Raw genomic sequence first — 72089 nt, 5'->3', positions numbered from 1 at the left:
AGGCAGTTGTGGTGGTCCAAGTGGGATAGACAGGTTTCCACCAACATTTGCCTAGATCACCAAAACAATATTGGATGCCTTAGAGTTTCTTCATCATTACATTGAGGAAATTTCTTATCTCCACCCACTTTTCGAGGGATTCTTAGAGATTAAACCACCTCCACCCCAAGCCCTTGGGAATTTTCCTAAGATCACCTCATCCAGTACCAAACCCTTCCGATAATCCAAAGCTCAACCAAGAAACTAATCCCATCACACCATGGTTATCTAGGAAATGGAAAGGCAAGGCTGAAACCACTGTCAAAGCAGAAAAAACCCATGCCAATGACAACAAATGAACCAAATACACAAATGCATGTACCATGTATTCACACCTCAGCAAGGAAATCACACATTCAACCTATTATCTACAAAATATTCTTGTTGAAGCTTCTTGATCCAACCTTCCTTACTTGTCCTTTGCTTTCCTTGTCCTTCCTTTGCCTTCCTTTCTCCAATGCTAGAGTGCTCCAAGAATTCTCTAAGTGTGCAAGAGTATGAGAGGATAGAAGAGAGATCCAAAACTGAACTGACAAAAGATGTGAACTAATTCTCAAAATCCTTTTTATCCTTAAGGGCTCTATTTTCTTCATTTTCTTCTATTTTCCTTCAATTTTCCTCCTCATGCAAATATGTGACCATTCATATCCCTTTTCTCCTATTTTCATTTAATTTCATAAATAAATTCCAATTAATTCCTCGTTGCCTTTGCCAGTTTACTTAGCCATAATAAACCAGAAGTTAAATCCACTAGGATTTTATTCCCAACATTCAACTCAAAATATGTGTCCCATGACCTTGCACTTATTCTTTTGCCTTTATTAACCTTTATTACATGAACATTTAACCTAGGGTTGTTACAAACCCCTCCCCCTTAGGGGAACACCGTCCTCTAAGTTCTATGACACCTATGACCAGCAAAACCACTGAAAACCAAAACATACTGCCGATGGAGTTTTATAACTTAGCTTGATGTAGTATTTACAATAAACAACTACTGAAAGCCATGACCAACATGAAAAACATGACAATCATACCGCTTATTGGAGCTTTATAACATAACTCATTGTGGTATTTATATTAACAACCATACATAGATATGTACATAGCCCGCATCTGATCGACCATCTCCCATGTAGCTTCATTAGGCCCGAAGTTCTTCATCTACACTTTAACTTTCTTTATCACTTGGTTCCGAAGCATGAGTTGTTTGTTGGGTGCATGTTATATTATTTCCATGACTAGACCCACGCGTAGGGGGGAAAAAGTGCCCCCTGTTCATTGTGTCAGGCGCAGCAGGGGGGTCACACGGGGGCAGAAGCCCCCCTCTACATGGTCTGGGGTAGTACCCCAGAGATATTTTTTTTGAACCCTATATTAGGTGGCCGGACCTACCTATGGTTTTTTGTGTGGTTTTCACACATGGTTTTGGGCATGATGGCTTTCTACCCATGCTATTTTGTACATTCGGTCAAGGGAACTACGATTATGTTCTAATCCAGGGTTAATGGAATAGGGTTTATGGATGCTTCAACATGTATATATATGTATTGTAACATCGAAAGGAATATGAAAAATCAATCTGGTAGTCCTAGTTTTGGGATCCAAACGAAAATCTTTGTGTGTATCTGTTTTATGTTTTATGCTCTCACCATTGTTTATTTTCTATTTTTTAGAATCTGTATGCAGGTAATTTATGTATGGTGTTAAACCCTACATTTGGTATCAATTTTTTTTTGGCTTCAAGCCTTTGCTGCTGAGGGGTTTTGCTCGGGCCTATGGTAGACCCTGTTCAGTGGGAGATCTGCGGGATTGATTCTTGGGGTGAAAGAAGATGGGGAGCAGTGGAAAGATATAGATCAAGAAATTTAATGGTCAGAGTTTTGAGTTGTGGAAACTCAAGATGGAGGATCTGTTGGTGGATAAAGATCAATGGATCATGGTAGATCCAGATACTAAACCAACGACAATGTCAACTGAAGTCTGGGCGAAGTTGAATCAGAAGAAAAATAGAACAATACGGTTGTGTATCTCAGATTCAGTATTGTTGAAGGTATTAGGGGAAGCTTCAACGAAGGCTTTGTGGGACAAGTTAGGGAATTTGTACCAATCTAAGTCTCTAGTGAATAAATTGTTCCTACGGAAAAATTTGTATAACCTGAGGATGAAGGATGGAGACTTGATGACAGAGCATCTGAACTCCTTTAATACTGTGGTAAGCCAGTTTTTATATGCTGATATAAAAATTTCAGATGAAGATAAGTGAATCATTTTTTTGTGTTCTCTACCAGATTCGTGGGATAGTTTGGTTGTTGCAATAGGTAGCAATGTGACTGCCTTGCAGTTTGATGAAATAGTCCCATCCTTGCTGTCGGAGGGGATGAGACGAAAAATATAGAGTGCCAGAATGGGGATGCTTTGTTTGTATGAGGACGGTCCCATAATAGAAACAAAAATAAATCCTCGAGTGGGAGATCTAAATCTCTAGGAAAATCTATAAAGGTGTGTTGGAAATGCGGAAAGGAAGGGCACTTCAAAAGGATTGTAGATCTAAGGTTCCTGAGAAAGGAAAGTGATCTGATGATGCTCCTTCTACAAAGGCAAAATCCACCTCAGATGAAGGTGGGGATGTCTACTTGGCTTCTTCTTTAAGTATACACATGTAGATCATGAGGTATGGTTGATTGATGCGGGTGCATCCTTTCACTTCACTCCCCATAGGGAGTGGTTCTGCGAGTATGATAAATATGATGGTGTTGATGCCTTCTTAGGGGATGCCCGGAAGGCTAGAATCATCAGTCGTAGAAAAGTCAAGTTGAAGTTGCAAGGTGGAAAGATTAGAACACTTATGGTTGTTCTGCATATTCTTGCATTGGCCAGAAATTTGATTTCTATAAGAAAGCTGGATGATGTAGGTGTAAAAACAATGTTCTAGAAAGATACCTGCAGGATGATTCGGGGAGAAATGGTATTGATGTGAGGAGTTTGGATTTGAATTCTGTACAAAATCCAAGGTAGCACTATTATTGATGGGTGCAACAGTTCTGTGGTTCCTGAAAGTGGAGCAGAAAATCTAGTGGTCTCTGGAGAAAAGACCATGCTCTGGCATCAAAGGCTTGGACATATTGGAGAGAAGGGCCTTTGAATACCTCATGGTAATGGTATGATAGAAGGTATGTCTAATTTCTCTCTGGATTTTTATTTCTGCGAAAATTGTGTATATGGGAATCAAAATTGGGTGAGTTTCCCCTCTGGTACTAAGAGGATGAAACATGTATTATAGTTTATGCACAGTGATGTGTTTCGACCTGTGTCGGTTCCATCACTAGGTAAGTCTGTATACTATGTATCATTTATAGATGACTTCTAAAGAAATACATGGATATATTTCCTTAAGAATAAATCTGAAGTCTTTGACATGTTTAAAGAATTTAAGGCTCTCGTGGAAAACTAGACAGAGAAGAAGATAAAGGTGCTGAGGATAGATAATAGTGGAGAGTTTTGCAAGAAGGAATTTGAAGAGTTCTGTAAGAAGTGTGGTATAGCACGACAGAAGACTACTCCATACACACCTTAGTAAAATGGAGTTGCAGAAAGAATGAACAGGACGTTGATGGAAAATGAAAGAAGCATGCTTAGTGGTGTTGGGTTAGGACAAGAATTCTAGGCAGAGGGGTTGTAGACTGCATGTTAACTAGTCAACAAATCATCTTCATCAACGTTAGAGGATAAGAATCCACAAGAGGCATGGACTGGTAAGAAACCCTCTCTTTCACATTTGAGGGTATTTGGATGTATATACATGTTCCAAAGGAGAAAAGAACCAAGTTGGATAGTAAATCTGAATGGTGCATCTTTATTAGGTGTAAGGATGGTTTAAAAGGTTATAAACTTTGGAACCCAAAAACAAGGAAGGTTGTGTACAACCGTAATGTGGTGTTTAGAGAGGTGAAAGATGTTATTAAACATGAAGTTCTACCAAAGGAACTTGAGAAGATAGAGTTTGAGCTAAAGGAGGAGGAATCAGATTCTACAACATAAGAGGAATCAGAAGATGAAGAGCCACAAACTCCAGTTATGAGAAGTTCAGTTCGAGAAAGAAGGCAGCCAGAAAGGTATAGTCCAACTGCTTTCTGTTCAAATTTTTCTTTATCTATTACTAATGACGATCCAAGAACTGTTAGGTAAGTAGTAGATTCAGAGGATGGAAAACTCTGGAAAGAGGCCATGGTTGATGAAATGGCATCTTTGCACAAAAATGAGGATTGGGATTTGGTGGAGTTTTCGACTTGAAGGAAACCTATTGGAAGAAAATGGGTGTTTAAGAAGAAGATGAATACAAAAGGAAAGGTGGAGAAATAAAAAGCTTGTTTGGTAGCAAAAGGTTATTCCCAGGTGTCAGGAATTGATATTTGTGATATTTTTCTCCTATTGCCAAGGTAGCTTCTATTAGATTACTTTTACCTATTACTTTTACTTTTGATTTTGAGGTAGAATAGATGGATGTGAAGAAATCATTTCTTCACGAGGATTTGGAAGAAGAGATCTAAATGAAACAACCTGAAGGCTTTGCGGTGAAGGGTAAGAAAAAACTGGTATGCAAGTTAAAAAATTCTTTGTACCAGGGACAAACTGAGATTATGCTTAGTTTCAATTGTTTTTCAAGTATGATGATGAAGATGATAAACAACCAGGTCCAAAGTGGAGTCATGATCCAGGTGGATGTTGGTGGCCACCCACCTATCCCATTTGGACCCCCACAACTGTCTCTTTCAACTTTTTCAGTTTCCTAAATTGTAGCACAATTTACTATTTTTAACAGTTTTTTCGGGTCCTGAACTTCTGGAGCCGTTTTGAGGCCCTAAATGACATTTTTTGGGAAATCTGGGGGCAACATGGGTTTCTGGAATGATGTTAACCTTCCCAAAGCGGTAGTGCTCGAATAGATCTTTCTAACGAGCTATTGTACGCGTCAAACGGAGATCGTATGCCAAAGTTATGACCCCGGGAAATTGATGTACCAATTTACCCAAACGGGGCCCACAATTTGGCGTTTCATCTTCTAGGGTTAGGTTTTGGGATGTTAAGGGTTTTCCATTGTTTCTCAACAATAAATAGGCCTTCGAGCCTCATTGTAACACAGTTCAGAGGCATGTAGCCGCCACATCTCTTCTCAGGGATAAGCTACCATCACCCTAGCTGGCTTATTTCCATTACTGTTTGTAAGCATATTTCAGTATTTTACATTAATGAAATGAAGTATTATTTCCGATGCATCTCTGTGTTTATGGTTATCTGTATAATATGTTGCGTTCCTATTTAAATCCAGATCAGTGGTATCAGAGCGGTCTGCTTTTTCTCTGTTTTTCTTTGCATGTCCCCAACGAGGTCGGGATATAAGGAGTTAGGGCTTGAAATGGTCGAACCTTTGCAAGACCAACCTCGCAAATCCCGACGGCCTCCCATGGCGGATGAGAAGAAAGATGAGGGGGCAGGAGATCCTATCAAAATCTTGCTCGAAGAAGCCCTTGAGCGGCAAAGGAACGTGATGATGGATAACTTTGCGCATATCCTACAGCGGCTACCTAGAGGTGACGCATCGGCTTCCAAAAGCTACTCTAGAAATGCCACACCATTTAAGGTACAAGTTAATTTTGAAATCCCCATATTTGAGGGTCAAATAGACACAGATGCCGTAGATAAATGGTTAAATTTGCTAAAGGGTTATTTTTCTGTTCATGAATTTTCGAGTCGGGAAAAGATTGTTTTCGCTCTTCTCAAAGCAGCCCCCACGTCAAGGACTGGTGGGAAACCTACTGCGAGCAGAAGGATGAAAGCACAGGCTCACTATTTTTAGCCGCACCCACTTGGGATTCATTCCGAGATGCCATCAAGGAGCAGTACTACCCTGTCAAAAGCTATGAGGACAAATACATCAGATGGACCACACTGCGGCAGGGGCGGGACCAAGATGTGCCGGAGTTCACAAACATTTTTCATACCCTTCGCACACAGTTGGGTATCAAGGACTCTGAGCTGCATTTGGTACTCAAATACCGTGGTTGCCTACACAGATACATCCAAGAAGAGATGGAGTTCCTGAACATCTCCTCGCTCGGCACGGCGTACCGATACGCTGTCAAAATCGAGCAAAAGTTCAAACAGAAGAAGCAAGACTTTAGATCTGCAAATCTGAAGACCAAAGGACAAAGCCAAGGCGGGGTGACCCAAGACAACCCATTGAAGCCGCAAGAAAAGAACAAGACCACAAAGCCGAAGAAGGACACAGGAAAGTGGTGTGAGTTCCACAAGAGTCCCAATCATAACATAAGTGAGTGTCGGACCAAGCAGTCGTTGGTGGCCGAGTTGAAGGCTTCAGAATCAAATGCATGTTCCAACCCTAAGGCAGAACTTGATAAGGGGAATGGCAAAGGGAAGTTGATCATTGATACGGATCCCAGTGCCACTGTTGCCACCGCTAAGATCCAGAAAAATGAGCTCGAAAATCCAGAGGAAGGGGAACGTCTTTTCCACTCACAGATGTGGGTGAAGGGTTCGCCGCTGCAATTCATTATCAACAGTGGTAGCCAAAAAACCGCATTTCAGCAGAGGTCGTGAAGTGGTTAGGCCTACCGACTACACCACATCCGCAGCCGTACAGTATTGGGTGGCTTCATGAAGGACAAGATCTCAAAGTTCGTCAGCAGTGCCACCTTCCCTACAACATCAAGCCCTTCACAGATGAGGTATTGTGTGATGTTACACCTCTGGATGTTTGCAATGTACTATTGGGCCAGCCATACTTGTGGAGGCGACATGCTGTGTATGAGTCAAGGCCTCGTGCTGTCATTATTTCTTTGAATAATTCATTATACAGGATACCGAAGGTAGCCCCACCTACTGTCACCTCTTTGATCTCTACTAAGAAAGGCAGCAAGCTCATCTCATAGACTAGGAAATTTATTTTCTGTCTGGTTCGCTCCCAAAGTAAGGGGAAGATCGTTGCTACATCCATGACCCCCGCGAAGGGTTCCTCCACGCAGTAGCAGCAGCAAAGGAATATGGTCATGACAGAACACAGGAAAAACTTCTCCTCACCCACAGGGGTACTGCACAAGTTTCAGGTGGGTGACAAAGTTTGCTTACATCTATAGAGAGAACACCTTACCATAACCCATCAGAAACTCATACCACTCCGACATGGTCCTTACACCAGTACCAAGGTTACGGGAAACAATGCTTTCAAGCATAGCATTCCTCCATTCCTTTGCTTGCACCGAGTGTTCAATGTGGACCGTCGTAGACCATGCTTCCCACCATTTCTGGACACATCCGAGATTGCAGAGCAGCTCACCAGAGACCCAGATTAGCAAAAGCTTCCTCATCTCAGGGAGGAACTCAACACAATGGGGACCATTGCTTCCTAAGGGGGGAGGAATGATCCAGGTGGATGTTGGTGGCCACCCACCTATCCCATTTGGATCCCCACAACTATCTCTTTCAACTTTTTCAGTTTCCTAAATTGTAGCACAATTTACTATTTTTAGCAGTTTTTCGGGTCCTGAACTTTCGGAGCCGTTTTGAGGCCCTAAACAACGTTTTTTGGGAAATCTATGGGCAACATGGGTCCATGGACCGATTTTTCCCTTCCCAAAGTGATAGTGCTCGGATAGATCTTTCTAACGAGCTATTGTACGCATCAAACAGAGATCGTATGCCAAAGTTATGACCCCCGGAAATTGATGTACCAATTTACCCAAACAGGGCCCACAGTTTGGCGTTTCATCTTTTAGGGTTAGGTTTTGGGATGTTAAGGGCTTTCCATTGTTTCTCAACAACAAATAGGCCTTCGAGCCTCATTGTAACACAGTTCAGAGGCATGTAGCCGCCACATCTCTTCTCAGAGATAAGCTACCATCGCCCTAGCTGGGTTATTTCCATTACTGTTTGTAAGCATATTTCAGTATTTTACATTAATGAAATGAAGTATTATTTCCGCTGCATCTCTGTGTTTATGGTTATCTCTATAATTTGTTGCGTTCCTATTTAAATCCAAATCAAGTCATTGTCCAGAAAATGAGGCAGCAATGGAGTTTCTATAATCAGCCTCCAAGTGGGATATTATTTGTTGTAAAGCCTGATTATCTTCTTTATTTAGAGGTATCGCTGCATTGGACCCCATTTGGTAATGTGGTGGGAACATCACCTGTTTATGCATGCCACCAGGGGGGTCCAGGGGGGGCGATGACTATTATTTAGAGCCCCCCTGGCTGGGGTCGGGGGCAGTGCCCCAAAGCTAAAAATAGATGTAAAATTTCCTTGTAAAAGGCTGTAATTTCGTAGTCAATTTGGGCCGTTCATTAGGCGGAAATTTGACGGTAGAAGTTATGTTTAATTTAGGGTTTTTTCCCTAGAAAGAAACCCCTCACTATATATGATGGAATTGTATTGTGGATATGTAGATGTTTATTCTGAGCGAGGAAGAGAGAGGAGATTGAGAGCAGAGAGGGAATTACAACGGATCTACTATAGGTTGTATCTCTTCATTTTGTTGGATACTATAAAAGGAAGGACTGGCTATTTCTCCGTGGACGTAGCCCAAATTGGGTGAACCACTTATATGTGTGTCTCTATTGTTTGATGTGTTTTCTCTGTTTATATTTCTGCAATATTTTATATGTTCCATTGATCTGTAATATACAATTTTCTAACAATCGATACCACATGCCCAAAAACAATAACTTATTTCACAATCAAAATATTTTATAACAATATGACAAGGTTCTTAATCATGTATATTCACCCCCACTTTGCTATAGATATTGTGAACTTGTGAATAGACTTTGTTATAATAGTATGGGGCTAATACCAAGGCTTATCAATACCACATGCCAAAAAATCATAAATTATTTCATAATCAAAATATTTTTTAATGATATGACTAGATTCTTAACCATGAATATTCAGCCCCACTTTACCATGGATATCGTTAACTTGTAATTAGACTTTGTTTCAATAACATGGGCCAATACCATGGCTTATCAATACCACATGCCCAAAAACAATAAATTTATTTTAATTTAGTTTTATAACAAATTTTTTTTTTGAAACACTCAAAATTCACACAAAATTGATGTTAATTAAACCTTAACGAGACAAATATGTTCACCTATTTTGATACCCGGAAATATCAAAATCCTTATACTTCTTCCAAAGGAAAACAATTGGGATGCAAAATTCTCACATAGTTGAATTTTTTCTTGTTATGGGAATTATGTTGGAATTTTCATGTCGGTTGCTGACTGAACAAGTAAGATTCGCTTACACAAAAACGCTTACGATAATTCTCACATATTAAAGGGAAGGGGATCTATTGCAACCAGGCAAGGTTCAGCCATTTGGCTCAGCCTCAGAAAAGTCCAGCAATTCTTTCTGGAGAACTTAAGATGGAACCTCTTCTCTGGCTCCCGAATCTTAATCGGTATAGATCCTATATTGAATGGCCGAGAAAGATCGTTTTTTCCTCAAAATTTATTAAGTTTCTTTCACAGAATCGGTTGCTTTACTTGGGACAAACTGATCGCTTCATGGTGTGGCCCCATTCCATTATGGAAAGATGGCTGCGAACTTCACATGCCAGTTTCGCTGCTCTCGATATGGAATTCAGTAAAAGAAGATTTGTGCAGCCTAGGAATCTTCCGTTCCGGAACCAGTGATCATCTGATATGGACCGTTCCTAATGCTAAGATGCCTGTTCGTGTAAAAGACATCTATGCTGTCATGATCTCTCCAAATACTCCTGGCTCTAGCTCTCTTTTTCCCTCATGCTTATGGAAGTCGGGGTGTCCTCTCAAAATGATCCTTTTTTCATGGCTGGTCTTTAACAACAGAAACCTATCATGGGAAAACCTTCGGAGGAGAAGCTGGCATGGGCCGAGCAGATGCACTATGTGCCAAGCTGCGGAGGAATCTAACATCCATATGTTCTTCCAATGCGACTCGACTCTTCAGATCTGGTATGAACTTTCTCTATTTTATGGTTTCCCTCACGCTGTTTTTGCTTCAGTTCAGGTAGCTTTCCAATGGTGGAGCGAGCAAAAGCACTCCTGGAGATCCTTGTTTATTATTACTTGTTGGTGCTTATGGAAGTGGAGAAATGCTAAAATCTTCCAAGATTCAAAGGAGCCCCTTAAGTCAACTCTGCAGCGCATTTCGGCCTTTCATGACATGATTCCTTTGGAAAAAGTCAAGATGAAAAAAGTCTGTAAAAATAAGCCAGATGACTTTTCCTTCGAGGCTCCCTGTGCTTTCTTTGATGGAGCTGAGCAAAATAACATTTGTGGATGTGGGGTCCACATCGTCATGAATGACAAACTGCAATACTTCCTATCCTGGAACGGTGGGCATGGCTCAAACAACATGGCTGAGGCTAGGGCCCTTACAGGCCTGCTTGCTTTTTGTGTTTATTTGGACATCCAATGCATTTCAATTTATGGTGATTCAAAATCATCGATAGATCATGTCAACAGTGCATGCCTCATTAGCTGGCCTCATCTGTTCGGATGGTTAAACAGAATCATGCACTTCTGGAGCATTATGAAATAGCGCTCAATTAAACATATTCCACGTTCCAGAAATGATCAAGCTAACCTTCTCTCCAAGAAAGGTCTTGCATTGGATCCGGGTTCTTGGTCTTTGAAGGTTTCAGATGATGAATTTTCCTATCTTATTCAGGACTTCGTCATCCCGGGAATGTGATCGTTCTCTTTCAATATCTGGTTCACATGCTTTGCACTCTGGTCCCTTTCTTTATATTTGTCTATGATAGCAGCTGTCCTAGCTTTTGATCTGTACAACTTTTGAGTTTTTGTTCTGATCTCTTTGGGGATCCTATGATCTGTACAGCTTTTGATTTTGTTCTGATCTCTTTGGGGATCCTATGACTGTCAATTTTGATCTATATGCACTAATATGCTAGCAAGGTGTCTATCCCTTGCCATATCTTATGATCTTTATATTGTCTTAATATAAATCTATGAAGATTTTTCTTTCTGAAAAAAGGAATTTTGCTTTATCCTAATTATTATAGGAATTCTTATATCCCTTCTGAAGTAAATTATATTCGTTTTTGTACTGTGCTTAAGAGAAACAGAGGACAATCATTTATTTCTAAATATTGGAGTAAGTTGAGGCGAAATAAAAATGAGTCGGTGTGGTCAACCATGTGTATGTTCCCGTCTTTAAAGCTAAAGGTTAGAGGGACTCAAGATGGAGGGGAAGAATTATTACACACCAAAACTTAAAATGGAAGGTAGAATTATTGTATACCAAAATTCTGTGAGCATTAATCAATGGAAAAATACAAGATAAATAGATATGATATGTTTTATTTTAAAATAGTAAATAATTTTGAATATAAATTTTTCAATTAAGTAAATATCTCAACTTCATATTAAATTAGAAAATTAAGCAATTATTTTATAATAAATTAAAAAATTAAATAGTTGAAGAAAATCTCGCATATGTAACTAAACCTCAACCATTCCCCAAAACAAGAAACTAAACCTCAACAAAGTTAAAGGTTAAAGAGTCTAATTCTTATTTGGCCTATGGGAAAAGAGGCAGCAGAGGCATGTAATTATAGGCAACTAAAATTTGCAAATGTGATAAAAATTTAAGAGCAACTTTGTGTCTTTTCGTTTTCTTGTTAGTAACACATTGTCAATATATGAGGTGTACTGATATTTTGCACCAAATTGACGGACCGAAACAAAAAATGATTTGTTTTCGCTGTTAAAGAAGAATTAACAAAATTAATCAGAAGTTAATTAATGACGAGTATTTTTAAAGAGGTTTAATTGCTGCTTATGGACTATCCAACTGCTCTCCATAATCAACAATGATGAACATATATTTCCGCTCCACCTTATCAACCGGATTTTATTTGGTTACGTCAGTTAATTATTTTCCATTACTATTTTAAATACAGGGGCAACGACCTGGCAGGTGTAATTAAAACTTTTTAAATTTTTTTATAAGTTTAGTTTTTAGAAATCCTTACAATAATAAATTTGAGTTTTTAATGAGTTTGTTTAAAATTTAATTAATTGGTTAAAATCACAGTTTTGAATACTAAACATTTTAAAAATATAAAAAATATATATTATCTAATTTCATTTAATAAATATCAGTGTAGTAATATAAATTAAATAGCTGCATCCACATCAACTAATAAACCATTTATATTTATATATAAGAATACACATTTAACATACGGACTTTATATAAAGTTTGTGCCCAGGTCCGGCGGATTCTTTTCCGGTTTCCTATATATGTTTAATCTGAGTAGAGTTGTTAAACAAAAACTAAAGATAAAGATAATGGACCAAAAAAAATTGATTTATCAAACGGCGATTTAAAAAGTAATTCTTTAAAAAGAAATTAGTGATTTATGGCCGCCGGAAAAGGAAGGTGTGGAAAATGATAAAGATGAGGGTGATTCTATTATGTATGTTTCTTAATTTTAAGGTCACTGTCAAAAGGATATCAAATTGGTGTATGAGATTTTTTTGTTTGTGAGATAGAGACCCACCTCTTATTTGATGTTAATTTTACTAAAATATACATACTTTACCTCTCTAATTTTGTGTAAGTGGCTGTACTTTTGGAGTGTGATTGAGTAAGATTAAAAATTGATTACAATTAAAAGCATCCTTAGTGTTTAATTTAACAAATTCTTTCCAAATTTAAAATATACATATCTAAAACTATAACATTGTTAAACGTGACCCAGTGCAACATCGTTTTTCGAAAAGGACAGAGTCGAGGATAAAGGGAAAATGATTGCCCAAATAGACAACCATGAAGAGAAAGCAAGAGAAGAAAGGAAAGGAGATTCCACCAAAGTTTCCAAAACTTGGGCTCAACTTATTAGCAATTTTGCTAATAAGGAAGGAGAAACAAACATTCAGGTTGACAACATGCAAGATAGAGAAAGAAAGAAAAGACAAAATAGGGCAGAAAACATAATTATTAAAGCTCTGAAAGACTATGTGAAAAATGAATGTACTCTTGACCTTGCAAGAGACTTCAGGAAAGACAAGTTGCTATGACAAGGGCAAATATGCCAACCATGGAGGGTGGGTAAGTTTAACGGGGAGAAAGCCAGGCCCATAAAAGTCATCATGCCTAGCTTGCGTGATAAATATATCATTCTAAGAAAGAAACATATCTTGAGGTATTCTTGTTTTTTCCTAGAAGAAGATCTAACTGTAAAACAACAAGAGGAAAGAAGGGAGGAAATGTTAAAGGTTAGGGCAATAAGAGGTGAAGGCAATAGAGCATGGATTTATAAAGGCAAAGTCGTGATAGCGCGATTTGGACCTCCTTCCAAAATAGAGCAGCGAGATGGTAATAAAGAAGAGGCAACAAACTCTTCAACAGGTAATCAGGAAGCAAGGTCAGTATGGGAAAGCGGGGACAAAGACTCAAATGTGAGTCTTGCATGTCAAAATAAATAGCAACCAAGTCCTACCTAGGTTTCCTTAAGATTAGTTTATTGGAACTGCAGAGGTTACGTTGAAATTTGGCAACAAGAATATTCTAATTTTAATTTTTCCTTGAATTAAAATTCGAATTTAGTCTCACCAGTTGCTTGAAAAATAATTAATTCATTCATCTTGAGTTAATTAGTTGGAGAAATTCAAGCTAGAAGTCTTTCTGAAGTCATGCAACAGTTATCCCTTAAATTAAGGAGATTATCCCTTAATTAAGGAGATAAAGATGAGTTATATTTGAGTTGTAATTAGTTAGCTCAATTCACTAAGTTAAGTCCAGTTAAATTAGTTCCAAACTATTTGAGGAACTAATTGTGAGTTCAGTTAGTTAATGCATGCATGCATCCAACTAGTGTACTCCACATAACTGAAGATTCTCTCATCAATAACTCATGCATGTCTATTCAAAGAAATACCCAGTTGAGGTCTATTCAAAGAAATACCCAGTTGAGGTCTATTCAAAGAAATACCCAGTTGAGATTAAAGACAGGGACAGTGTACTATCAGTGGCATGATTTTTCCTATAAACAAAACTCATGCATACAGAAGGAATTCATTCTTTGAGTATTGCGCAGTTTTATAGGGTGTGAGATCAGTGTGAGCGATCACTGTTACACTTGGTAATAGTTGGATCACCCAGGAGAAACAACGAAAGGAAATAGGAGCTTGGAGGGCAGAGGAGAAGGCATATGAGAAATCTATTTTGTTTGTGAGCATCTGTGAGGGATTGTACTGAGAGACGGCTAGCTATGAGAGCTAAGGCTTTGTATAATTCTGATGTATTTCCACCTTGTATGATAATACAAATAGTGGGGTTTTTAGCTGAGGCTTTCCCCTAGTATTCTTCTGTGTTTCATATGCATTGATTCTTCTTCTAGTTATATGTGTTCCATTTGATCTTGCTCAAATCTATTAAGCTTCCGCAAGTTTGATTGTAGAAGTAGATTAAAGTATTTTGCTTTAGTTATATTGCATTATCAAGTTAATCTACAGTCAGAATTTCTACATGGTATCAGAGCTAAGGTTATCAGAGCTGTGAATAGTATAATGAGAAGAGAATTTGAAGTTTGAAGTTCAAGGTTGCAGGTACAAATCGAATTCATCTCATACTTCAGGTTGGTCAATGACGTTCTATGGCTTGAGACTCGAGTATGCCTTGGAAGGCAGCTCGAATTACATAGCATGGAAAGATAGAATGGAATTTGTATTAGAAGACAATGGCTTCAAGGATTTCATTGATCAATAAATCTCAAATCCAGCTGCAACTAATGCACAAGAATTGGCTGAGTGGAAGAAGTGTGTGGCGAAGGTGAGACGGCTAATCCTGGAGGGAGTTCGAGACCATATTGTTTTGAGTCTCCACAGGAAGGATACTCCGTTCTCAATGTGGAAGACGTTGAAGGACCTCTACTAGAACAGTAGCGACCAGAGGAAATTGGCACTCAAGGATAAGCTTCAGAAAATCAAAATGGAGAAGGGTGATACTATTTCCACATATCTGAACAAGCTCACCACCTATAGAAATGAGTTTGGTAGTGTGGGAATAACTACTGCCAATGATGATATGGTGAGCCTCGCTCTCCTCGACCTTCCAAAGAGTTGGAATAGCTACCAAGGCTCTGTGAATGGAAGGGAGAAACTGCCGGATTGGGAACGACTATGGTCAGATCTGATGCAGGAGGAGATCAGGAGGAGTATACGAGATGGTTCTTCATCCAAGAATGATGAGGAAGAAAATCTGGCCTTAGCAAGTAAGGCAAGGAAAGAGAAAGGGAAGGCTTCCCATTCCAAATCGAATTCTTCTCATGGAGGGAAAAAGGTTGACAAGTCTAAATTGAGATGCTTTAATTGTCACGAGAGAGGACATTATGCAATTAATTTCCCATCGAAGAAGTCCAAGAAGGGATCCTTGAAAGGATCGGAAGGTGAGGCATTAGCCTCTCAGTTCGAAATGGACTTTACCCTCATCACATGCATGGTGTCATTGATGGTGGGTTGTGTTTGGTATCTTGATAGTGGAGCGTCATTCCACATGACTGGCGATAAAAGTTTATTCAGTACCTTGGAGGAGAAAGACCTCAAGATGCGCATAGAGATGAGTGGCAATGGAAAGTACAATGTTTTAGGAGCGAGCACAATTTCTTTTTAGAGGGAGCATGGAGCTCCTCTCACCTTGACATATGTGAAGTATGTGCTTGAACTAAAGAAGAATTTGGTATCGGTCGCGATGTTGGAGGACAAAGGTTATGATGTTGTCTTTAGTAAAGGAAAGGCGTTCCTGAGACACATAGCCACGAGTCAGACCAAGAGGATCGGGATTCGAGTGAAGAATCTCTATAAACTAGAGGTAGATGATTGTGCAGCATTGAGTTTGAAAGCAGAATTGGTGCAAAGCCAAGACATTGGCGAGTTATGGCACAGGCGGTTGGGCCATTTGCATCATGGGGCCTTGAAGATAATGTAGCAGATATCTACAGGATTTCCCAAAGGTAAACTTGAGCAAGTTGACACATGCAAAGGTTGTACCTTTGGAAAGTATGCCAAGTCTTCCTTTCATGATCGAGACAGTCAAGAAGAAGCAATCTTAGAGCGAGTTCATACTGATTTGTGTGGACCATTCTCGACAACATCCACAGCAAAGCAAAGGTATTATGTGATTTTCATTGATGATTATTCTCGTAAATGTTGGATTTATTTCATGCAGAAGAAGGACCAAACCTTCTCAAAGTTTTGTGAGTTCAAAGCTTTGGTTGAGAAAGAATCAAGGAAGAAGATCAAGGCCTTGAGAAGTGACAACGGTGGAGAATATGTCTCTCAAGAGTTTAAGGAGTTCTGTGCAGCGAAAGGAATTAAATGAGAGTTGATGGAACCTCATAACCCACAATAGAATGGGGTGGTTGAAAAAAGAACATAACGATTGTAGGGGCAACAGGGACGATGCTGCATGACCAAGGCCTACCACTTCATTTGTGGGCTAAGGCATGCAACACGGTGGTCTATTTGCATAATAGAAGCCCACATCACATACTTGGGATGAAGACAACAGAGGAAGCTTTCTCTAGTAAGAGACCAGATGTGGGTCACTTCAGGATCTTTGGCTCATTAGTATATTGCCATGTGACAAAGTATGCATGGAAGAAGCTTGAGCCGACAGCCGATTTTGGGATACTTGTGGGGTACACTGATTCACCCCAAAACTATCGAGTGTATTTGCCTACCAGTTGGAGGACAGTGGTTCGCAGAGATCTCAAGTTTGATGAGCAAAAGGCCATGTGAGTTTACCTTGAGAGGGAGCTCCAACTATAGGTTGTGGAGGAACTGTTAGTTCCTATGGAGGAGGAGCCTCAGACTGATGCGGAGCAGCCACATGCAGAGGACCCAAGAGGGGAGACATTCACTAAAAAAGAGTCTTTAAGAGATGGACAAAAGTGAACAAGAGAAGCTGACAGATTGTTGTCGGATGCGAGAGAGAATGTGGGAGAACCATCTTCTCAGCGCAGACAGAGGAGGTCACCTGAGAGGTACACTGGATACATGGCCCTTGTTGGGGAATGTGTTGAGACCGAGCCATCTTCCTTTGAGGAAGCAATGCAGCAGCCAATTTGGGTTGATGCTATGGTGGAGGAGTATGACTCCATAGTTTGTAACAATGTTTGGGATGTGGTTCCAAGACCGAAGAACAAGTTAGTTGTGAGTTCCGTTGGCTTTACAAGGTAAAGCAAGTTGTTGATGGTAGTGTGGAGAATCATAAGGCAAGATTTGTTGCCCGTGGTTTCTCACAGGTGGAGGGGATTGACTATGATGAGACTTTTGTCCTATTGCAAGGTACTCATCTATCAGATTGATGTTATCACTATCAGCACAGATGGGTTGGAAGATCCATCAGATGAATGTGAAGACTGCATTCCTTAATGGTAAGATTGAGGAAGAGGTGTACATAGAGCAGTCGGAAGGTTTTGAGACCTTCGATCATGAGTCGCATGTGTGCTGACTCAAGAGAGCTTTGTACGGGCTGAAGCAAGCACCTCGTGCTTGGTACACTAGGATAGACAACTACTTCACCGAGTTGGGCTTCACAAAGAGTGAAGCGGATGCGAACTTGTACCACATCATGGTGAAAGGTAAGAAGTTGATCATTGTACTTTATGTTGATGATCTCATTTTGATAGGTGATGATCAGTTGATCATGTCTTACAAGGAGGACCTTGCAAGAGAATTCGAGATGAAAGACATGGGTCTCATGCATTACTTCCTTGGCATGGAAGTGTGGCAGAAGGATGGGGAGTTGTTTGTGTCTCAGGGCAAGTATGCCAACGAGATACTCAGGAGATTCCACATGGAGAAGTGCAAGCCCATGTAGACTCCTCTAGCAGGTAACTGGAGGAAGGAGGATGCTACTTTAGGAGAAGTAGTAGAGGCTACTATGTACATGCAGCTTGTGGGTTCACTGATGTACTTAGTGAACACACGACCAGATTTGTGCTATGCTGTGAACCAGCTGATTCAAGCTATGGTTCAGCCTACCAAGATGTTTTGGAAGGCGGCAAAGCATGTATTGAGATACCTCAGAGGCACATCTCAGTATGGATTATGGTACAGACATACAGAGGGAGTGAAGCTACAGGGCTTCACTGATGCAGATTGGGCAGGGAGTCCATCAGATCGGAAGATCACATCAGGAGGAATTTTCAACCTTGGGTTAGCTACAGTTTCTTGGTACAACAGGAAACAGAGGTCGGTTGCACTCAGCTTGGCAGAGGCTGAATACATGGCTACAAGCCAGGCAGCATGTGACGTTATCTTGATGCGGAAATTTCTAGTTGGTTTGTTTAATCAAAGGATGGATCTAACAGTGATCTATTGTGATAATCAAAGTTGTATAAAACTCTCTAAGAATATAGTATTTAATGATAGGTCCAAGCACATCGACATTCGATATCATCATCTCAGAGACTGTGTAGCAAAGAGGATCATGTTTTTGCAGTATATTTCGACCGAGGAGCAAGATGTTGACATTTTGACAAAGGCATTGTCAAAGTGTAAATTCGAGTTCCATAGAGACAGGATCGGGGTGGCAGATAATCCCTTTCTTATTGAGAGGGAGTGTTGAAATGTGGCAACAAGAATATTCCAATTTTAATTTTTCCTTGAATTAAAATTCAAATTTAGTCTCACCAGCTGCTTGAAAAATAATTAATTAATTCATCTTGAGTTAATTAGTTGGAGAAATTCAAGCTAGAAGTCTTTCTGAAGTCATGCAACAGTTATCCCTTAAATTAAGGAGATTATCCCTTAATTAAGGAGATAAGGATGAGTTATATTTGAGTTGTAATTAGTTAGCTCAGTTTACTGAGTTAAGTCCAGTTAAATTAGTTCCAAATTGTTTGAGGAACTAATTGTGAGTTCAGTCAACTAATGCATGCATGCATCCAACTAGTGTACTTCATATAACTGAAGATTCTCTCATCAGTAACTCATACATTTCTATTCAAAGAAATACCCAGTTGAGATTAAAGATAGGGAGAATGTACTATCAGTTGCATGAGTTTTCCTATAAACAAAACTCATGCATGTAGAAGGAATTCATTCCTTGAGTATTGCATTTTTTACAGGGTGTGAGATCAGTGTGAGTGATCAATGTTACACTTGGTAATAGCTAGATCACCTAGGAGAAATAGCACAAGGAAATAGGAGCTTTGAGGGCAGAGGAGAAGGCATATGAGCAGACTATTTTGTCTGTGAGCGTCTGTGAGGGATTGTACTGAGAGCTGGCTAGCTGTGAGAGCTAAGGCTTTGCATAATTATGATGTATTTCCACCTTGTATGATAATATAGATAGTGGGGTTTCTAGCTGAGGCTTTCCCCTTAGTATTCTTTTGTGTTCCATGTGCATTGATTCTTCTTTTGGTTATATGTGTTATGCTTGATCTTGCTCAAATCTATTAAGCTTTCGCAAGTTTTATTGTAGAAGTAGATTAAAGTATTTTGCTTTAGTTATATTGCATTATTAGGTTAATCTACAGTAAGAATTTCTACAGGTTACCCATGGTGACGAGGACTTGGGTTAGGGCCTATTGCGAAAGATAGAGACATAATTTGCCTCATAGAAACACATGACCATGAAGGGTGCAAGACACCTCTGTTTGAAGGATACTGGAAGATGGCGGTGTGGAACAAGGCAACAAGGAATGACAAAGGGCACGGGGGTATCATGGTTTTAGTAAGGGAGAAAGAAGGTCATCTAATTTAGTTAGAAAAAGAAGACTCAAATAAGAAATTCATTTGGTTTAAAATATCAGAAAATGGAAACCACATCAGAATTGCAGCACACTATTTTGCACTGCAAGTTTCAAAAATCTACAAAGGTAGAGGGTTTGACCATAAAGATCCATTTGCAGCTTGAAAACTAGATATTGCAACTTATTCACAGCTAGGTGAAGTCCTTATAGTGGGTGATTTCAATGCTAGGACTGCTATGAGCAAGCTAGCATTCTTTGTTGTAAAGATGATTGCGACCCTATTTGGCTTACAGAAGAGAGTAATCATTAGTGGGAAAGAATTTCATAGGAGAAGGGCTGCAATCTCTTTGGTGAACAATTGCTTACTCTATGTGGGGCCTTTGATTTAGTCATTTGTAATGGCTTGACTAGATGGACAAAGTCCGATAATTTCACTTGCAATACTTACAATGGATCAAGTGTAGTAGTTTATGTAATTTGCTCAAATGGTTTGTGTGAGAAAATGGAGGAAGCTTTGATTGGAGATCAACCGTGGGACTTAAAATCAGATCACAAACCAACTTATTTATGCTTCTCTTGGACTGGAAAGAAATAATTAGAGTAAGAAATTTAGCATATCCAACAAAACCTCCCACAGGGTAGAATTTTTTTGACCCCAGAAAATTGTAATACCTTCAAAATGACGCTAGAGAGGTTCTTCGAGAAGGAGAAAATCACAATTCACAGTGTTCATAGTCGTGAATTAACACATTTAATTCAATGCGCACTTGCAAAGTGCAAAAGAGAAAAAATTTAAGAAGTTTGAAACAAATTGCTTTCTAGTTAATGCTTGGTTTGACGAGGAATGCAAAAAGGCAAGGAGAATGAGGAAAGAGTCAAACAAGGATAACATAAAGCTCAAATCTCACAAGTAGTTATTAATAAAGAAAAAGGCCAATTTCATGGTTTCAAGGAGGGAAGAACTAATCTTCCTTGGGAAAAATAATCCCAAATTATTTTGGAAGGAGCTCCAACCGAAAAAGATAGAAATTGGAAATAGTATTACAGCTTCTAAATGGTTTGACTATGAAATACAACTCTATGAGCAGGATCCCAAGGGTGGCCCTCCCCCCTTGGTCAACATTGATATTGTACTCTTCATTGTGAAAGAGGTAGAGATGAGTATCAATAATTTGGTTGTTGGAAAAGAAAAAGACTTAGCTGAACTCCAAGCAGAATATCTAAAGTGCGGCTCAAAGATTCTTGCACCTCCCATTACAAAATTTTTCAACAACATCATACAATAGGGGCTCCCCAAAGATTGGACAACTAGTCTGGCAATACCTATTTTCAAGAGCGGTGATGTCAATAATCCCTCCAATTATACCATCATGATAAACCCTTTGTTTGCAAAGCTATTTGGAAGCATGCTAGAAAACAAAATTAGCAAGTGGGCAGAAGAAAGAGATAAGCGTGCTAAAGGGCAAGCAGGTTTTAGACCTAAACATTCCATAGTTGATCATTGTATAACTTTAAGGCACATCATTGAAAAAGTTTGGGAGAAAAAGGAAGAAGTCTTTTGTTGCTTTGTTGATTTCAGAAAAGTGTTTGACTCAGTTCCTAGGGATAAGCTTTGGCACAAAATGGAGGAACTTGGGGTTCCTAAACATTTGAGAGCAGTTGTGCATAGGCTGTATGAAGAGGTGAAAGTCAAAATTAGAACTTCAGCAGGCATTTTTGAAAGTTTCAGAAGTGATATCGGGGTCAAGCAAGGTTTCCCATTGTCTCCTACCCTTTTTGGTTTATATATCGACAAGCTTGAGGAGTGGTTAAATTCGCAAGGGGGTGATGGTATCTATTTGGGCAAGTTTGTTATAAGAATTATTTTGTATGCATATGACCTTATTATGATTGCTAAATCAACTCTTGGTTTGCAAGAGCACTTACTATCCCTTGAGAATTTTTGTAGAAGTGTGGGGATGCAAGTCAATATCAGCAAAATGAAAGTAGTGGTTTTCTCTAAGAAAAGAAAACATAACCGACATAAGTTCTACTTTGAAGGCAACATTCTGGAATAAGTTACGATTACAAATATCTCAGAATTGACTTCAACAAAAATCTAAGCTGGAATGGTTGTAGAAAGAAAAGAACTTTGGGGGGTTGGAAAGCATTTTATGCTTTTCAAAATAGGTGTAGAGAGGCAGAGTTATGGGACTGGAAAACCAGTCAAACTCTTTTTGGGATTCTAGTGATTCTTGTGATTCTTTGTGGTTGTGAACCATGGGCCAGAAATACATCCCACATGTAGTGAAGACAAATTGAGAAAATTCAGAGTCGTTTGATTACAAACAAATTGAAGAATAAAAGTGCAGTTCCTTATGCTATCTTGTTAAGTGAAACAGGGACTGCTCCTATTGAAGAAATTGCTATGGTATGAGTCATAAGGCATTAAAAAAAAATTAAGCAAATGGAAGAGGGTAGATGGCCTAAGGTTGTCTTTAATGACAGATTGTGCAAGAGAAAAAATACTTGGATGCAACAAAATATCAAATGGTTTAGTAAATGGGGTATTTGCTTGAACATGTGTCCCATAAACAACAAAGAGATAAAATATTTTGTTATGGAAAAGTTTACCATGCGTACTTGGGATTAGGAGCTAGGAAGAAAGAAAAATTACTATATTGAAGTGTTTAATCCCACTCATGATCATCAACCAAAAGCATACATAGAGGCCAATATCTCTTGGAGAGCCAAATTATTATTGCTAAGTTAAGGACTAATTCTCATCAACTCCATTGTGAAATAGGGTGCTGGAAAAGGCCAAAAGAAGTATGGGAGGAAAGAGTATGCATTTTTTGTTCTTCCAGAAAAGTGAAAACAGAAAAACATTTCATTTTATAATGTGAGGCCTTCAAAGAGAACAGGGAAAATTATGCAGATATGCTGGTAGCTAGCTCTCGGGATAATTGATGAGACTTATCATTGGGTAACTATATGGACCTTAATACACTTCCAATCTTATTTAAATAAACTCTTCTCTTAATTCCTTACATATTTTAATCATATTTTGCTTAATGAGATGAGTATAAGTAAGATGTTATGTCTAGTGGACTAATGTGTATTGATTGCAGGTTTTTGAGAGAAAATCATTGAAATTTCGGCTAATTAAGGGTATAAACTCGAATGAGACAAGGAGGAGAGATTGTAGGAGATAAATCCTCCTCATTTGATCCTCACTCATTCGAATATTCCTCCATCAAATCACACTAGCTCAGAGTTGCAAGCAGTCGAGTCATGAAGATCAAAAGGCAGTCGAGCCAGTGATAGTTAAAGAGCTAATTCATCTTGAGTTTGGGAGCCAAGCCTCCCTAGAATTAAGGAAGTCATTGGAGACTTCAGTTGTATAAATAAGGAGGCCTAGAGCCTCATTAGGATTCGATTTTTTATGTAAGAGCACTAAGCATATTTGAAGTCAAGAGTTGTGGAAGACATTATTATGTAATTTTTCTGATATGATAATGAGAATGAGCATTTCCTTGATCCAACAGTTAGTTGACTCAGAGGGATGAAGCTCTTGGGTTAGGGGCCAACCTTAACAACAAAGGCTCCTCTTCTTGTATTTGTATTCTTAGTTGATTTCATAGATTAATGGTTGAATTGGTTTTAACATTATTTCATTGCAAGTAGTTGTGGATTTGATTAGTTTGCTTCCATTTGTGCATTGCTTTAGCAGTAGCTTAGAAAGATAAAGGAATAAAAAAAAGCTGATAGTAGGTAGCTTTGGCCTCACTCCTCCTTCAGGGACCATGGTTTGAGGAAAGAACTCCTATGCAACCCCAAAAAGATAGAATTTTGATTTCTTATGGAATTTAGGGTTTTATGCTACTTAGGCCAGCATCTTTTCAGTTTTCAAGAATAGGATTTAATTTTCATTTCTGATGTCTTCAACCTTGTATTAGATCTCATAGTGTTTCACATTATTCTGCAAGTATTTCCATGCATGAACTAGGCAACTAGATAATGAAATTTTGTTTTCTTAGTTGATTGAAAATCTTTCTTGTTTGACATGATTCATGGATAAATGCCAGTGATTGATGCAGTGCAAGAGTTTCAACAGTGGAGGGAGATCTCATGACCAACAACCACAACCTAACCTCATCCATCCATGATCATCAAAAGCCACTAAGTCCCTCAATTAATTCATCATTCCATAAGAATAACTTTCTAGGGTTGTTGAGCAAATCCAACCATCTTACAAACATTTTTTTGAGCTCTGAAGGAGTCCTAGCCACTCCCTTGCCTTATTTCTCCCACCATTCACCTTCCCTAAGCCCTACACTATCTTCAAAATCACTCTTATTACTCTTGTTCAGATCCTGTAGGAATACTGGGGATCCTATAGGAGTAGTACAACATCCTGTAAGTAGCACTAGGACATCTTGTAGGACGACCTGTAGGAAAAAGCATCTAGGAAGATAGGAGAAGACCCCTACTTTCCTCCCAAGTCACTTGACCTTTCACCACCATCTCTAACCCACCCACGACATCACCAAGAGGATTTAGAATTCATATTTTTCACACACAAAAAAAGGACAAAAAGGAAAATATTTATTGTGTTCATTTACATGCATAGTAGTAGAGTGTTTGGTTATTTCAAATTGCATGCCTAGGACAGTAGGATTACACACATGTTAACTTAGCATTCTTTTGAAGCAAAGTGTCATAGAAATTAGTTAGATGAGTGGTGTGTTTAAGCATTTGATTTCAGTCTTTCCTTATTATAGTAGACAAGATTTCAGTTAGTGCAAATTTCCCCTTTCCTCATTGGTAATAAAGCTTCTTCTGAATCAATAGAAGGCTGGTTTGAGAAACCATAGTGGTCTATCGCCAACTTAGCAGTGACAAAGAGTGGACCCATCACATCTGCTTGTGTATACAACACTGTCACCTCCAAGTTTGTATGAACCCCGGGTTGATAAAGTAAAGTTGGTAGCCCCAGGAGTTGCAGCATTCTTGCTGCAATACTGGTGCTCATCACTTTTTGGCACTGTTTTCGGGGAGGTGTCTGAGTAAGATGTGATTTCTTCTTTCTTTCTTCCATTTCTTATCTCTAACATTCTTCTATTAGCTTCATTTCTACAAAAGTAATTGTAAGTTAGTTTGCTTTCTTTTCCATTCTGCAAGTGAGATTTCATTCAACAGTTAGTTTCCATTCAGTTTGTTATTTCAATTATGCAATTAGTCTCAAAGCTTGAAAAAACCACAAAACAAAGCAAAAGCACTTCTTTCATGCCTTGTAGGAATAGGGATAGCTTAGGAAATTTTCTACCAAATACCCCCACCACTTCAAACAACCAACCTTCCCGCTACTTTGGTAGTTGTGAATTGGAGGACCCCTTAGGCGAACAACCATAGATTTTTGAAGAGCCTACAGGGGGTTGATACACAGCATTTTGTCACTGTCCCTGCACTCCCCATTCCTTGATCCTAGAGGACCTCTACATTGAACCCTACATGCTTACCTTTCATGAAGAAACTCCCATTGTGTCCCTCTTCATGAGCAAAGAAATTCACTTTTGCACCATTTCCCCAAAACCTTCTATTTTTCCCAGTTTACAAGGCTGGCGCTAATGGCCTTTGTCATCCTTGCGCCGATACACAGGGATTAACACTATCCCTAGCATCGACTAGAGCGACTAATCTTTGTTCCATTCGCACCGGTCCTCTTATGGAAAGTTTTTTAAATAAAGAGCCGAAGCTTCTAGCTCTATAAGCTTCGTAACGGAAGTATGATAAATGGTTTGGCTAGATGGGGTTGAGGATGTCAGTTTGGACTCCTTTCCCCTATAATGATGGAACTACCTCAAGAGATAAGACCTTCTCCCATGAGAAGAGGATCCATCTCCCATCCATTCATCCTATATAAACCTGCGTTTTTCCCAAGCACAAGCTACTGTTAATGTTGGTGTGCTAGTGCTAATTAAGTTTGGAGTAAACAACAAGCTATTAATAGTTGTAGCTCTCTAGTTGTGTGAGGGAGAAGTGTGAATTTGGTTTAGTGTGAAGCCTAAAGGGAAGAGCCTTAAAACTACTATTGTTGAGGCCATCATGGAATGCTAGCAGAAGTGTGTGGGAACCTGGTTTTGTTGGAGGAAAATGGCAACGTCAAGACAATGGTTGTAATCTATTCTTGATTCAATATATATGCAACTATCGATTAATTTCCTACATGATTTTTCATCTTACATGTTCATGGCTTAATGTTTCTCGACTTGTTCAGTAGGTTGAATTACGATTTGTTTATTATCACGGTTGTTGTTTTCTTGTTTCAGGTGTTTGAAGAGGAAGCGAGAGATAGCTGGAACGAGCAAGCGAGGACATCATCAAATGGGATAAGCGTACTAAGAGGTGGGCCCTCTTAATTGGTTCTAACCTAAGGAAATATTCCATAGAATGTATCAATTATGGCTAGACCAATTATCAGGCTAGAGGAATTTGTTTGTGTCCACACTTATAATTTTATTTCACCACAAATTGGTGACCATACTGGGGAACTAGTCCTTCTGTTTGTCTTAGATTTCATGATTTCGTGTGAACTTTTCTAGTTCCACTTTTTCCCTTTGGTTCTGTTTCTTTTCTCCTGCTTACTGGTCTGAGTTTGAAATTCATAGTAGTAGATCAGGTCCCTATTTCATTTTTTTTTAATTTTTTCCTTGACTCCCTTGATTAGCGCGCTTAATACGTTGACAGTTGTGCTGATCAGTGCGCTTAATCCACTGACAGTCACGTTGATCAGCACACTTAATCCGCTGACAGTGGTGTCGATCAGCATGATATGCTGACGAACCGTCGTGCTGACTAGCCTCTGGCGCTTGTTGTCAGTTAGGTAGTCGCGTCAATGCTTGTAAGTGAAGATTAGAGTTTGTCCCCTGTTGAGGGAAAAAGTCCCCTAGGGTCTTGGGTCAATACCCTAGCAGAGCGGGGGTTATCTATAATGAAAAACAAGCATTCCACACAACCATGATACTAATATAAGAAAACTACGCGAAGAGAGGTGCACTTGGGGGTCCTTCGTTTGGGTAGATCCAGCCAGGGTCCAAACCCTCTTGGAGTTCCTTTCGATCCTTTAACTTGAAAAACAACCAATTTAAAGAAACATAGCAGTATATGGACCAAGCATAATAAATAAATCAACTTCATAGTATATTGAAAGGTAGTTAGTTATACAATTGAAACAACTATTCATATGCAAATAATAGCATTAACATCATAAGCATGAAGAAGAATAATTTCAGGAACAAGACTAATGTTTATTTATTGCAGATAACTAAAAACAAGTAAGGAATGATATCGCCTGAACCTTCCTCTTGCAGGCTCCAAGCGGAATCGTCCTCCAGATACGTCTAATCCCAAGTCTTCAACAAGCTCCTTCCATGACTCACACAAGGATATCTCAACTAGTGGAAAGACATCATAACTCAAGGAAACAAGGGTTTCCTGTAATGGGGGAAGTGCTGGAAGCACAAGGATCTTCAGACCTGATCAAGGATAATCTCAGTAGAGTGATTTTCTCTCTATTCTCTCCTCCTTTATGCCTTCCCATTGAAGCCTTTTATACTTCCCCCAAAGTAGTTTTTTAGTTGGGAATTTGTTGGGAACAGTTGGGCCACAGGCACTAATAGGTAATCAACAGGTAAAACCTGTGATCTCTGCCTGAAATTAAGGAGATTTAATTTTTTTAAGTGTTTTAAGACATATATGTGGGTTGGGTATACACAGACCTATGTACACACGCGTTTAGCTCAGGGCAATGTTGTGTTCTTATTGGTTTTCATATTGGTGACGTGGCACAATTTGATTGGTTAGTTTTGGACAAATGAGAGAATGCCACGTGGCAATCACGGAGGCCACCGTGTGGCACCTCCCAATGGCCTAGGCAGAGGATAGCTCAACAAAATTTATGTGGAGGCGTCGGGGTTTGACCCTGCGACCTCCCCTTCGCAGTGTAAAGCCTTCTACCATCTCCGCTATCATGGTTCTTAACCTCTATAGCACACCATGCTTATTTAAACTTTATCGTGTTAAGGGTTAGCGGTTAGGGGAGGGCCAGCCCGTAGGCCAACCATCCCCATTTGAAAACACCTGTGGTGACCAAAAACATCTATGAAAATGGTCCACAAACCACACCGCAAATGGTTAATGTAGTCCCCATGTGAACATATGCCTAGCGGTTAATGTTAAGGTCAGTTGACCTGGCAGCTCCAGGAGGACCATTACCCCGATAGTTAAGCGCAAAACATGTGAACAGGCAACAATTAACCAGAATGTTAGCAACCTCCAGCAGCTCCCATGCAAACCTTAACAGCAACGGTTAATGTCACCATGTGAAACCACTGCGGAGACTACCAGCGGTTTCGGAAAACAGTCAACCTAATTCGCGCAATTAGCGCTAATCCTCCAGTTAAATACGGGTTAAACTTTAGTTAAACTTAAGTTTAAAGCAACGGAATTTTGGCGGACTCCACCATTTTTGGTGCCAACCACAAATTTAGCGGCCCTAACTAGATTTGTTCTAGTTTTGGAGGAGCTTTTCTAGGAAAACACTATTTGAGCCATAACTGGAGCAGTTTTGGACCAAATTGAGCTCAGGAAAAGGTGTTCCTAGCTAATTTTGACATTCTAAACACATTGGTGCAAGTATCAGGAGAAGTAGATTGTTGTAAACAACATTTTTACCATATTGAGCTAATACAGAGGCCCAAGCCATGGAATCTGGACCAAGGAGATGTAGCCCGGGAGGGGTGATCTCCTTCATCAAAACATTGTGTTAAATGCTCTTGTTGATGGCTTGTTGTACTTTGAATGTCTTTTGTTCAATATTTGTTTTTGAAGCTATTTCATGTTTGTCTCATTAAACTTGATGAAATTTACCTGTTTCAATCACCAAACAACCTAAGGAAATCTATTCACAGGAAGTAATGAACAAGCATGTGTTTATAAATCTGTAATTAAAATTAGCACAACAAAACTAACATTCAATAACAGATCGCTGAAGTATTGTCCTTTTATGTACCAGAACCTTAGTAGATTCTACAACAATTGTAATTGGGCCCTCATACTAGGAATCATAAATATTTTTAGAATCACACATTTTCTTAAAGCATGTACTATTGCTAGATCATTAGCAGTAACCATGTCTTGAGCTTCATGATCCCTTTCTCTCCATATTAAATCCATTTTACTTCGGTGAAACACCTGCAAATAACATTAAGGACACATAAAATTAGAAATATGCAAGTTGTTTGGTGAAAAACCAATTCAAAATCATGTTTTTAGAACCCTTGTTGCACCCATCACACTCTTCTTTCTCGAACAGAACGACCCATCACACTTACCTGCTCTGGTAAGTGCATTAGTTCACACTGAGCAGTGTAAATTTTATCGACCCATTGCACAACCTGATTTAAGGAGAGTGTGATGGGCTTAAGGTGAATTATGAGTCCTAAAAACACAAAAAGTTTCCAAGAAAGTGCATCAAATAAGAAATGAAAATCATGAAAATGACAAGAAAGTATAGACCTCTTACTTGGAACTGACAATATTGGAAATGATCCACTGGATTGGTCGCAATCAAATATTGAAGAATGAAGTAAAAACCACTCAAATCTCACTCAAATGAGTAAAATGAAAATGTTGAGAAATGAAAGTACTTTTTTCAATTTTATGGTCAAAATAAGTCATTATTTTAATATTTTTTTAATGTTTTTGACCTAATTTTACCATGTAGCATGTATTTTTAATGTTTTTATGGTGTCGTGAGCAAGTTAAATGATAACTAAAGGACACAATACATGTTACATGTTAAGTAAAGGTCATTTTGTTGAATGAGTATACTTCTATCACTTTTTGAGGCTCGTTAAACCTAATAAAAAGCAACCCCCTAGAGTCCTCTTTAAGCTACTTTCAAACTCCCAAAACATGAAAAGATTGTCGAGCACTTGTATTTTTGAATTTTTTAAAGTAAATAAAAAAATGTTTGCCCAGTATAGGTTTAGCCCTTTTCTGGACTAGATAGACTATTTACGAGAAATGAATACTTTAGTCAAGCATGGCTAAAAGGTTCTCCTCAGTATTGTTATATGCCTTTTCAGGACCAAGAGATAAATTTACAAAAAGGAACATTTTGGAGTTTTCTTTTTTCCTCTTTTTCAAACTCTGTAAACATGAAAAGGAATTCAATTCATGCCTTCACTGGACTTGTAAAATTGTTAAACAACGTTGGACTCGTTAAGCATGACGAGACTGAACCACTCCTTCTCACGGTTCATTAAAAATACTCAGAGGGATTCATTCGAAGGATGAACTTATAGATCAAGAATATGTTATCCTCCTCATTATTGTCAAAAATAAAGAGGTATTGGCCATAAATGGTTGGGAAAATGGGAAAACATGGTATAATACCTATTAATGCTAACAAGTTGCTCTTGAAAATGACACTCTTTCACTTCATCTTTGTGACTTCTTTGGGTTGGGCAATTTGTTTGCCTCTCTGTTGATTACAACTTAATGAAAGCCTTCATGACAGATCTTTGAGTCAATGTGGCCAACTCCATATTAGTATCACTGATATGTTGAAGAGAAATTCCACTCTAAGTTGACATATTCTACAACACCCTTGAGCCTTACTTCATGTCTGTCACTCTTGAACCAGCTTTGCATCATCACATTTTGTCTCAATTTTTTATACTCGTTTTGTGTAACTAATGGGAGATACATTAAGGCCCTCCTACAATGGGTCACTTCATGTCGATGTCAACACATTATCCAGGAAGTTGACTTAGAAACTCCCTTCAACACCTTAGATCTTGCATACCTCAATGACAAGTTTGCTCGCTTTTAGTGACGGGTTCTTATCATTGGCCTTCAACTGAAATATTTTGTGTGGTGTTCGACTTTAGCTCATTCATTCACATCACATAGATTGTATTTCATTACCTTGAGGGCCATTATCATTATCAATGGTTCCTCTCGCGTTCGTTAACGACTTACATCGTTGGCTGGTAATCAAATGGTGTCTACCATGTTTGACTCCAGCACATTTATTCACATGGTTAGACTCGTACTATCGAGTGATGGGCCCCATGTCTAGTTTCATCCATCCAGACTATGATTTCAGGATTCATACAAGATCACTAAGTATGATGGACATGATCATTCAAAAAGTCATCCAAGCATGGGTCCACCATCTATCATCGATGGACGTGACTTTGATGATTGTACATGTAAATTGGCTTATATCTTGAGTATGGGTATTCCTACCCCAGCAATGATATCATGATCATTATGTATTTTAATGGATCATGATCTCATCTAATATATTCTTTATCTGGACTTGTCACATGGTAAAACACTGAACAATCCTTAGCTATCTCTTCGGACTTTGTACTTTATGGGGGAATCTTTTACAGGTCATTTTGTCATAATTAATCAAATTACCTAAAAACCAGATCAATCATCATCCTTTAACACTTTACATTGATCCCTTGCAAAGCCTAGAACATTATCTCTCCAAAAAGTCCAAGAATTTTGGGTTAAATAGCTTGAAACCCTAATTTTTAGGCCCATCACACTTTTTATTGGAGAAACCTACACTATTGCAGGTTGTACACTGAGCAACTGCACTTACCAACACATGTTGCCTTTTCCTGCTAGTATGATAGTCTCTAGAATTCGTTAAAAATAAAAAAATATTTTCGAATCTTCTCTTTCCAGAAGCTTCCTAAGTGATTTTAACTATTTAGATTTAAATCAATATCTCAAACTCATATACTTGATATCTTATCTCTTATCCCTAGAGCTTATCCTCCCTCATATGTAGATGTAAGTCCTAGGTTGGTGTTATGAAACCAGCTCACAAAAAAAGAAAAGATAGATCAACACCTTATAATTTAGCCTCTTCGAGGGGGCAACCTCCTTTACATTACACAAATGAACAATTCTTGGATGATACAAATGACAAAACCTCCTTTCTATATATAGGAGTCTAAGGGGTCACAATATAACCCAAGCCGACCTAACCATAATAATATAAGGCCACATAAATAACAATAGTGGGCTTCTGGGGTGCACAATAATAACAATATGGGGACAATAGGGTCACAACAATGACAATAAGGGATACAATGACAAAAGTAATGGGGTAATCACTAGTATTATAGGGACCTAACATGCCCCTCTCCTTCAAAAAAGTGTTGTCCTCAACGCTTGAGTAGTTCTGGATGCTTCTGTAAAAAATTCTCATCCTCCCATGTGGAATCTTCAATGGGTAAGTTCTTCCACTTGATGAGATACTCTGAAATTGATCGATTTCGTAGCTGTCGAGTTCTTGTTTCTTTAACTGCTTCAGGTTCCAATATGATATTTCCTTCCTCGTCAAGTTCTAGCAATATTGTTTGAATTGGGAGCTTGTCACTTATAACCTTCTTTAAGCATGAAACATGGAAAACTGGGTGCACTTGGGAAGTTGCAGGAAGCTCCAATTTGTATGCCATTGTACCTATCTTTTGCAACACCTTGTATGGACCATAATACTTTGGTGATAATTTATTATCCTTCTTAGCTTGCTTGAGGGACATTTGTTTATATGGTTGTAGCCGTAGGAATACCCAATCACCTACATCAAAACTTCTTTCGCTACGATGTTGATCTGCTTGCTGTTTCATTCTATTCTGCGCCAAGGTGAGGTTATCCTTTAAGAGTTGGAGAAATTGTTGTTGATTCTCGATGTGATCTTCCACTGCTTGAACCTTAGAATTTTCTCTTAAATATGATGTGATGGATGGTGGGTGATATCCATAAAGTGCCATAAATGGGTCATTTTTGTTGAAGTATGGAAGGAAGTGTTATACCACCATTCAGCGAGAGGCAACCATTTGACCCAATGTGTCTGTTTATCAGATACAAAGCAACGAAGATATCCTTCCAAACATTTGTTTACTATCTCAGTTTGCCCATCAGATTGAGGATGATAAGATGAACTATGAGCTAACTGAGTACCAAGACAAGAAAATAATTCTGTCCAAAAATTTCCAGTGAAGATGGGATCTCTGTCGCTTACAATAATCTTTGGGTTTCCATGTAGCTTTTGAATTGTTTCCATAAATGCAATAGAAATTGTACTGGCTTTAAATGGATGAGATAATGCACAAAAGTGTGCATACTTGGTAAGTCTGTCAACTACCACCATGATGACACTCTTCCCTTCGGATTTGGGTAAACCTGTGATAAAATCCATTGAAACCTCCTCCCAACATTGACTTGGAATGGATAAAGGTTGTAGTAGACCCGGGGTCTTAATTGTTTCAACTTTATTTTGTTGGAAAACCAAACATTCCGCCACAAACTTTTGAATATCAAATTTAGGGCCATCCCCAAAAAATTCTTTCTTAACCCTGTGGTAAGTATTTAAAAATCCTGAGTGCCCTCCTAAGGGAGAGGCATGCAATTCCATAAGAATCTTTTGTTTGAGTTGGGAATTCATACATAGGTATAAACGATCTTTGTACCATAATGAATCATGTTTCCAGCTAAATGTATCAAATGCACTGGGATCTTGTCGTAACTTTTGAATGAGTGGCCCCACTTCTTCGTCATTCTTCCATTCATCCCTTGCCTCATTTATCCAATCTGGTTGGATAATAGATATGGCACAAAGCAATGCTTCCACATCCTCATCCTTTCTTGAGAGTGCATCTGCCACAACATTTTGCTTCCCTTTTTTGTAGATGATTTCAAAGTCATAACCCAACATCTTTGTGACCCATTTTTGCTACTCTTATGAATATAATCTTTGTTCTAAAAATTATTTAAGACTATCATGATCCGTTTTTACCTTGAAGTGTCTTCCCATTAGGTATGGTCGCCATTTCTTAAGTGCATGTAGTATTGCCAACATTTCCTTCTCATAAATAGCTTTGTGTAAATACTTTCCTTTGATTGGACGACTTTCGAAAGCAATGGGTCTTTCTTCTTGCATTAAAACAACACCAATTCCATTTCTTGAGGCATCACATTCCACAATAAAGGTTTTGTGAAGTCCGGCATAGCTAAGACCGGTGCTTGGCACATTGCCTCTTTAAGATGTTTAAAGGCCTTCGTTGCTTTTGGAGTCCATAAAAATGAATCTTTCTTCAATAATATTATTAGAGGTGTTGTTATTCTCCCATAATTCTTAACAAACTTGTGGTAATTCCCTGTCAACGTGTTGAACATGATCCTTCCAAGACTTGCTATAGATTAGTATATCATCAAAAAATACTAACACAAATTTTCTAAGGAAGGGTTTGAAAATGGAATTCATCAAACCTTGAAATGTAGAAGGTGCATTGGTAAGGCCAAAAGGCATGACCAAAAATTCATAATGAGCCTCATTAGTTATAAATGTTGTTTTCGGAATGTCTTCAGTCTTCATTCCGATTAGATGATATCCTGAATGAAGATCCAACTTGGTGAAGTAAATCGACCCATGCAATTCATCCAATAGTTCATCAATGAAAAGAATGGGAAATTTATCTTTAATAGTGAGTTTGTTGAGCTCCCTATAATCCGGACACATGCGCCATGATCCATCCTTCTTGTGCACCAATACTACTGGAGCAGAGAAAGAACTTTGACTAGGTTGAATTATACCAACCTCTAGCATTTCTGCAACCATACGTTCAATTTCACTTTTTTGGGCATAGGGATATCTGTAAGGCCTGATGTTCGGAGGAACACTTCCTGGAATCAAATGAATAGCATGATCTTGATCACGAATAGGTGGGAGACCTTTGGGAGTCTCAAATACCTTGGAATTATTGTCCAAGACATTTTGGAGATATGGAGAAATAGATGATTTTGATGTGGGAACATCTAGCGAACATAATTGTGCAATTACGCCCCGTTGTTCTTTCCTTACAAGCTTTGTCATTCCATTAGAGCTGATTATCCTTCCCAGTTTCTCTACGATACCCCTTAATTCAACTTCCTTTCCTTTTGAAGAAAATTTCATGAAAATTTCTTGAAAATTAAAAGCTATTGTACCCAAGCATTGTAGCCATTGGACTCCTAGTACAACATCATCACCACCCATTGGAATGGAAAACATTGGGCTATTCAATACATATTCTCCCATGGATAGCTTGATATTATGGCACTTTCCAGAGCAATTTATGGTTCCTCCACTTGCAACCATCACTTGACACTCTGGTGCTAGATATAAGGATCAATTCAAATCCTTGGCTATCTTACAATGAATAAAATTATGGGTACTTCCCGAATCAATCAACACTATTACATTTTTCTTCTAGATATGTCCTTCTATCTTAATAGTTTGAGGAGTGGTAATTCCAGCCAATGCATTACAAGATATGGTTGGATTAATTTCTTCTTTCTCTAGGGTTTGTACCTGGTGTATATCCTCTTCTTTTGGTGTTTCTTGTTCCTTTTCTTTCTCCTCTTCACAATCTATGTAAAATAATTTCTTCTCAGCACACTTATGACCTTTAGTGTATTTGCTATTACAACTATAACAAAGCCCTTTTGCTTTTTTTTCTTCCAATTGTTGGGGTGCCAACCTTGTAGGTTGTGGATGGCTAGGGGAAACAACAGTTCCATCCTTATAGTGGTGAGTGGTAGGCTTCCTTGTTTCCATAATTTTTTTTTCCATTTTTCTTGCCAACCTGAATGCCTTCTCCAATGAGTCAAGTTCCCAAAGGCGAACCTCATGTTGGATGTTATCCTTTAAATTCCCTATGAACATATCAACCCTATGCTCCTTTGGAATATTTTTTACCCTTATATTCAATTTTTGGAAGTCCTCAATGTGCTCCCTCATTGAACCCATTTGTTTGAGGTTTATCAATTGGCTAAAAAAAGTGTTGTTTTTCGTATCCTCATAATGTGCTATCATTTCTTTCGTAAAAATTGCCCAAGTCACAATTTGTTTACAAGAGAAAAGCTATTGATACCATACAAATTGGTTTGGTTCCAAATATAAAGTTGCAATGCGTACCTTTTGTGTGTTTTGCACATTATGGAGATCGAAAAATTGCTCCATCTATAGTATCTATGTTACGGGATCCTTGCCATCAAACTTCCTCATATCGATCTTTGGAACATGGTGGGTCTTTGTTCCAATGTTAGAGTCTATGAAATCATGATTAACATTTCTTTTGTTCTCATCACGAGTTTCCTCTACAACATTTTCGCCATTAAGAAGCCTTTCTTGTAGCAACTTTGTCAAACCTTCCTTCAATCAATGTCTTTCTTCAAATCTTCCATGTTGTCATTCTTCAAATCATGATTAACATTCCTTTTGTTCTCATTATGAGTTTCCTCTCCTACCTTTTTTCCATTAGGAAGCGTTTCCAGTATTCCATGTTGTCATTCTTCAAATCATGATTAACATTCCTTTTGTTCTCATTATTAGTTTCCTCTCCTACCTTTTTTCCATTAGGAAGCCTTTCTAGTAACAATGTTTTCATACCATCCATCTTAGCTTCCATCTTAGCTTCCATGCCATCCATCTTAGCTTCCATGCCGTCCATCTTAGCTTCCACGCCATTTATCTTAGCTTCCACACCATTTATCTTAGCTTCTGTTAGCTTTTGTGAGAGTGACATTTGTTGCACTTGGTCTCGTAATTTTGATATATCATGTAGCATTTCTTCATCTTCTTCATGAGTCATGCTAGAGCTTTAAGGTTGTTTACTAGGTGTTTCCATTTTCTTTCTTTGAGGCATCAATTACCGATAATAATGCTTCACTATGCCCTTTGAATTCCTTCAAACTAATTTTTCAAACCAAGCTTATGCAAATATTTAAAAGAATACACACCTTTTTCACTTTGTAGGCACTCGATATTGAATTTGATGTATCTCTGTAATTTCGGATCTTCCAGTGCTGAAATTATGACCTGCAGTAGCCCTCTGTGTCCTCTTTCCAATGCCACCAGTCTGATCGAATTTATATTCTCAAAGAAAGAGTTATGCACAATCTCCCAAGATGACCTGATTATATACCTTTTCAGAAGAGAGAACTTGTATGAAGTGCCAGGTGTCATTGTTTTGACCTTAGGATCTGAAAAATATACACAAGAAACTACAGTCCGTCCTATTTCTGTAACTTCTTACAAAATTTCAATCTGATGCTCAAAACAAAGGTTATGACTATTTTCCCCAGGTCACCTGTTTGGAATGTAATTCAGGAGTCTGCAAAAAGGCCAACTTCCTCAGATCATATCTTTGCAAATATAGCACGAAAAGCTCTGAAATTTGGACCCGAGGTTTAGAACAATTTCAACCCAAATGGGTTTTTTCTGTAGTGTATGAAATGCTGCAGAAAAAAAGTTATAGCGAAAATTACACGATGACCTGTTTGGAGCAGCGAAACCCTAGAATCCATAGCTCTGATACCAAATGTTATGAAACCAGCTCACAAAAAGATAGAAAAGATAGATAAACGCCTTATAATTTAGCCTCTTTGAGGGGGAAACCTCCTTTACATTACACAAATGAACAATTCTTGGATGATACAAATGACAAAACCTCCTTTCTATATATAGGAGTCTAAGGGGTCACAATATAACCCAAGCCGACCTAACCATAATAATATAAGGCCACATAAATAACAATAGTGGGCTTCTGTGGTGCACAATAATAACAATATGGGGACAATAGAGCCACAACAATGACAATAAGGGATATAATGACAAAAGTAATGGGGTAATCACTAGTATTATAGGGACCTAACAGTTGGTAAATCCCAAACCACCCCATTTACCCTATAAATTTACTGCCTCCCATGGAATCTGGGTTGGATTTTGGAGACTCTTAGGTATGCCCTCATGCTACCATTTTTGGCCTAATGATCCATTATCCATCCATGGACTTGAGTTGTGATTGAAAGCTTGCTTTGTGACAAAGGAAGGACAAAATAGTTCTCTTGCTTGTTTTTAGTTATTTTGTAGGTTCCATTTACAGCATTTGGTGCTGGAGTTGAAGTTTACAAGAAAGGAGAAGGGGAGAACTTGCCTTGGATTATAGGTAGGTATTTCCTCCATTTTCTAATTTCTCTAAGGAAAGCATAAGTCTTTTTGTTTATGTTGTTTCTAGATTAAGCCACTAGATCTAGGGAGTTCACTTTGATCTACATAAGAGAATTATCCATCAAACAACATGTGTGAAGTTAGCATGAAAGCTATGTGAGGGAAGAAGAGAACTACAAAGATATGCTCATGCAAGTGATGTGATATAAAGCATAGATAGTGTGCATTGGTAGATTTGAGAAAGCACAAAATTGTTTGAGGATTGAGTTTGTGAAGAGTGTACTTAGAAGAGTCCAATATTACACAGTATGTTAAATAATTGTAGGTAATCTAGGAAGAAAAAATGCTAATAAGGAGGGAAACAATGAAGCATATATGAATTAAATATTGTTGTCTATGTAAGAATTAATGTAAAGTTCTTCTAGTTCTAATTTCAAATGTCATGAAATAGATATCTAGGAGGTAAAAGAAATTGGGTCAATAGATCCAAAGGTGATTGATGTCTCTTGTTGGTGCTTGAAAATATAAAGGGATTGGTGTCTCATGTAGGTTAGTTCCTACAAAGATTGTAAGAGTATGTTGGTTCCTACTTCAATCAAATAATTAAAAGAAGTTTTGTGGTTTTCTCCCAGATGGTTTCCATGTATATCTCGTGTTCAATGATCTTATGTGACGTGTGTATTATTTTGCGATTAAATTATTTAAATAGTGTGAAATTTTACTATAGTGATTCACACCCCCTCTTAATATAATTGTCAATCAAACAAAGAATAATGTCCATATTGCTGATCATATTATCGATCACAACTTTAATAATCAAATATATTTTAATTTTCTTATAAAGTCCTTCAAATTAGTGAGGTCCTTAGCTCATACTTGAGATGAAAATGTTGTAGCATCCAATGATCACATAATTTTCTAAAGTGATATTAATCCATTAATCATCGAACAACCCCGCACAAAAGTTCAAAAACAAGCCTTTGGCTAGACGAATTCATGTATTGATAAAACATATTGGATAAAGTTGGATTCAAGTTCTCTTTGGGCTCCATAGTAATCAAGCATCATGCAATTCAATAAGATAAATTAAAACTTCAAAATAAAATAAGATAAAAAAACATTTCTAAATAAAATTATTCTAAATTAAATATTCTATTACCAATGTTTCCATCTTAAAAGTTAATGAAAAAATAAAAATAATTAATTATGAGGCATATTTATTTTCCAGATAGCAATGAAACTTTTTAGATAGAAGGTCATAATCAAACCTTTTTGTGACAATAATGGAGTATAGATTGAAAAAAAATATGGAGCTATTTGTAGCACCTTTTATTGCATTTTAGTTTACATATATATATATATATATATAAAGTTTTCAATCAATTGAGAATTAACTTTTCTTAACATTTAGTTGATCAAATTAGTGTTGTATCCGTGTTTCTGTTAAAGTGGTTCACACAAATTAGTTGTAATAATAGTCTACATAAGAGGTACCCTAGGGTCTCCACTTAATCAACTTATGTCGTAGCACTTGCGTTCATTGGATATTAAATAATATCCATAATATGAATAGGTCTTGGTAAAAACCTCCTGAAATATTTTTCTTGATCCCTATTTCATTTTCTACCATTTCTTCCATTCTATTTTTTTCCCTCCATTTTCTACATGTGCCTCTACTTGCTCCCACTGAAAGGAGATTGGTGTGGGGCCATTCTCAACCTTAGCCATTAAAAAGAAATTAGGTAAATTGTAATGGATTACATTTCTTTTTCTATAATTTGCAATATATTCTCTAGCAATACCACTTCTCTCAAGTAATGTGGATGATGTTGGATTTGTGACTCTAAGCCACCTCATTTTGTTGCTCTATGCCTTCAATTCACTAATTTTCAATGACATGGAAGGAAACCCTAGTTTGATTTAGTTTTCCCCACACACACTTTTTCTTAAAAAAATATCTTAATTTGAAAGGTTATCTTCACCTTTACTTTAAAAAATAGTACCATTAAAGCCATGTTTGAACACACTATATTTAACATCTTGTAAATGAAAAAATCCTCTAATTAATTTTAAGATTTTGATTAATAATTTTTAATATTTTATTTTTTTTAATAAATTATTTATTTTCGACATATTTTAAAATATTATTAGAAATATGTTTTTTTTTTTTTTAAATAATGTTAATAATATGATAGCTTATTTTGAAATTTTGATTAATAATTTTTAATATTTTTATTTTTAACAAATTATTTATTTTCCACATATTTTAAAATATTATCAGAAATATGTTTTTTTTTTTTTTTATAATTTTAATAATATGATAGCCTATTTTGATCCCTGAGAAATATGAAAATCCTTATACTTCTCGCAAAGGAAAAGGAAAACAATAGGGATGCGAAATTCTCACATATTAAAGAGTACCTCATACTTCTTGCAAAGGAAAACGACAAGGATGTAATATTCTCACATATTAAAGAGTAGGGGAAAACTTGTATTGTTACGGGAATAATGTTTGAAATTTCCATATTCCTTAATGACTGCTCAAGTAAACGAGATTCGCTTACGTAACAATACTTACGATATTTCTCACATATTAAAAAGAAATGAGGAACTTTACTTTATGGGATTTATAGAAATCTCTATATTCCTTACTAAAGTAAATTATATTCGTTTATGTACTAGTATTAAGGGGAAGCACATGACAATCAATTATTTCTAAATATTCGAACAGTGAAATTGACACTTTGTCCTCGAGCATTCGTGGTATTCCCGTCACTAAAGCTAAAGGTTAAAGAAACTCAAGATAGAGTAGAATTATTATACACTCTGAAAAAAAGAGTAGAATTATTATACACCAAAACTTAACTTAAAATGGAAGGTAGAATTATAGTACACCAAAATCCTGTGAGCATTAATCGATGGAAAAATACATGCTTTATTTTTAAAAAGGTAAATAATAATTTTGGATATACAATCTTTCATTTAACTAAATGCCAAATTAGAAATCTAAGTAGTTGAGAGAATCTCTGACATCTAACAAAATCTCAACCATCTCCCGTAAACGAGTCTATACAAAACCATATTTACTTAATTAAAACAAATAACCTCCAAATTTAAGACTATATACTTCAAACATATAAAAGTAAATAATATTGGTTTATGTACTCGTTTTAAGAAAAAGAAGGGGACGCTCGGGGAACGTTGAAAAGAGGAATAAAATTGAGAATGTGTCATGTTCCCGGCCTCAAAGTTAAAGTTTAAAGAGACTAATTTATGTGGCCCACTGGAAAAGAGGCAGCAGCATCCTAACGTTTTAGTCTACAGTCATGTATACTGTCAAAGATATATACAGCTTTGACAGAAATTGAACAAGGTAAGTCATGTCTACCTCTTATGTTATACCCTCGTAGCCTGAGAGCACTTATTCTGCGACAAAGAAGAAACAGTGTGCTTAATCTTTTCTGTAACTATATATAGAGCGCTTCGAAAAACTATTTGGATGGAAGGCTTAACGTAGGATCAAAGTTATGGCGAGGTGGGGAGCAGTAGTTAAGCAAATGCTTCTTAGGAAAACAGGAAAGGTAGCAACGTCCAGTGCGCGCCTTAAACTTCTTCGCGTATCTGCAACTCTGCGGAATAAGGATGAAGATGCCTACATTCCCCATTTCGTGTCACTCGGGCCGAATCACTTTCGTAAACCTGACACAGATTCGCAGTTTGATGACTTGATGATGAACTCCACCAACGAGGGCTACAAAGTGAAGTCGGCTGCCACACTCTGGCAAAAACTCATGAACATCCAGACCAGCAGCAGGTTGAGTTTGGATGATATGGTTCATGATATCGAAGTGATGCGGCCGCATATCGAGAGTTTGTATGACTGGTCTAATACGGACCACGAGTACCGTCATGACCTCGCTCTTATGATGGCCGTGGATTCCTGCTTTATTCTGCAATTCTTATTTGGTCATGATCGCCGAGCCTATGGCATCCAAATAAAGAGCGACATTCTGAAGCTGGAGAATCAGATCCCGCTGTCTGTGCTGAAACTAGTTTTCGGAAAGGTGAAAATAGCATTACTGCACCCTGATCTCTATCGCGATATATGGTATGATGCATGTAGAGTAAATAGACTTCTGGTGGAGAAGTCCTATAATGAGCTGTGTGCTTTCGACGTCAAACCAGATGATATGCAAATTGATGCTGCAGTTGAAAGGGAGCCTCATTTGTTGGCTTGCATTCACGCAATCGTTTCGCGATTCCTGCACATCCAACATGACGGGCAGGATGAAAGGGAGCTCCATTGCATTCCAAAGCCAACTTTGCCTCAGAAAATCTCCAACTTTCTCCAAGTGCGCATTGTTGAGAAGATGTGCAGGATGTTGTTTTTCTCGAGCTACAAACCGGGGGATTTTCCCATCAAAGGATACACCGCCGACGAGCTGGCAAAGGCCGGGATTAAGTTCAAATCATTCTCCAAGCGCCCCGAATACATCTGGTTTGACAAATACTCGCAGATACTGTATCTTCCGCGGATGACTGTCACATCCCCTACGCAGACTGAAGTGTTCTTCAAGAACCTTCTAGCCCTGGAGTTCGATGATGCCGCCCGGGGCAACGAGGTGAGGCAATTCATTCAGCTGATGGACGCGCTTATCGACACTTCCCGCGACGTTCGCAGGCTGAGGAAGTGTCATGTCATTCGTCTGCGAAGTGCGTTATCTGACAAGGCATTAGCCAAGATCTGGGACACTATGCATAAACCATTCTCCGCTGGCCACCTCGAGCCTCCGGAGGATCTGAAACAAGCACTGGACCATGTGCTTACCTCCAAGTGTTGCATCATCAAATGCAGAATTGCGCTTATTGATAATTTCACAGATATTATAAGTTTTATTTTTCGAAGCCAGGGAATGCCGTAACTCTGCTGGTTGTGATTTTATTATGGCCATGCACATCTTACAGATCAGATTTTATAATGGCCATGGACATCTTAAATGTGTTGCAGTAGGTTGTGGGGAAATTTCAAAAGCACTAAAATGAGGAATTTGTGATTCTGGGTGTTATGTTGTAAACTCTTAGTAATTTGATGGTCTGTATGGCCTGTACTTGTAGTTATAAGTAGACACAAATCGCAAATGTGATACAAATTTAATAGCAACTTTGTATGCTTTTTTTTTTGGTAACCCAGTGTAAACAAATAGGTGGTCGAATTGCCTATTGACTATCTATTTAGTCTCCATAACCTGCACTGACGAACATATATTTCCGCTCGGCGTTATCAACCGGATTTTATTTGATTATAATTGCTACTACCTGCCATTACTATTTTTAATGCAGGAGTATCTCTCCAGCACGTGTAATTAAACGTTTTAACTTTTTTTTTTTATAGGTTTTGCTTTTAAAAATCGTTACAATAATAGATTTTAGTTGTTAATGAGTTACAATAATAAATGTGAGGTTGTTAATGAGTTTGTTTCAATTTTAATTAATTTGTTAAATTAAATATTACAAAACTTTTAGATTTTGTATTTATTTATAGTTTTATAGAAATTTATATTACCCAATTTTAATTAAAAAAACATCAAAATAATAGCATAAATTTATGTAAACCATATATAGATGTGGGGTCTGTGCCCATGCACAACGAATTCTTTTCTTGTTTCCTATATAACTCTTAGTAGAGGTGTTAACATCCATGTTTCGCCATAAAAAGGGTTGATTTACCAAACGGTGATTGAAGATGATAAAGATGGAGGGCTATTCAATTCGATTGTATCCCATTCGATTCAAATTTGGGTCTCATCGTATCCCTTTCCATGGGCAAAGGAGAGGAGTCTTACTTAGAATTTTGTTGCAGCAAGGTAAGTCTTATGAGAATTCAGTTGTCTCGAGGTAAGTTTTATGATAAATGGAGGTTGCATCTCCAAGTGAAAAACACAACAAACTTACTGCGATTTATGCATCACTGGGGTTGTGGAGTAAATGTTTGTAAAACTTAAAATTGGTTTTCACACGCCCACCAATATTTCCTCCACGATTTTCTCCTCACACACTTTGCTCTCTAACTTGCCTAACATTACAAATGACTTTTACATCCATATTTATCTCAACACACAAATTTGACATTAATACATGACCGAGCAAATAATTAATATGCAGCATGGGTGATTTTACATAGTAAATGGTTTTTTGAACTTGCAGGCGTTGTGGAGTGTGGGCAACAGTCGCAGATTGAATGCTTGCCCATATTTATTTACCAACTTCATTAAGTGCCTTTACTTCTCTGTTATGTTGCGGAATGGTCAGCATTGTACTTTTTCTCTAACTTCAATCCTTCCGCTTGCAAACAACCTCACAAGCATGCAGTAGTTGACTCAGCAAGCATGGTGTTTTTCAGTGTGTTTAAGGCGGTGGTTGGGATTAATATTGCCAACGCCCCCCCTTAAGAACAAATGTCGTCATTGACAATTCCCAAATAATCTCTAAGATAAACAAAACTTTCACGTACCAATGGCTTTGTGAAAATATCAACAAATTGTTCCTATGACCTGCAGTGGTGCAACACAATCTCATCATTGTTAATCCATTTTTTGATAAAATGATATTTAGCATCAATATGCTTGGTTTTCTTGTGAAAAACAGAATTCTTTGATAATGCAATTGCTAATGTGTTGTCGTTCCCTCTTGGTCGTGACAAAGATCCTTCAACATCCTTCTCATCCAAATTTCTTGACACGCTATTGCTATTGCGACGACATATTCAACTTCTATTGTTGACAATGAAAGTATCAACTACTTCTTGGAGGCCCATGAAATGGCTCCAGAACACAAATGAAAAACATATCCCAACCTGTTCTTTCTGTCATTGACATTTCCTACCCAATCACTGTTAGTGTAACCAATCAGCCTGAAATCACTTGCTGCGGTGTATTAAATGCCATATTGTTTTGTCCCATTGACATACCTTAGAATCCTTTTCATTGCTTGTCAATGTGTCTCCTTGGGTGTCTCCATGAACCTCGACACCAAACTCACTGCATACATTATATTCGGCCTAGTGGTGGTCAAAAACATCAGACTGCCTATCATACTTTTGTATAATGTTAACTTGACATTGTTGCTGCAATCTTATTTTCTTAACTTCATCCCCATGATAGTTGGAGTTGGTGCGGGCTTGCTGTTCTGCATCTTAAACCTCTCCAAAATGTTTGCTACATACTTTGCTTGAGAAATAAAAATTTCATTTTCTGTTTGCTTCACTTCTATGCCCAAAAAATATCTTAACAACCCCAAGTCGGTCATTTCAAATTCATTCTTCATGACTTGTTTGAAATCAACGATGACAAAATCATCATTTCCCATAAAAATAAAATCATCTACATATAAGACGACAATAAGAATCTTACCATCGCTCTCTTTGATGTAGAGGGTAGGCTCTCTATCACATTTTTCGAAACCATTGTCCAACAAGTAAGCATCTATCCTGTTGTACCATGCACGTGGTGCTTGCTTCAGCCCATAAAGATCTTTCCTCAACTGATACACTTTGTCTTCTTTGCCTTCTACCTCATAACCAAGCGATTGCATAACATACACCTCCTCTTTCAATACTTCATTCAAGAACGTTGATTTTACATCCATTTGATACACTTTCCATTTATGTTGTGTGGTAATCACCACAACTGTACACACTGTCTCCATCCTCGCGATTGGCGCGAACGTCTCCGCATAATCTCTTCAATGCCGCTGCTTGTATCCTTTGATAACTGGTCTTTTTTTGTGCCTTTCAATCTTTCCATTGATATTGCTCTTGGTCTTATAGACCCACTTCACTCCAATGACTTGTTTTCCTTATGAGAAGTCCACTAACTCCCATGTGTCATTCTTTTCTATTGCTTTTATTTGTTCCTCCATTGCCGCAACCCATTTTTCTTCTTTGACTGCATCTTCAAATGGATTGGGTCATCTACATGACAAAATAATGCAAATAAGGAATTCAGACCAACGCTGCAATCAACCTCATCTTGCTCATAAATTTCATTTAGATTTCTAAAATTTGGTCTTCTTGTGCTTGCTGAAGATGGGGTTGACAAGTCACTTGGTGTTGTGCTTTGCGGCATGCTTAGAGAAACACTTGCTTGACTGCATGACACTGTCCTATTATTTGTTAATGGTGTTGTTTGCTGCCTACTTTGTTGCGTTTGAATAGGAGTAGAGGGAGTCACTGTTGAGGAATTGTTTGTTGTTGTCAATTCCTCTTTGTCCTCATGTGGTATACATGCTTTCACAGTGACTGTCTTCTCTAAACTTCCATTCCATGCTTCCTCTTCTATGAAATGCACATCTCTTCTGATTATGACCTTCTTGGTTGATGGATTGTAGAGCTTGTATGCTTTGGATTCATCACTATATCCAACAAATATGCATTTGTCTCCCTTGTTGTCCAACTTCTTCCTCAACTCATCTAGGACATGTGCATATGTCACACAACCAAAGACTCTCATGTGAGTGACACTATGCTTTCTTCCACTCCATGCCTCTTCAAGAACTATGTTCTAGATGCTTTTGGTTGGACATCTATTCGAGATATATCCTGCACATGCGACAACTTTAGCCCAATAATAATTTGGCAAATGCTTTGCCTTCAACATATTCCGTGTCATTTCCATAATGATCCTGTTGGCCATGGCATCCCCCGCAGCAGGTTTTGGGGCTTAAAGCCCGAGTTTTGGTCAATTGTATTGTAGGACTCCGCAAAGTATAGGCGCAAAGAGTGAAAGTCTAGGATGAGTCATAGGGTTTTCCACCCTAAGAATTGTAAAATAATGTAAAGTTGTGTCGGCCTACCCATGGTCTGCGGACCATGGGATTGTATAAATAGAGCGAGGCTCTAAGTGTAAAGATAGGTTTTTGGAGAAAAGCAAGTAATAGATAGATGTGAAGGCATGGTTAGAGCATAGAGTGAAAGTTGAAGTGTATTGGGTCATAGTAGTAGGAAGAGGCTCTGCAGCTGAGTGTGTAGAGGCCTAGTAGAGTCCACAGCTGAGTGTGCGGACCCCTGCAGCTGAGTGCGCAGGGCAAAGTCAGGTTTGTAAGTGGGATTGTACTTGAAAAAGAATACTAATAAAGATAAGTTTGATTCGGAATATTGTGCATCTATGTTTCTGTTTATCTTTATGCATTTATACTGTTTATGATTACGCGCACTTACCTGAATGTTGAATGAAGTAAGAAGAATATTGGGCCCTCACAAGTTAAGTTAAGCACTAATATAATAGCGCAGTAAGAATAGAGATCAGGGTAGTACTTTCTTCGTGCCCTTATAGAGGTACGCGGAGGTAGTGGTACAGGTCGCGAAGGATGGACAGTTGCGCAGAGTAGCACTAGCACGCAGGTTCGAACTGCGAACCTCTAGAAACTTCATCAAGACATCCTTAGGGTGCAGAAACCTGGTTCCAGCACCCTCCCATACTACTTCGGGTGAGACCTCAGTGCACGCTCCATGGACTATTGCGAAAAGGGCCAGTAGTACCGGGATTTGCTTGGCTAAATCACTTCCGAACCTGGGTTAGGCCCCACTAAGCCAACAAATGGTTCCATTGCTCGGACCGGGATCTACCTAAGGGATGTCTAATGTCGTGCCATTGGAACCCAACAGAAAGGGAAATTGAAGAGTGGTTGGACAAGAATATTCATGAGTTCGTGACACAAGAAAACAAAACTCCTCAAGTATCTGAGAAAAAGTGGTTGGATCGCTACGTGTATACGGAAATCCACGAGATTTTATTTGCATCCTTTCCTTCTGAACTGTATGAGTGGATCGTGAGGTTAGCCGACAGCCAGGGAAGGTGTAGGCTCAACCAACCGATAGTGTGGACTCTAGAATTAGTACATAGACTGGAGGATCAGAAGATAAGATCGCGTGAGCTATGGACCACTGGCTTGACCGAATAATAGGAGGATTTATCACTGAGTTCACGATGGACACGACCGTTAGTTACAGCGAGGCAAAGCAGAATTTTCTCAAAGGACAGCGAGGTAAGTATATTAAATCTTTGAATACCTGGATTAAGATGTTGTTATGTGAAAAGTGGGTTATGCGAATAAATTAATGTTTAGGACTACGCAAAGTGAAAGAATATATAGAAGCGGAAGTAGTGAAGAATTAGAAAACAGTCCCTTAATTTCACCCTCGCGGCAGAGCGAGGACGAGCTTGCGAAAGTTTCTCCGAGAAGAACGGTCAGTTTGATAAGACAATGGGTTCTGCGGTTACCACCCATACTGCCACCCACTTCACCTCCTTCACCTCCATCTCCACCCACTCCACCCCCGCCACCTCCACGTTCAGTATGGTGAGCGCGATCAAACTACCAATATTCAGAGGAGTAGGGAATGAGGATCCGGACAAATTCTAGTTCGTGGTAAGAGAATTATGGGAAGCACAAGGTGTCAGAGATGACAACATTAAGAGAGCTACATTGGTGAGCACATTGCAAGATCGCGCATTAATGTGGTACATCAAGCACTCTAATGACCACCCAAATGTGGGGATAGCAGAGATCCAAAATGCGTTGAACAGGGAATTTAGTAGACCAAAATCAGAGACATAGTCAATCATCGGGTTTAAAGAGATCGTAGTGCTTCTAGGTGAGAATCCCTGGGATCTGGACCAAAGACTGAAGAGTACAATCTGTGAGGCTAATATGATGCTAACAAATGCACGCATCGTGCATGGTTTGTGGCATCTCTGACATCACACTTGAGGAAAGTGCTGTCACAAGAGAAACTTTCCACCCAGGCTGAAGCATTGGAAATGGCGATGAGGTTGCATGAGACCCCGATACAAGACCCTGGGTTGGGAGTTCAACAAATCCACTCGCAACTATAGAATCTATGCCTGGAAATGAAAAGTTTGAAGCAGGATAGATCACCATGGCCAAAGGGGCGCGGGGAAGTATGGTGCATAAAATGCAAAGGCCAAGGCCATGACAAGGATCACTGTCTAGTGTTCACGAACTACTTGGCAGGAGGGGGTGTTGTGGAGGTAAATCCCCTCTGCGGACAGAGGCGATCCCTACTAGTCCAAATAGGGTCTAGCAACAATCAAACAATGCTAACACGCAGGTTCCTAATTGCAAATTAAAGACCAATGATGAAGGCCTACTTGGATTCCAACACTAGTACTTGTAGAAGAGTCGATACTCCCATTCCTTTGTCCCGGCTGGTCACAATCCTCATGATCCTTGTGCACAGATACCTGCACATGCAAAGAACGATACAAACACAAGCATAAAATCCAATAGATGCAACTATATATCAGTCAGAAAGGATATAACTCAAACACCATCATAAAGGCAATAAGAGTGGAACCATAATGATAGTCGTCTATTATTGATAAACAAAGAAGAATACAACCATAGTTCTGACGTCAAATGCTTCTCAAGAGGGTCCAGCCAGCAAATTCCTCAAGCATTCACCCTTGAAGGTAGATCTCCCAAGACAAAACTCTCTCTCACACAAGTTTACACAAGATCAAAACACTTCACAACCTTCCTTAAGCTCTCTAACAATCCCACACTTGTCACACTAGCTACCTATCAAGCTCACACACTATCAGCAACACTCCAAACACTATGAATTCCAAAACTAGCAGCTCATGGCAATGGTGGAGGCTTAAATAGGAGAAGGAGTCTCCATGAATGGTGGGAGGATGAGCTTATCTCCAAGGAAGGTGGCTCAAATGACAAAACAGACATGCCAGAGAAGGGAGGGCGACATATACAAGGCCAACAACCAGGTCTGGAGTCATCTGGAAGGTCGGTTGTTAGAACAAACTCGCCCAGATTGGATCATCGCGGGTTCAGAACTACATTGGAGCGCTGATATCGCTGCCGCATAATGAAGAAAGTCATGTCAGCGCGATCAAATATAAGCAACATTCGTGCTGTCTCATGAAATTCGACCATCACGGGAATCACGTGTACTTCCGCGCTGGCAGTGCGTTCGGTCTGTTTTGGAGCGCTCATTAGTGCGTTTATTTTTACAACAGTCGCAATGATGGGAAAACTTTGGCAAAGTGGGTCATTTGGCAACATTAGAGAGCATGAGCATGGATGATTTGGACTCATGACACAGTAGGAAGACTGGTAGGAAGGCAGTGACAAATTACTGTGTAACAGATGCCCCCTAAAGCATGAAGCCCGAGAGAGTGGGAGGGATGAAATGCTTTACGAAACTGACTGAACTGGAACATCACCAGGAAGAACCTGCACACAAGTACAACTGATGTCTCTAATAATCAATTACATGTAGTCTAGGCATGGGCGCAGCCATCCAAAAGACATACGAAAGAGGTCTGTGGTATGGATGCAGCCACCCAGCTAATGAGACCGTGATGATAATAAAGGTATGGTCGCAGCCATCCATGAAGACTCAGGTATGGGTGCAACCATCCATCAATGAGTCATGTAATGATCATAATAATCCACAAAATCACAACCTGGATCTCAATAGACAAAATCCAGGGTCTTGCGCTCCATCTCGACCCGAACAAAGTACAAGTCCAAGCATGCGAATATAGGAGTTGAGGTCGAACATGCAAGAACGTCGTCTGATTACCAGTCAATGATGAAAACTGTTAACAGACGCGAGAGGTACCACCAATAATGATAATGGTCCTCAAGGTACTATAGGTACAATCTACGACGTGCGAATCAGTGAGCTGGCGTCGAACACCCGCAGAATCATTCGATCGGAAGCCAATGATGAAAACCTCGTGTCGAACACGAAGAACCTGCCATTGAGACATGCAGGCTCCAAGGCACTTGAAGGGAGTCTCTAGGTCAACTTCCTGGATAATGAGCTGAAGTCGACAGGAAGTGACCTTGATCGAAGGTGGGCCATAATGTTTCCCACATCATCGACACGAGATAGAGGAGGATAAGATATTTTGTATGAGGTATCAGAGGGAGGTTGAGTATTCTTGCAGAGGTCAACTTCTCTTGAACATATCGGCGGCACAACAGTGGACTTGGCAGTATTTGACATTAAATGATTAGGGGTCATGGTGACAAGGCAATGAGCAGATGAGAGGTCAAACAGGATAACCCAAACCCATGGAGGCAAGCGTAAAAACAAGATGAGATGTTCCCACCCAGACACGAATGCAAACAAGTGCCATGTTCAAGAGCGACATACTGCCGACACGACAATGATTGTGGTTCCATTTTCCCCACCATTGCTGGTGAGTACCCCGGTTATTTTTTGATGACAAGCTTGACGGGGATAGCATATGCTTGAAAGGCGTCATTTTGACAGAATCCGATGTCATTAAGTTTTAACGAGTCTGACAAAGGAAGAACTCGGCGTCTTTTCCTGTTTAGAGAGTCTGAAAAGACAGCAGAAAAGTGAACTCCAGGGGGGTCCTTTTTCGTAAAGTTGTGTCTCTCGAGCCCGAAAAAGTATAAAACAATGCCCGAAAGAACCGCCCGACCAGTATGATCGAGGAGTACTTTTCGTAAGTAGTGACTTCGACCCAAAAAAGTAGAAAAGTGGTCAGAAGCACGTCGTTTTGTAGCCAATAACGAGTTCGAAACGACAAAAACCCAACGATCTTTTTAAGTTTAAACGGTCGAAAAAAGAGCTTAAAGGCGACCGCCTCTCGCTTCTTTTAACGAGTTGAGAGGGAGACTCGGCTATCTTTTCTTGTTTCACGTCGAAAAAGAGCTTAAAGACGACGTTTCGGGACCAAGTGCGCATAGAACTGTCGTAATTCCACCAGCTGAGATCCTGCACAAGGAACACTGCACACGTAAACCCGTTCGAGATAATATAGACAATGTGCATAAAAACATAGTAAAACTATATCGGAACCAAGCATATGGTAAAAACCATCATAAAAACCCATATTTATGAAAAATAATATTTAATTTTTTAAAAATTACCATAAATAGGGGGGGTAAACAAATTTTTTACCATTGTTACCATTGGAGCTTTGTGGAGCGACTTGGAGCTTTGAGGTTGACGAGCGAAATTCCACCTCGTACGTGCATCATCCATCCTGAAGTCAGTTCCAGGTAGATACATCTTGCCTTACGCTCCATTTTGAAGTCTTTTTTCTGCATTTTAACGGTGGGAAGTGGTTGTTTGAGCGGATTTTTTGAAACGCATTCCGCTCTCGGTCAGCGCGGATTTCCCTATCGGGTCCGCGCTGACCGAAAAAAACTTCCACAGGCCACTCCCGGATCAGCGCGGAAGAGTGATGTACTTCCGCGCTGACCCAGAAAAAATATCAAAGGCGCCCATTATCAGCGCGACTGTTTTAAAAACAGTCGCGCTGACGCCGCGCAACAAGTTTTTTGATAAAATTAACGTGTGAAACTTTGTAAGCAGGGCCCTAATGAAATTTTTTGATTATGCAGGGTATAATGGCGTTCGTTTGGCAGGAACGCGCTCACGATAACGAGGACATAGTGGCTTTTGCTGATGCCGGGTGCCGAAATGCATTGCGGGGGTGCAGGTTGCTTAAATTTTTCTTAACTCCACGCTTGCGGGCACAGCCTGACCTTCTGGAACTCTTGATCAGGGCCTGGAATCCCACTGATGGGAAGTTCGTTATCCGAGGCCGAGACATTGAGTTTGATTACACAGACATCTATTTTTTGACCAGGTTGTCACGTCGAGGTGAGAGGCCTATTCTGGAGGGGCAGTGACCCGGTGGTGATACTTTGGATATGCTGATGGCTCAGGTGTGCCCACGGGCACGCAAGTCACGGAGTGGAAAGATAGCAATCCATATGGTGGATGACATCATCCTTCAAACTATGCTCTTCATGGTCACACGGGCAGCGGGATCCCAGGCCCAACACGATGCCTCGAAGACCCATCTCCGACTGGCTCTCGAATGCTTGAATCCTACCATATTTAATTGGGCAGAGGCAGTAGCGGCAAACATGAAGAGACAACTGACCAACTATCGTCGCGGTGAGTCGAAGCAATTTGGCTATGGATCGATCTTACTCCTGCTCATGCTGGAGCGGATGCCGGCATTGCAACGGCAGGATATGGTCTTGGACCCACCTAGGCCTCGCGAGACGAGGGCCACACGATGGGGCCATGTCATGCCACGAGGAGGTGGCGGTCGACCACTGGCATGGGGGGTATACTTCCGAGAGTGGTTGGAGCGGCAGACTATTTTTGTGGAGGACTGACTGTATGCCGGCCTAGACTTCCGTGGAGACCCAGACATGCCACTGCCTGCTGGAGAGCAGTGGGATGACGGTGGTAAGACACTTGATCTCATTTTTTGATTTTTTATTTTTGTGATGTTTTTTATTTTTTCATGTACATGTCCTAATGACGAACGCTATGGTATGCAGATGTAGGACCAGCAAGACCCCTCGGCCTGGCTCCAGAGGCGCAGAGGGATGCGCAGGGCATTGGAGCTCTAGCCCTGGCTCCTCCAGGAGATGATGTGATGGAGACCGTGATACGGAACCTTGAGGGCTTGCTGACAGGGATTCCAGATTACCTGGGGATAGAGGAGGTCCCCATAACGTCCCAGATCCATACAGTGGGAGTAGAACCTAGGATGCACCGCCTTTTGAGGTGGGTGGCACGAGCGGCTGTGTAGTATAGGGAGCACAACCCGCCACAGTAGATATCTAGGTCATTATTTCCTGCTGGTGATTTTTTGAGAGACATGTGTCTCAGATGTATAGAGAACACATGCCCTATTTAGACATGTACACTTATTTTTGAGCGCCTTGGTGCGCCACACGATATATATATATATATATATATATATATATATATATATATATATATATATATATATTTTCCTATGGTTTATTATTGTGCTTTTATGTGCTTGCTTGTATGATGTTTTGATTATATGTTACGCAAATGTCTATCTAATACATGATTAGCCAATGCATCAGATAATGTGTTTAATCGTCGTGGAATGTGCTGATATGTAATGAAATCAAAATTCCTTTCTAACAATTTAACACGTAAATACAACCTTAAAATGTGACGGTCTCTGACAGAATATCGCCCATTGAGCTGATGGACGACAAGTTGAGAGTCCAGGTTGACAACCAATGTACGAATATTGAGATTAATTGCCTCGGCCAATAATTCAATCACAGCACTATATTCAGCGACATTGTTTGTGGTACAGCCTAAACACACACCTTGAAGATCTATCAACTCACCGTGAGGATCGTAGATCACCCACGCCACAGAAGACAAATTGCGAGTGCTGCGGCAAGCACCGTCAGCGAAACCAATGTAAGGTGCACCAGACATCTGCACAAGAAGCAAAAGACACAATAAGCGGCAATCACGCCTTCACACCAAGCCAAAAACATGAAAACACACACACACAACACACTTGCTAAAACACACGCATGTACAAACCGAAGTGCATGGAATCATGCATAGTACTTTTTCAAGTACAGCCCGTTGCGGGGCTTATCGAGAGGATTACCTTCGTAGTCAACTAGCTCATATGCCCCCTTCTGCAAAACTCTCTTTACAATATAAGGGTCTAGCCACATGGGCTCGAGTTTGCCTGCCCCCAGCTTGTCATTTTCCTGATCGTATAGTAGGACTAAATCTCCCTCAACAAAGGAACGAGGATGGATGGTATGGTCGAAGTGAGTTTTAACTCTCTTCTTTTGTGCTTTGATAGCTAGAGAGGCTAGGCGATGGGTCTCGTCCAGCCGTTCTAGGTAAAGAAGACGTTCCTCTACCGGAGTAGTGTTGGGAAGCAACTCGACGACCAATTTTAACGAAGGGATTTCGCATTCGATAGGAAGGGTAGCCTCCAGTCCGTAAACTAATTGAAATGGAGTGAAACCGGTGGCATCCTTCACAGAGGTTTGGTAGGCCCACAAGGCGGGAAACAACATCAAATGCCAATTAGACTTATGCATGCCAACGGTATGTTGAAGCATCGTAACCAAAATCTTGTTAACGGCTTCAACTTGGCCATTGGATTGAGGATAGTATGGGGTCGAACTATCATGTCGTAAGCCTAGTTGGGTTGTCAGTTCGGTCATCATGTGATTACGGAAATTCTTCCCGTGATCCGTGATGATGGGCTGAGGAACTCCGAACTGTGAAATAACATGGTTGAACAAAAACTGCGCTGCTGTGTGACCGTCTTCAGTTAATGTGGGCATCGCCTCGGCCCATTTTGTAAAGTAATCGACGACAACGATAATATATCCATGCCCCCCGGCCGAGCGAGGGTTACAAGTCGTATAATCAATGCCCCATTTTGCAAAAGGGCCAACGATGAAAATAGGGTGCAACGGAGCTGGTGGCGCACGCATCTTCCGCTGGTATATCTGGCACGCATGACACGAACAGATGGCAAGAATGCAATCCTTAAAAATGGAGGGCCAGAAATAACCGGCGCAGAGGATTTTTTGAGCTGTGGCATATCCGGACATGTGACCACCATAGGCACCAGAGTGGCAGTCATTCAGGACTCGCTCAGCTTGCTCGAGAGTTAGACATCATCGGAGGACGAAGTCAACGCCGAGACGGTACAGGGTGTCCCCGATAATACGGTAGGGTTGAGACTGATGACGGATCCGTCGCCGAGCATCCTTGGACACAGTGGGACGGAAAGAGGACGTCTGTAGATATACAATAATATCCCCGTACCAGGGATCGAGGGTGCTGATCAGGAATAGAGTTTCGTCCGGGATATGGTCCTCTGAGTGAGAGGGTGCGGAAGGAGATGGCAAAGAGCAAAGTAACTCAGCAAAGACCAGGGACTTCTTAGACTTGGCAGCAGTGAATTCCAAGTCAAACTCTTGGAGGATGACGATCCACTTTGAGTATTTTCCCCCCAGCAACTGACGTGACAAAATGTATGTCATCGGGTTGCAATCAGAAATCACGGTCGTGGTACGCAACAAGATATAATGCCGGAAACGTTGGACGGCACAAACGGCGGCCAATGCCAACTTCTCGACATAAGCGTATCGAGTTTCCGTGTCTAAAAGGTTGCGGCTGAGGTAATATATGACATGCTCAGTGTCATCATCGTCGTCTTGCACGAGAACCATGCCAATAGTGGTATCGGCGGCGGCCAAATACAGAGTATAATCGCGATGGTAATTCGGAGGTCGCAATAATGGAGCAGAAACAAGGAGACCCTTGAGACGCTCGAAAGACTCCTGAGCGATAGCATCCCAATGAAAAGGGGTATCTCGCTTCAATAACCGTGTAAAGCCTTTAGCCACTTCGGCATAGTTCAGAACGAATCGTCTTAAGAAATTTGCTTTGCCCTGCAAGCTCTGCAACTGCTGCAAAGAAGCAGGGGGAGGAAGATTTAGAATAGCTTCAACTTTGAGGGGATCCAGCTGGATGCCCTCTCGGGAGACAATAAACCCGAGCAGTCTGCCTGATTCAATGCAGAAGACACATTTATGAGGATTAAGCCTGATGCGGTAGTGTCGACAGCGGAGAAAGATTTCACGAAGATGGGAAGGGTGGTCCCGGCGTTTGACTGAATGAGCTGGTAGATCATCCAGGTATGGTTGTACAATGTGATGGATGTCATGAAAAGCATAGGACATTGCACGTTGGAAGGTAGCACCGGCATTCTTCAAACCGAAAGGGAGCTTTTTGTAAGCAAAAGTGCCCCAAGGACAGATAAAGGCAGTCTTATGCTGATCAACGGGCACAATATTGATTTGGTTATACCCAGAAAAACCATCCATAAATGAATAGATTTCACTCCCCGCACACTCGTCGATGAGCTGATCGATGAAGGGTGTGGGGAAGTTATCCTTAGGACAGGCCTGGTTGATGTCACGGTAATCAACACAGACTTGAATGGTACCCTGCTTTTTGTTCACAGGGACGATATTGGAAACCCAATCCATAAGTGGAATGGGATAAATAAAACCAGCCTTGAGAAGCTTTTCAACTTCTGCTTTAATGGCTGCAGCCTTTCGAGGGTGCACGGGGCATAGACGTTGGCGAACAGGCTTAGCACCCGGATACGTAGGTATCTCATGCACCACTATGCTAGGGTCAATGCCGGGCATCTCTTCGTAGGACCAAGCGAAGACATCACGAAATTTGCGAAAAAGATCGGTGTAGAGCTGAATTTCCTCCGGAGTACAAGTGACTCCAATGTGAATGTGCTCGACAATCCCTGGTTTCGTAGAGATGTTGATGGGTTGGGTCTGTGTGATGTTTCCCATATTTCCTTCAGAGGACACTTGATAAACTTGGATAGGTGTTTGAAGGGGTTGAGATGGGAGACAAGGAGCAAACCGCTCGAGACAGGTGATCATTTCCTGATGGGCAGGGAGAAACGAGGAACAGTGGTGATGATCAGACCAAGGCGGTTCCTCGAGAGACATGGTCTCGATAATGGCTTCATCGGAAGGAAATATTTCCTTTAACGGATCTGAAGTAGCGTCATATCCAAGCCAAGGGGAATGAACATATGAGTCGGGAACCCTGCTTGGAGGAGCAGGTTCGGGAGGGGGAGCCGATGCAGCAACGATTTCAACGTAGTTGAGCTCGGCAGGACTCAACGGCATCATATCGCCCCAAGATTCTATCTTATTAGTGGGAGGAAGGACCCACGGATCAGAGCGCATGGAAATCATATTAATAGGAGCGAGATTAGGAGGTGGGAGGGAAAAGACACCCATCAGGGCGGGATCTTTAAAAAGTCCGGCTCCCACACTCTCACATGATTTGGAGGTATGCTCCACGAAAGGCACGTTGCCTTCGGAAGAGGAGGCGAAGAAGGAGAGCTGGTCCACGGTGACAATCTTCCCCTGATGAGGGAAACGAATGACACGGAAAAGAGACGAAGCCACGGCTTGCATGGCATATGTCTAGCTACGTCCGAGGAGGAGGTTGTAAGTAAGATTAGCATCGACAACTTCAACCTCCACTTCGACCGTCTTCCCTTCCAAAGAGATGGGCAACCGTTGGAGTATACCATAAGGATGAGACTCTCTTCCGTCAAAGGCTTCCAATGTTGTAGGAGACTGGCTCAGCGTCGGAGACCCAATAGCTTTCCAACAGGCAACAGACATGATGCAAGTCGAAGCACCATTAGAGACTAGAGGCACGCAGGGTCGAGTGCGGCACCCGCATTATGGTGCACGATTTATCAGATAGGAGGAAAACACACGATGGATAATTGTCATTTGTTACAGAAGTATACACCGACTCCCCAGCAGTTGTTTTGTAATTTCTGCAGGTTGGTAGGCCACGACGAGCGCACTTGTCACAACTACGAGTTAATGATGGATCGGACCCCAGCCTATAGGATGCAGACAGAAACGTGAGCCCTCGACCCAGCTGTGGGGATGGCACACGCTGGATTTCAGGGGCGAGGTCAAGGATGAGGAGGAATGGGACCAGGAAGGGGCCGCAGACAGTTAATTTGTTACAATTGCGGAGGACCAGGGCACTATGCCCGTGATTGTACCAACCCGACGAGGATATCCTATTCGTACTGTGCTCAGTTTGATCATGAAACAATAGATTGTCCTACGTTGATCACACAGATGTGCAAAAAAGGGGTATTCCAGCCTCCTCTGACTCAGAATATACAAATGATGAGGTCTAAACTGCGCGAAGAAGACCCGAATGTGAACATGATGCTCAGAAGCGGTGCGACCACGGGGGAGGATAAGGGGAAGCAGCCTGAGGAAGATACATGGGTTTGTAAGGCTCCTGCAAAGGAACTTGAGTTTGACTTAGAACACGCAAAGGAGACATTCATGGAAGCTAAGAAGAGCTTCACGGAGGCCTCCACTTTAGGTAGTAAGGATCAACCAGAGCCAAGAATGGATCCTTCAATGCTCACTACCTTTCTGGAGACATGCATGAAACTACTGTACGACAAAAAGGCAGTTAAGGGACTAAAGGAGCTGATCACCAGGTGCGTGAGGTCAGGAAAACCGTGCATAGTTCGAAAATTGGGAAAGCATGCATTGTGCACTGGGAGGGAAATGAGTTTGACTACGCAAATTGGTGAGTATGAAATGGATCAGGTAATCCTAGATCTAGGTTCGGATACGAATGTGTTACCAAAGAAAACATGGGTACGCATGGGTAGGCCTGCGTTACAATGGTACCCTATTCAACTAAGAATGGCGAACCAACAGAAGATTTTTCCCATGGGGAGGTTGCAAGGAGTAACAGTTGACATTAAAGGCACGAGCACATAGACGAATTTTGAAGTGATAGAGATTGTCGATGACATCAATCCCTATCCCACGTTGTTAGGAATATATTGGGCCACCGATATGAATGGAGTCATCAACCTGAAGAAGTGGAAGATGATATTCAAGAAAAAGTCACTACGGGTAGTAGTCCCACTAGACCTGGCCAAAGGAGTGTGCTACATTGAACTAGTGCGCGACGGTGAAAGTGATGATGATCTGGATTGTATTTATAAGATAATTGCGCAAGACCAAGATCGGGTGAATCCGATTGCAGATGGGAGAATCTCGTGGGAGCGTGAAAGCCCCTACACTTCATATTCAGACGAATAAGTAGAACGATGGCAGAATCGGTTGCATGAAGTAACAACGTTGAACTGCAACATGATGGTTAGATCACTCCATTGTGTGACAACAGAGGCAAGGGAACTGCCGACATATGATGGATTGACAATGGTGGATGAATTATTTAGAAAATTTGAAAGTGCAGTACTGGAACAACAACGGTTCGATGTGTTGAAATGGGCATTGTGCAACACCTGCATGATGGTGGGGTACACACCAAGGCAATTTTGAGGGCTGGCATGGATATAGAAGGATGATGCGCCTATGGTTTGGAAGCCCCCAACTTCGAATGAGAGTCGGGCATCCAGGACGAAGCAGCTTGCGCGCCCACCTGTGTAGATGGGTACAGATGTGTACTATGGAGTCCACACAAACACACCCCAAACTAAGGATTGAAAATTGGAACAGGACGTAGCAGCAGGAAAAGTGACGCGCACCACAAACATTCCACGTAGAAGCATTCAAGAAGGTATGTGGAATCCTGAACAGGGTTCACCAGGCGAGACAAATTGATTGGGACCTGCACGTACCAGTGGTCCGATGGGCCTATAGGGCCATGTACAAAAACCTAAGTGCAGAAATGATTCTGAAGCCGACAAGCAGAGTCGAGACCATAATGTTGGAGGAAAGGAATCCCTATGCAACAACTCCCACAGTTGGGACAGTACACGAGGAACCGGATGAAGGAATTATGTAGCTACGTGAAGGGGAACATATGCGGCTTCAGGAAGCCATTCGGCGAGGGAACCGTAAGCTTCGCGAACTTGAAGAAGATCGGGTACGACTGAGGAAGAAAAGCGGGTTACTGGATGCAGAAATCAACAAACTGGAAACTGAAATCACGCAAGCATGTTGCACCAAACTAAGAATGATAAGACAAGATATGGGCAGCCATACTACTACATTAGAAGATGGCCACCGAGAATTTGTGGCTCTGCTACCATGGCTGCGACTGCACCTTACCAGAAAAAGTAACCAAGGGAGCGCACCGCATAAGGAAGAACGTGAGGCACTGACTATTGCGAGGGTAATCGAGGAGTGCCCACGAAATAGGCTGGAAGGTGAATTGAAGCCTCGCACAGGTGGTGCAACCACTTGACTACCCATAGGAAGCACAGTCTTAGCGCTCCAAGTAGTTGAAAGAGAGCGCGGGACTATAAAAGAGTTTGTATGGGAGCTGCGCGATAAGGAGGTTATGCGTAGGATCAGTATGTCACAAGGGTCGTGCCTGCGTATAGGGGGTTGTGCTGCGATGCGGATAGGCTGGGAAGTGACCGTTGGTGTCACTATTCATGACAAGATGTCTGTTAGGGCCTCATATTGTCCCTTTTTGACCATATATTTTGCTATGATACTACCCCTTTCAAACTTATATTTAAAAGCCTTTGTTAAGATTTTGACCCAATTATCTCTAAGGTACGAAACGATTCTTCTCATCACTATATGTTTAATTATTTAGCATATAAATCACGACATCTTCATAGTTAATCTTTGAATTATTAAGTGCTAAACAGTTAAAGGATGATGTGCAGTTTGTGATGCTGAAACAGCTGGAAGACTATTTTTGTAGTTGCTGAAACAACAGGAACAACATGCGGATCACGATGCTGAAACAGTTGAGATCCGCATTCTAAATACAACAACAACAAAGGAATCGGGACTGATCACCAAAGAAGTTGTTACACGGGATGTAACGCTTATATCTAAAGACAACATTACTGTAACCGCATTTCATTGACAGGGAATTGACTTCCCTATTTTTGTATAATGGGTTAGAACAATGTAAATCTTTTGTAATAGATGTCTCCTCTATAAAGAGGAGACATCTACATTAGAGGGGGGGACGGACTGTAGAGAAAGGCTTAGCTGAAGGAACAGGACTGGAACTCTTTTCTGTAATATGATATATTGATGGATGAATAAAGTTTTGTTCTGAGCATCTTTTTCTAGTTCTTGTTTCCTGGGGAATCTTGTGAGAAGGACAGGGCCCACCTTCATCACAAGATTCACCCATTACATTTCTGCAGTGTGTTAAGTGTGCCTTTTTGCCTTGTTAACAATACTACTTGCTGAACATTATTTATAATACCTTTGCTGAAACTCTGTTTCTGATTATTGTTATATGAGTGTTTCACCGGTGATTTGTTACAGAGTGAATTGGCAAGGCTGAATTAATCAGAAGCAGGTGCTGGAGATTCCCGCTCCGGGGAATAGGGTCCTGACTCTCTGTTACAGCATAGCCACTGTTTTCTTTTGCAGATTGATTTTCTTCATTTCTTTATTTGAATTAAGTACTTTTCTGATAGCCATCTGCAACAGAGTGTAATTGCTGTAATGCGGAGTGGAGCTTCAGTTTGTTGACTTAAGACGTGATTTGCTTATACTATAACTTCTGTTACTTTTAAAATTAAAGTACATACAGTACGCAGTTGTTGGGTCCCTATAATACTAGTGATTACCCCATTACTATTATAGTTATACCCCTTATTTATATTGTTGTGCCCCTATTACCCCCATATTGTTATTTCTGTGCCCCATAGAATCCCTCTATTGTTATTTTTGTGGATTTATATTATTATTGTTAGGTTGGCTGGATTATATTGTGACTCCTTAGACTCCTATATATAGAAAGGAGGTTTTGTCATTTGAATCATCAAAGAATTGTTCATTTATGTCATGTAAAGGAGGTTGCCCCCTTGAAGAGGTGAATTCTAAGGCGTTGTTCTATCTTTTCTATCTTTTCTTGAGCTGGTTTCATAACATTTGGTATCAGAGCTTTGGATTCTAGGGTTTCGCTGCTCCAAACAGGTCATCGTGGAATTTTCGCTATAACATTTTTTCTGTGACGTTTCAGAAGTCTAAAACAAAACCCATTTGAGAAGAAATCGTGCTAAACCTTGGGTCCAAATTTCAGAGCTTTTCGAGCAATATTTTCAGAGATATTATCTGAGGAAGTTGGTCTTTTTGCAGACTCCTGAATTACATTCAAAACAGGTGACCTGGGGAAAATTATCATAACTTTCTATCTGGGAATCAGATTGAAATTTCGTAAGAAGGTATAGAAAGAGGACGGACTGTAGTTTCTTGTATATCTTTTTCAGAACCAAATATAAAAAATTGTACACGTGGCACTTCATACAACTTCGCTCTTCTGGAAAGGTCTATAGTCAGGTCACTTGGGAGATTTTGAATAACTCTTACTTGGAGAATCCAATTTGGATCAGACTAGTGGCATTGGAAAGAGGACACAAAGAGCTACTACAAGTCACAAATTCAGAACTAGATGATTGGAAAGTATAGAGATACATCAAAGGCAATATCGAGCTTCTACAAAGTGAAAAAAGGTGTGTAGATTTTTTAAAATTTCTGCTTAAGCTTGGTTTGAAAATTTATTTTGAAGGAATTCAAAGGGCATAGTAGAGCATTATTATCGGTAACTGATGCCCCAAGGAAAGAAAATGCAAACACCTAGTAAGGAACCTGAAAGCTCTAGCATGACTCATGAAGAAGAGGAAGAAATGCTACATGATATATCAAAATTACAAGAACAAGTGCAACAAATGTCACGCTCACAAAAGCTAACAGATGCTAAGATAAATGGCGTGGAAGCTAAGATAAATGGCGTGGAAGCTAAGATGAATGGCATGGAAGCTAAGATGGAGAATTTGAAGATAGATTTGAACACAAATTTGAAGATAGGCATGGCGGATTTGAAGACAGATTTGACAAATTTTCTACAAGAAATACTTACTAATGGTGAAAAGGTAGTAAAGGAAACTCATGATGAGAACAAAAGAAATGTTAATCATGATTCCATAGACGCTAATGTTGGATCGAAGAATCACCATATTCCAAAAATCGATATGAGGAAGTTTGATGGCAAGGATCCTGCCACATGGATATTACAGATGGAGCAATTCTTCGATCTCAATAATGTGAAAAATGCACAAAAGGTACGTATGGCAACTGTATATTTGGAACCAAATCAGTTTGTATGGTATCAATGGCTTTGTTCTCGTAAACAATTTATCACTTGGGCAATTTTTACGGAAGAATTGATAGCACATTATGAGGATACAAAAAGCAACACTTTTTTTAGCCAATTGATAAGTCTCAAACAAAAGGGTTCAATAATGGAGCACATTGAGGAGTTCCAAAAATTGAACATAAGGGTAAAAGATATTCCAGAGGAGCATAGGATTGATGTGTTCATAGGGTCTTTAAAGGATAATATCCAACATGATGTTCGCCTTTGGGAACCTGATTCATTAGAGAAGGCATTCAGGTTAGCAAGAAAAATGGAAAGCAAAATTATGGCAACTAGGAAGCATACCACTCACAACTATAAAGATGGAAGTGTTGTTGCCCCTAGTCTTCCACAACCTACAAGGTTGACACCACAACAATTGGAAGAAAAAAGAGCAAAAGGGCTTTGTTACAATTGTGATAGCAAATACACAAAAGGTCATAAGTGTGCTGAGAAGAAATTATTCTACATAGATTGTGAAGAGGAAGAAGAAAAGGAGCAAGAAAGGTCAAAAGAAGAGGATATATTCCAGGAACAAAGCCTAGATGAAGAACAAATAAATCCGACCATATCTTGTAATGCATTGGCAGGAATTACCACTCCTCAAACCATCAAGATAGAAGGACAAATCAAGAAGAAAAAGGTAATAGTGTTGATTGATTCAGGAAGCACCCACAATTTTATTCATTGTAGGGTAGCAAAAGAATTGAATTGCTTCCTATATCCAGCACCAGAGTGTCAAGTGATGATTGCAAATGGAGGAACAATAAATTGCTCTGGAAAGTGCCATAATATCAAGCTATCCATGGGAGAATATGTATTTACTAGCCCAATGCTTTCCATTCCAATGGGAGGTGCTGATGTTGTACTAGGAGTCCAATGCCTACAATCGTTGGGTACAATAGCTTTTAATTTTCAAGAACTTTTCATAAATTTTCTACAGAAGGAAAGGAAGTTGAATTAAGGGGCATTGCAGGGAAACCAGGAAAGATAATCAGCTCTAATGGCATGACAAAGCTTCTAAAAAAGGAGCAAAGAGGTGTAATTGCACAATTATGTTCGCTAGATGTTTCCACATTGGAATCATCTATTTCTCCAGATCTCCAAAAAGTCCTGGACAATCATTCCAAGGTATTTGAGACTCCAAAAGGTCTCCCACCTATGCGTGATCATGATCATGCTATTCATCTGATTCCAGGAAGTGTTCCTCCAAACATCAGGCCGTACAGATATCCCTATGTCCAAAAAAGTGAAATTGAACGTATGGTTGCAGAAATGCTAGAGGCTGGTATAATTCAACCGAGTCAAAGTTCTTTCTCAGCTCCAGTAGTATTGGTGCACAAGAAGGATGGATCATGGCGCATGTGTCCAGATTATAGGGAGCTCAACAAGCTCACTATTAAAGATAAGTTCCCCATTCCTGTCATTGATGAATTACTGGATGAATTGCATGGATCAATTTACTTCACCAAGTTGGATCTTCGTTCGGGATATCATCAAATCAGAATGAAGATTGAAGACATTCCGAAAACGGCATTTAGAACTCATGAGGGTCATTATGAATTTTTGGTCATGCCTTTTGGCCTTACCAATGCACCTTCAACATTTCAAGGTTTGATGAATTCAATTTTCAAACCATTCCTTAGAAAATTTGTGTTAGTATTTTTTGATGATATACTAATCTACAACAAGTCTTGGAAGGATCATGTTGAACATGTTGACAAGGTGCTACAACTATTGGAGGAGAAACAATTATATGCAAAAAGATCCAAATGTTTCTTTGGAGTCCAGGAGGTGGAATATTTGGGTCATATTGTATCTCATGAAGGAGTTAAGGTAGACCCTAGCAAAATTAAAGCCATTAAGGAATGGAAAATCCCCACATCCATAAAGCATCTGCGAGGATTTCTTGGGTTGACAGGGTATTATCGCAAGTTTGTTAAGAATTATGGGAGAATAGCAGCACCTCTAACAACATTATTGAAGAAAGATTCATTTTCATGGACTCCGGAAGCAACAAAGGCCTTTGAACATCTTAAAGAGGCAATGTGCCAAGCACCGGTCTTAGCTACACCGGACTTCACAAAAACCTTTATTGTGGAATGTGATGCTTCAGGAAATGGAATTGGTGCTGTTCTAATGCAAGATGAAAGACCCATTGCTTTTGAAAGTCGTCCAATCAAGGGAAAGTTTTTAAGCAAAGCTATTTATGAGAAGGAAATGTTGGCAATACTCCATGCACTTAAGAAATGGCGACCCTACCTAATGGGAAGACACTTCAAGGTAAAAACGGATCATGATAGCCTTAAATACTTTTTAGAACAAAGATTATCCTCTGAAGAGCAACAAAAGTGGGTCACAAAGATGTTGGGTTATGACTTTGAAATCATCTACAAAAAAGGGAAGCAAAATGTGGTGGCAGATGCACTCTCAAGAAAGGATGAGGATGTGGAAGCATTGTTGTGTGCCATTTCTATTATCCAACCAGATTGGATAAACGAAGCAAGGGAGGAATGGAAGAATGACGAAGAAGTGTGGGCACTTATTCGAAAGCTACAACAAGATTCCAGTACTTCTGATACATTTAGCTGGCAAAATGATTCGTTATGGTACAAAGATCGCTTATACCTCTGTAAGAATTCCCAGCTAAAACAAAAGATTCTTATGGAATTGCACACTTCTCCCTTAGGAGGGCACTCAGGATTTTTAAAAACTTACCACAGGGTTAAGAAGGAATTTTTTTGGGATGGCCTTAAATCAGATATTCAAAAGTTTGTGGCAGAATGTTTGGTTTGCCAACAAAATAAAGTTGAAACAATTAAGACACTAGGTCTATTACAACCTTTATCCATTCCAAGCCAACGTTGGGAGGAGGTTTCAATGGATTTTATCACAGGTTTACCCAAGTCTGAGGGAAAGAGTGTCATCATGGTGGTAGTTGACAGACTTACCAAGTATGCACACTTTTGTGCATTATCACATCCATTTAAAGCCAGTACAGTTTCTACTGCATTTATGGAAACAGTTCAAAAGCTACATGGAAACCCAAAGATTATTGTAAGTGACAGAGATCCCATTTTCACTGGAAATTTTTGGACAGAATTATTTTCTTGTCTTGGTACTCAGTTAGCTCATAGCTCATCTTATCATCCTCAATCTGATGGGCAAACTGAGATAGTAAACAAATGTTTGGAAGGATATCTTCGTTGCTTTGTATCTGATAAACAGACACAATGGGTCAAATGGTTGCCTCTGGCTGAATGGTGGTATAACACTTCCTTCCATACAGCAACAAAAATGACCCCATTTATGGCACTTTATGGGTATCAACCACCATCCATCACATCATATTTAAGAGAAAATTCTAAGGTTCAGGCAGTGGAACATCACATCGAACATCAACAACAAGTCCTCCAACTCTTAAAGGATAACCTCGTGTTGGCACAAAATAGAATGAAACAACAGGCAGATCAACATCGCAGTGAAAGAAGTTTTGATGTAGGTGATTGGGTATTCCTACGGCTACAACCATATAAGCAAATGTCCCTAAAGCAAGCTAAGAAGGATAATAAATTATCACCAAAGTATTATGGTCCGTACAAGGTGTTGCAAAAGATTGGTACTATGGCATACAAATTGGAGCTTCCTGCAGCTTCTCGATTGCACCCAGTTTTCCATGTTTCATGTTTAAAGAAGGTTATAGGCGACAAGCTCCCAATTCAAACAATATTGCCAGAACTTGACGAGGAAGGAAAAATTATATTGGAACCGGAAGCAGTCACAGAAACAAGAACTCGACAGCTACGAAATCGATCAATTTCAGAGTATCTTATCAAGTGGAAGAACTTATCCGCTGAAGATTCCACATGGGAGGATGAGAATTTTATGCAGAAGTATCCAGAACTACTCAAGCGTTGAGGACAACACTTTTTTGAAGGAGAGGGGCATGTTGGGTCCCTATAATACTAGTGATTACCCCATTACTATTATAGTTATACCCCTTATTTATATTTTTGTGCCCCTATTACCCCCATATTGTTATTTCTGTGCCCCATAGAATCCCTCTATTGTTATTTTTGTGGCTTTATATTATTATTGTTAGGTCGGCTGGATTATATTGTGACTCCTTAGACTCCTATATATAGAAAGGAGGTTTTTTCATTTGAATCATCAAAGAATTGTTCATTTATGTAATGTAAAGGAGGTTGCCCCCTCGTAAAGGCTGAATTCTAAGGCGTTGATCTATCTTTTCTATCTTTTCTTGAGCTGGTTTCATAATAGCAGTTGCCTTTGAAATAACAAGACTTCCCTGGGTTGACAATTAATGTCGCACTTTGTTGTTTAATTCAATAAGCAATTAAAGTGATCAACAATGTCCAATTTAAGACAACGAGGAGCGGGTGGAGGGCAATTAAGATACAAAGTCAAACTAGATTTGGGATGATCTGCCGCCAATCTAGCATTAATGGGCCAAATAAGTGGGGAACAGTCAAATTCGAATCCAAAAAGGCCTATAAATCATAGGTGTCTATCCAGTGAACAACCCTTGGTGTTTTGAGAATTCAATTGTTGCGCAATCAAGTGGGTATGGACCTTACGAATTTGGAGGCTTTGAGAGCAAGTTCATTGTTTGAGACATTGCCTATGGAGACGTGGGACTTCTTGAATAGAATGATTTTGACAACCGAGGAAGCCACACAGAGCCCTACACTACCAGTGGGGGATGCACTAGAAATTCCAAAATCACCCTAGGCGTCGAGGCCCAAAAAGGATCCATAGGTAGCAGGACCAGTCCGCATGTCTCCATGAAATCCACGGTTTGGTAAACTATCTATGGATGACAAGGGCAAGACTATTAAGCTTGAGATAGATGATGAGGAGGAGGATCTCCAAGCTTTCGTAGAAGAAACTGAGGTGGATGAAGAAATGGAGGAAGACATTCAGCCAGTGCGCGTTGCAGCAAAACTGCCCAAGTATGTCCCCCCACGGAGAGGGAAAGTAAAAGTACCCAAGGATTTGGATGCCATTAAGAGTGCACTCCAAACCCCGCTCCTTCCAGATGGCATTCTGTTTGAAGGCTCGGTTATGGGCCGCGTGCCCACTATGAAATTTGAAGATTGGGACCTCGTGGACAGCGAAAGGTTCCCACATTTGGAGACTAGCAAACTCATGAAACATAGCAAGGAGGGGTTAGTTACAGCGCTAGAGCCGCAGAAATGGCTGCGCGGTGTGGAGGAGGCCGAGCTACTCCACCTACTATGGATTCCACACTTTCACCGGGCACTGATCACGATCTTTGTCATCAGGCAACTGCTTTTCCTAGTGCACGATGGGTACTTGTGGCTGGAGGAGCCTATTCCCATCACGGTAGAGCTTATTCACAAGATTTCTCGGCTTCCCTGTATAGGAAGGGACCCCATGGAAATAGCTGGCAAAAGCAGAGATTTGGTGCTCGCAGAGGCCATGAAGAAGAAATACAAGTTGGAAAAGAAGTAGAGAGGCTACGTAATTAGTAGCATTCAAGACAAAGGGGTGCACATAGCCACCCAGCTGCTGGTCGGGAAGGTAATGAGAAGATGTCGTGTCAATGAGGTACCAGTGACGGTCGTTGTGCTGGCTAAAGAATGCACGGAGGGGGTCCAATTCAACTGGGCCGAATTCCTCTGTGAGGAATTCCTAACCAACTGCAAAGAAGCTCAGGAGTAGGGAAAGACCTTCCACTACGTGTGGTTTCTCTTGTCTATCTTATTGGTGACAGGGGAACTGCCGGAGGACAGTTAGTTCCCTCCCCTTGAATAGGACTTGCCAGAGGCGGAAAAATACGCGTCGCTCTGGGTGACGAAGAACGCCATGCGAATCCGCGAGACTAAGATCTTCTGGGTGCTCATGGAGGCGAGTATCCGGATGTGGATCAACAAAAGGCCGCACCTATCCCCCATAGTGTACGACATTCTGTGGAATTTTGTAGACTTCAAGGTAGATATGCACAATTTATATATCGAGGCACGTAAGGATCTGACATAGACTTGGACCAAACTTCCTCTCATCAGGATTGATGATGTCGTTTTCATTGTGCTCGACTCATGGCCACTGAGTGGTGTGCCCCAGATCTGGCGGCGCGCGATGAGACAGCGATACAAAAACAGAAGGATGCCACCAAGATGCTATCACAACAAAAGTGCAATGAGCAGTTGGCCAAGGAGGTAAGGGCTTGCTGCGAGGTAGCAAAGGCCGCTGCAGCGCAAACCAAGGCTGCCAAAAAAGCAGCACCAGCAACCAAGCCACCACAACATAGGGGGAAAGAGGCCCATACCTGACCACAGGACAAGGGACATAAGACACAATGGAAGGCGCGGACCCAAGAATGACATCTACACAACTGAAACAGCCATGCGGTATGGAACGGACAGGGCCACGAAAGAAGACCAAGGCTTCCAAACTAGATGGTGAACCCATCACGTTGACAGAGGGTGACCTATACGACATCGAAGACACAGTTCGCGAGGTCACAAGGGAAGCGCTCCAGGAAGAAATGATGGAGAAATAGAATGTGTTAGGGGCCCTTAGGGCACAACTGCAACAACTTCAAGTGTGACCCCCACAGGAAGGAATGGTAGTCGTCTACGGTGCCACAAGTATAGCAGCAACGGAGTAGTTTTTGTGGGCCAAAATGACTAACACTATCGCACTATCGGAAGGAGCACTGACAGCAGACATCACTGAGGACAGAGCCGCGGTAGGCTGGATCAAGGGACTTGGCCTAAACTTGGCTGCCCTTCCACGAGATATATTATACTAGCTACAGGACGGAGCGACGACAGAACTTCGCGCTAGGGAAGGACGCGTCGTACAAATGCTCAGCGAACAATGAATCAACATTGAGCAGCTTAGTCTACAACGTGATGAAGTGCTAATGTAGAATAAGTAGCTGGAACAGATAGTAGAGGAAGCATGTCGTGATGCCCCTGAGCTAGAAATTACGACAGACCTACCAGTAGGAATGCGAATTCACAGATTGGCCAGTGGATTCCGTAAGGCAAAGGAGGAAGCAATGAGGATACAACTGGACCTCAACCTTTAGATTGCCAAAATGTGATTAAAGGCACAACCATCCATGCCCCCGGAAGTTAGGGAACAGCGCACTGGCGCTATCCAAAAGGGGCTAGAAGAAATAGGATAGGCAGTGCAGGACTATACTATAATGCTAGAAGAATCCCTCGTGGTCCTCAATTCCTTACAAGAGGACCTCACCATATAACACCTAGAAACAGAAGCGTGAGAGCTTTAAGTGCAGTATGACAGTGTGCGTGGAACGACGCAGACAGTTGTCCTGACTCAGCGGTTAGCGAAGCTACAACAAGCGAAGGCGTTGAAGGAACAGGTGGATTCCACGCAACAGAAAGAGGAAGTACTTAAAGCGCACGTCCAGTTGTGGATTGATGAGGCCTTCCGCATCACTGCCAATATCAAAGAAAATCTCACACAAATGAAGGTGATGCATGCCTTAAGACATGGATCTGCCCCTAACAGCGAGCATTCAACAGAAAGAGTAGAGCAGATCCAACAGATAGTAGAACAGTGCGTTGCGGACCTTCGCACAGTACAAGCACAGTTGGAGGGGCTTCATGCCAAGATCATGCACCAGCAAAGTGACTAGGGACGAGTAACGATGATTGTGCTGGGGGCCTGTTGGGCATGGGATCCCCTGCAATAGGTTTTGGGGTTTAAAGCTCAAGTTTTGGTCAATTGTATTTTAATACTCCGCGAAGTACGAGCACGGAGCACAAAACTCTAGGGTGAGTCATAGGGTTGTTCACCCTAAGAATTGTAAAATAATTTAAAGTTGTGTCAGCCTACCCATGGTCCGTGGACCATGGGAGTGTATAAATAGAGCGAGGCTCTAAGTGTAAAGATAGTTTTGTTTGGAGAAAGCCAAGTAATAGATAGATGTGAAGGTATGGTCAGAGCATAGAGTGAAATTTGAAGTGTATTGGGTCATAGTAGTAGGAAGAGGCTCTACAACTAAGTGCACAGAGGCCTAGTAGAGTCCGTAGCTGAGTGTGTGGACCCCTGCAGCTGAGTGCACAGGGTGTAGTTGGGTATATAAGTGGGATTGTACTTGAAAAATAATACTAATAAAGATAAGTTTGATTCGAAATATTGTGCATCTATTTTTCTACTTATCTTTATGCATTTATATTGTTTATGATTACATGCACTTACCTGAATGTTGAATGAAGTAAGAAGAATATTGGGCCCTCACAAGTTAAGTTAAGCACTAATATAATAGTGCAATAAGAATAGAGATCAGGGTAGTACTTTGTTCATGCCCTTATAGAGGTACGTTGAGGTAGTGGTACAGGTCGCGAAGGATAAACAACTGCATGGAGTAGCGCTAACGTGTAGGTTCAAACTGTGAACTTCCAGAAACTTCATCAAGACATCCCTAGGGTGTAGAAACCTGGTTCCAGCACCCTCCCATACTACTTCGAGTGAGACCTCAGTCCGTGCTCTGCAGACTGTTGCTGAAAGAGCTAGTATTACCGGGATTTTCTTGGCTAATCACTTCCGAACCTGGGTCAGGCCCCACTAAGCAA

General features: G+C 40.2%; 1 protein-coding gene across 1 annotated transcript; it reads left to right on the top strand.

Annotated features, from left to right (window-relative positions):
* The first annotated feature begins 41425 nt into the window (after positions 1 to 41425).
* LOC149257074 (putative UPF0481 protein At3g02645) lies at positions 41426 to 42820 on the top strand. Its single transcript, XM_089454186.1, has one exon. It carries the CDS (start codon positions 41426 to 41428, stop codon positions 42818 to 42820), a length of 1395 nt encoding a protein of 464 aa, XP_089310312.1.
* The last annotated feature ends 29269 nt before the right edge of the window (positions 42821 to 72089 follow it).

Source organism: Pinus tabuliformis, chromosome 6, assembly GCF_031772625.1.
Source record: "Pinus tabuliformis cultivar Carrire ecotype Pingquan chromosome 6, CPIR1, whole genome shotgun sequence".
Taxonomy (NCBI): domain Eukaryota; kingdom Viridiplantae; phylum Streptophyta; class Pinopsida; order Pinales; family Pinaceae; genus Pinus; species Pinus tabuliformis.
The sequence above is the reverse complement of the archived record's forward strand: the minus strand, read 5'-3'. Positions and strand labels throughout refer to the sequence as shown.

Coding starts and splice junctions, on each gene's coding strand:
- LOC149257074 (XM_089454186.1), top strand. CDS start 41,426: ATGGCGAGGTGGGGAGCAGTAGTTAAGCAAATGCTTCTTAGGAAAACA.